Source organism: Schistocerca serialis, chromosome 5 (genome assembly GCF_023864345.2).
Source record: "Schistocerca serialis cubense isolate TAMUIC-IGC-003099 chromosome 5, iqSchSeri2.2, whole genome shotgun sequence".
In the NCBI taxonomy this organism is placed as follows: Eukaryota; Metazoa; Arthropoda; class Insecta; order Orthoptera; family Acrididae; genus Schistocerca; species Schistocerca serialis.
This window is the reverse complement of record NC_064642.1, coordinates 153,820,755-153,892,843: the sequence shown is the minus strand read 5'-3', so window position 1 is coordinate 153,892,843 and position 72,089 is coordinate 153,820,755.

The window sequence follows — 72,089 nt, the reverse complement described above, 5'->3', positions numbered from 1 at the left end:
TTTGGCATTAATGGGCTATGAGAATTGACGACCGACGCAAGGGCCTTGGCTAATAGCGCGACGTCGCCAGCAGCGCCCCTCCCGGGCTCGTGACCATATCGGTTGGACCCTAGACGACTGGAAAACCGTGGCCTGGTCAGAGAAGTCCCGATTTCAGATGGTAAGAGCTGACAGTAGAGTTCGAGTGTGGCGCAGACCCCACAAAGCAACTAGACCCAAGTTGTCAACAAGGTACTGTGCAAGCTGGTGGTGACTCTACAATGGGCTGTGTTTACGTGGAATGAACCGATCACTGACTGGAAATGGTTATGTTCGGCTACTTGGAGACTATTTGGAGCCATTCATGGACTTCATGTTCCCAAACAACGATGGAATTTTTATGGATGACAATTGCCATGTCACCTGGCTAGGATCGTTCGCGATTGGTTTGAACAATAATCTGGACAATTCCAGCGAATTGTTGAGTCTGTGCAACTTCGAGTTGCTGCGTTACGTCGGGCAAAAGGAGGTCCGGCACGATAGTAGGAGATATCCCACGACTTTTGTCAGCTCGGTGTATTAGGCAACAAGTCTTTAAATATGTAGTAAATGAAATGAACCCAAGTTGGTTTCTACATAGGAAATTTTCGATCTCCAAGAATGTCATATGTGACGATGGTGGTCAGGCTAAGGATTCCAGGTAGGGGCTGGAGTTTTCGTCGTTCCAGTCCCTCCAGGACAGCCCAGAGACAGCCCAGGTCCTCTCAGTCTACTAACCAGGGAATGAAAGTCTCCCGGAATGATGAGCCCGCCAACGTCTCCCTGCTAGTGCCGTGACGAAGAAACACTGTACTGTACCTACAATCAGTCTTCGCGCCACAGATTTTATCTTTAGAATTGTCGCATTGTGCGACTATAAAGCACGTTCCAATACTGCACAACTGGAGTCGCGCTCTACCAAAACTACGATTCGGTAGTTTTGGTACACTATATAAATGATGGCTCAAATGGCTCTGAGCACTATGGGACTCAACTGCTGAGGTCATTAGTCCCCTAGAACTTAGAACTAGTTAAACCTAATTAACCTAAGGACATCACAAACATCCATGCCCGAGGCAGGATTCGAACCTGCGACCGTAGCGGTCTTGCGGTTCCAGACTACAGCGCCTTTAACCGCACGGCCACTTCGGCCGGCTATAAATGATGTATTAAGTAGTAGGATACTGGTAGTATCGAAAGCATTGGTAGGGAAAGAACCACAAATGAATGTGTAAGAGAGAAACTGGGAGCCAACGACTTCTCTCTTCTTTTTTGTTTTGTTTGTTTGTTTAGTTGTACTGCACATCATCCATTGTGCATTTTACAAGTAATACAAATTAGTTGATAGAATCTTTTTGTCCAGGGAAATGCGTTTTCCAGCGCTATGTGATGAATCTACATTGTTTTCTTTATTTTTACTAAAACAAGCTAAAAATCAACCATTTTCGAGTAAAATCTGGATTAAACATTGACATGTTCACTTTTGCTGTAAGTAACATGCAGGGTGATTACTTGTCATCATCATGTTTATCTTGAAGTAACATAGAGGGTGGTTACTTATCATCATCATCATCATCGTCATCGTCGTCGTCGTCGTCGTTTTCCAACTCCAGTTTCCCGGATATGGTGTACAAGCGCCCGCCATCTTCTGGTGTCCTCGTACATCTACTGTTCCAAGACAACTTCCCATTTGTGTCCTTTCTCCTCCACATCTGATCTTGCAGTCTCTATCCAGCGTTTTCTTGATCTTCCCCGTGGTCTTCTTCCTACGATGTTCAGGATGAAATACTTTTTGGCAGATCTTTCGCTGTTCATTCTTATTATCTGCCCATACTACTGAAGCCTGCGTTCCTTTATGACACTGGTAACAGAAACTTCAATACTGACTAATTTTCTATTCACCTCATTCATGATTTTGTTCTTTCTAGTTGTTTGATTCACAGTTCTGATGAATCTAATTTCTGTTGCCTGAATTTTGCTGAGGTCTTTCTTTAGTAGGGTACATGTCTCTAACCCATATGCAAGGATTGGTACGAAATAGGTGTGGTACATGGTCGCTTGTACTTTTCGTGGCATTTTATCGTCCCAGAGAAGATTTCTGATTTGACTGTAAAAACTGGATGGTTTCTGTGTCCTGCTGAGTGCTTCCTGCTTAACAGTGCTGTCTTTCCAGACCATGCTTCCTAGGTACTTGCAATAGGAAACAGATTCTACTTGGACTCCTTTTGGAAATTTGTTCGAGGTTGTTTCTCGCCTGTAGACTGTCATTTCTACTGTCTTTGTTCCACTTACTTTAGGCCGAAATTTTTGAATGTGTTGTTCCAGTCATTAAGTCCTTTCTGTGCTTCAGCTTCTGCCTGTCTTCATAGTATCGAATCATTAGCAAATACCAGGGCATTTGGTTCGTTGTCCATCTTCTTGATAGATTTTCTGATCTTGTCCATTACCATTACAAACAGGGATTATGATAGACCACTTCTTTGTTGGACACCTCTCTTTGTTTTGAACCAATCTGGTCGCCCGTTGCATACTTGGACACAGCTCTGACACTTTTGGTATAGCATCTTGACTTTATCAATTAGGTACTTTGGCACCTTTAGGTCTTCCAAACATTCCTATATGCTACTTCGAGGAACACATCTTTTCAATGTCTACAAATAAAATCACAAGAGTTCTTCCATATTCCTAGAACTTTTATGTCAGCCCTCTTACTGCAAAACTAAGATCCATTGTACCTCGGTCTTTCCTCAACCAACTCCTCAAGCAAAAGTTCTATGATTTTTTTCTAAGGGCTTCAGGATGTGTGACACCACCGTGATGCCTTTGTAATTTCCACATTTTCGTCGACTGCCCTTTTTGAACAGAGAGATGTGTATGTTGTGATGTCATGTATGATGTTATGGGGTCATATACATCCATTAACCCGGTTCAAGGGAGATAGGGTCACCTTCCCTGTCATCCTTTTGAGTAATTCCTGCCAGGGGCAGCTACACTGGTGGGGGGGGGGGGGGGGGGGTGGGAGGGGGAGCAGGGGCATCCTCCACATTAGTAGGCCGGTGTGAAAGGATGGCTAAGTTCAGACAGGGACCCAGCACCATTGGATATAACGTGGAAGCCATGCCCAGAGTTACGGGCGAAGACCTTAACGGCATCTTCCAAGGGAAGGAGACCTTCGGAATGGTGGAGATGGCGGATGAGGCGACCCATTCACCTGGGGATAATTAGAAAAGGACACCACTGCCTTGTGGAGAAGAGGGAACTTCACTCAAACGTGGAAGCCATGCCCAGAGTTGCGGGCGAAGACCTTAACGGCATCTTCCAAGGGAAGGAGACCTTCGGAGTGGTGGAGATGGCGGACGAGGCGACCCATTCACCTGGGGATAATTAGAAAAGGACACCACTGACTTGTGGAGAAGAGGGAACTTCACTCAAAAGTAAACCAAGCCTAGGATGGGAGAATGAAAAGTGGATGATAAGTACGTGAAACAAATTTGTTCCGTAGTTTAAAAGGGCCTTTATGTATCTTCTCTCAGTTTCTACGGGGTTTACCGCTTCCGGGTTTTAAGGGAATCTTGTAGGACACTGATTGCATACATAAAGAAAGCGATCGTTATGACGTAATGCCCAACAGGTATACAACACACCTAACGTACAGGCAGGCCCGCACGCAGGATTGTTTTTGGAAGAGGGACGGGAGGGGGAGAAGAGGGAAATTGGAAAGCTAATTGTACATAGTGTGGCTTTTTGTATTGTAATATACACTCAGATTCGATTAAACCACTTAACAGATCAGACAAGAAGGCCAGTTTTCAATCACCTTAAATGATCCACAAACCTGCTAATAGCTGCCGGCCCCTGTGGCCGAGCGGTTCTAGGCGCTACAGTCTGGAACCGCGCGACCACCACGGTCGCAGGTTCGAATCCTGCCTCGGCCATGGATGTGTGTGATGTCCTTAGGTTAGTTAGGTTTAACTAGTTCTAAGTTGTAGGGGACTGACGACCTCAGATGTTGAGTCCCATAGTGCTCAGAGCCATTTGAACCATTTTTTTGCTAATAGCTCAAATTTCCGCAAAGCTGGAAAATAAATATTTATTTAATTTACATCAGTGTTACTGAAATATCAGTCTGACACAAGACACAGTAGAAAAGCAAATACCTCCAAAAAATCAAAGAAACTAGCAGAACGTTACAAAGTAAAGTCAAATCATTTGCTATTTCTTTTCCTACGTGAAAGGTATCTGTTTGCACGACACAAGTTTTCGAACAAATATACTAAGTTTGAGTGTATTCTGTTCTGTTCCGAAACAGCCAAGATGCAGCCGTACTGCATCTAAATTTTTCCTTGTATGGCTAAGTACGGCACTGAGACTGGAGACAAAGTAAGCTATTTTCAGCTACACGCAAATCTGTACGGAAAAGCAGACTTAATAATGCTGTGAAACTGTTCATCATCTTCTTTTATTTACGAGAGATGGAGCGTCGTACAATTTCGCGAACCTTCCTCTACTGTTTTTCATGAATATCTTTACACCTGAAACTCCTTTCACTTGACTTTCAGTCACAATCAAGAACGAATAATTTGAAGAATGCATAATATGAAGAATGCATATGAAGAACGCACGCCCTCTCTTCTCCCTTCCCCCTTACTCACCCCTCCCCTAGTCCGCTCCGGTAGCTGAGTGGTCAGCGTGACAGACTGTCAATCCTAAGGGCCCGGGTTCGATTCCCGGCTGGGTCGGAGATTTTCTCCGCTCAGGGACTGGGTGTTGTGTTGTCCTAATCATCATCATTTCATCCCCATCGACGCGCAGGTCGCCGAAGTGGCGTCAAATCGAAAGACCTGCACCAGGCGAACGGTCTACCCGACGGGAGGCCCTAGCCACACGACATTTCCATTTACCCCTCCCCTTCCGTGAGTGCGGGGCTACGTACAGGTTACGCGGATATGACCTTAATTGGCCAAAGCTACTAGGAGAATTACCGTAGCCTACGCCTATTTATTGTAGTCTACGGTAGCCTACGGTAGTTCTACAACTCTGTCCACAACAGATAGACGTCAGAGATGTAGGCGTAGCGACCGAACGTCACGGGGATGTCGAAGTTATTTTCCCTGTCGAGGTGATCCTCGAGGCACTGACGACAGCAGGCGAGGAGAGAGAGAGAGAGAGAGAGAGAGAGAGAGAGAGAGAGAGACAGGTGAGGAACGCATGTAGCCTGCAGCGCGGCTGCAGTAGCCTACGGTAGTTCTACAACTCTGTCTACAACAGATAGACGTCAGAGATGTAGGCGTAGCGACCGAACGTCACGGGGATGTCGAAGTTATTTTCCCTGTCGATGTGATCCTCGAGGCACTGACGACAGCAGGCGAGGAGAGAGAGAGAGAGAGAGACAGGTGAGGAACGCATGTAGCCTGCAGCGCGGCTGCAGTAAGGCGGTGGCGAGCGGCAGCTGCCGCGGCCCGTGGGCGTATAGGCGCTGACGCCATGCTGAAAGGCGGCTGCCAATGAGCGGCGCATGATTTAGCTGGGTGTGGTGGCAGCCCTGGGGCGCGCCAGGCACCGCTCGGCACGGCGCCGCACGCACGCCGCCGTGCCGTGACGGATGGCTGCATCCCGTGATCGGCGTCCAACACGCCCGCCACCACGCGAGCGGGGGCGTGCGGGGGCGGGGCGTGCCACGGGAGGCGGACGGGGCGGGCCGGGCCGGGGCGGGGCGGGAAAAAACGGAATCCGCCGCAATTACGGCGGCGGCGGAGGCGGCTGGCCAGGTGGCGGGCAGGCCGCCGTGACGGCGCGCGAGGAATGGAGGCCGCCGTCCGTGGGGCGGCTTTTTGCGGACGCCGTCATTAACACGTCGCTGTCCGCCTCTGTCCGCGCCGGCTCACACGTCGCCGTGGCGCACGCGAGTGTATCCACTCGGCGACGCAGCTCCCGACGGCGAGAGGCGAGACTGCGGAACGGAACTTGCCACAGGTGCTACCGTTTGCGAAATATGAAGCACCGTGATGGAAATGTGGTATGAAACGTGTGGGACACTCACAACAGAGCGCGGCTTGTACATGACTAATTACAAAGCGACAGCAGCAAATTTATTATTGTGGGGTATCCACAGTTGTAGAATTGTACCTTTATGATAAATCTTTATTTATGATCCAACTAGTTTCGCGGCATTAGAGCCACATCCTCAGGTATACATATTTATTTCATAATTTATTACAAAAGATAACCAATAGGTGACGCAACATTCCTTGTCCAATTGTAATAAGACTGAAGGACTGAACATGCAGACTAACAAGACAACTGCAAGTGTACTCTTGAGGATGAGCGGAGCCTTCAGCACCACATCACTAGAGGTTCTTTGCGTTGTCATGGGGCCTGCGCTAAAGACAAAGCAAAACATTATAGAGCTGCACTTTCCTGGCTTAAAAGGGACAGATTAGATTAGAACAGATTAGATTAGTACTTGTTCCATATATCATGAATACGACACTTCGTATTGATGTGGAACGTGTCAGGTTAATAAAAGGTGTCTACACAAGATATTTCATAACACAAAATATTACATGACAATATTTTCAATTTTTTTTTTTTTTGGGTGAGGAAATTACCCACTTACTATATCCAAAAATTAATCTAATAAGTAGAAGGAGTTGCCATTCAGAAATTCTTTTAATTTCCTTTTAAATGCTATATGGCTATATGTCACACACTCAATGCTATTAGGTAAGTGACCAAAGACTTTTGTGGCAGCATAATTTAACCCTTTCTGAGCCAAAGTTAGATTTAACCTTGAGTAGTGGAGATCATCCTTTCTCCTAGTGTTGTAGCCACTGCTATTACTTTTCAATTCGATCGGATTGTTAATAACAAATTTTATATGTATATTGTGAGGCTACAGTGAAGATCCCTAGCTCTTTAAATAAGTGTCTGCAGGATGATCTTTGATGAGCTCCAGCAATTATTCTGATTACACGCTTTTGTGCAATGAACACTCTTTTACTCAATGATGAGTTTCTCCAGAATATGATGCCATACGAAAGCAGAGAATGAAAATAGGCGGGGTAAGCTAATTTACTGAGATATATATCGCCAAAACTTGCAATGACCCTAATAGCATAAGTAGCTGAACTTAAACGTTTCAGCAGATCTTCAGTGTGTTTTTTCCAGTTCAACCCCTCATCAATGCATACACCTAGAAATTTTGAATATTCTACCTTAGCTACCGATATCTGATCGAAGTCTTTATTTATTAATGGTGTCATTCCATTTACTGTGTGGAAATGTATATACTGTGCTTTGTCAATGTTTAATGAGAGCCAATTTGCAGAGAACCACATAATGATTTTCTGAAAAACATCGTTTACAATTTTATCAGTTAATTCTTGTCTGTTGGGTGTGATAGCTATACTTGTATCATCGGTTAAAAGTACCAGCTTTGCATCTTCTCGGTAAAACCTAAATTACAGGAACCAATATTATAAACAAAGCACAAATGAAACAATGACGGATTTCAACGTGGCAGAGAGAGTGGGCCGCATCCGACAAGAGTCTCCGAGTACACTCTTTCTTTCCTGACGTAAGCGAAAGATTACAACTGAAACATATTGATCCAAGCCGGGGGATGGTCCATTTCCTGACTGGCCACGGGCCGTACCCGGTACAACACGCTAGCACAAGTGAAACCTATACAGAACGACAGTGACATCGCCAGAATACTGCGTAATCCCGATGAGTGGAACGCAGTAAATAGCGTAGCCGAAATTGTAGCCTCACAATATGGTCAACATGAAGCCACATCTACATATGAATGGGTAATGTGAAGGTAAAAAGATACATTACACATCATTATGATTGAACATACAAATGAATTTTATCAATATCAATATTCATTTATGTACCGTGTAAGCTGTAGAAAGTAAATCAGTTTCGTTAAAACATTGTCACTCTTTTTTCCTACATCAAGTTTATTCGTCACTCTGCAGTACTTTCCAAATGACTGTTTTTATATGCTTTAAATTCAGCTTGCGTTCTTTTAAACCATTAGAGCAATAATGAACTTTACACTGCCTTTAAAGTAGCCTTTTATGGAATTTTTATTTATTGGAGCTATATTAGCAGACTTAGGTATAACACATGCACATGCTCTTATACAACTGTACAACTCTTTTTCCTCCTCGTGAATTTAATGTTCCAGCACAACACCAAAGAGCACTTTAATATGTCCTGACTCCTTGCCATCGAATGAGTTTGTCCATGGCGATCTATATTGCAGTGTACATTTTACCCAAGTCCATGGCACTTGAAAGTTTTAAATGTATGGACTGTGCTGGTTGTTCAGATGTTAATTTCAATGTACTACCCGTATATATGTCGGTGATGGATGCACTGGTGCCGCCAAAAATGCTGATGTCTCAAGGGAGAGGGCTTTAGTCGGTTGTCATGCAATGCTAGATGTGTTTCAGCTTGCTGCGCAGTTGATCCCACTTCATGTTAGTGAACTGCCCTGTCGTAGCCTCCCAGACATTCACTCTTCTGCTATAACTTCAAAGACTATGTCTGGTGCTTAAGTGACATTAACACATTTCGATCCATTGGCAGTCAACTAATAAGTAGTGGTGAACAACGACTTAGTTGAGGTTCAACAGGTGATGCAGTCACTGGATATAGTGGAAACTTAAAGTCTGGTCATGTTGACTTGATTTCCTGTCCATGTCTGGTGCTGCAACAAGGATCACATCTGCATGTTGACTTGATTGCAAGTGCTGGTCAAATGTATCAGGGACTACATTATCTACATCAAGAAGCTGTTGTACTGGAGAAGAAATAAGTGAAAACTTTGAAAACACGTACATAGGATGAATAACAATAAACATAGAGGGAGAAAGGAGTTGTTAATACAGTCAGTGGTATGAGCCAGTTTTTTTCTGGCTGGAGGTAATAGATCTCAAATCACCTTTCACTATGGTGTACAGAGCATAAGTGCTGAGTCAAACTGATGGCTAGTAAGCTTGGACAATTTAGATGAGTGGTGAGGAGCGCAGTACTACGGAAATTGGAACAATTATTCAGGACAGGCAATGTTGCATGTCTGTCATCTTGGATTGTCATCTAGGATTCTGATATCACCATCACCTCCTGGATCGCCATATTGGGTTGTAACATCATAGGGCAATACTACGGTCCGTCATGTTGGACTCAAGTATTGAATTTTAAACTTAGTAGCCACCTTGAATTTTTACAAGTGTCCGTTTCAGATTATATACTTAACACAAGTTACCTACCTCCTCTGTAATGTCGTCTAAAACTCCAAAGGATTCGATAATGGGGAAGTTAAGAGATATTTGGTAACAGCACCGAACACTTGCATCTATTAACGGCCCCTCATCGTCACAATCGGTATAAGTGATACAGAAGCGGATTTCTAGTCTGCCGTACAGCTCTGGTACAACTCTGCAGCATTTATGCATTCAGCAGATTTTGCCCTAACATAGTGGTATCACGGGTAATTATTTACAATTTTTGCAGTAACCCGAACATTTTGTTACAATTTTTGCTGAAACATGTTGGCATATGCAGTAAAGTGTCACGTAGTCTCTATGTTGTGATAACGTAAGTTAACTTTATCACTTTACTACGTTAATTATTTCATCACACAATGTAAGTCACACACATTTTAAATGATTACTGATCAATGCATGAAATGTTCAGTTTACCATACTTTCACAAAATTCGAATATTTTTGAATTTAGGAATTTTCCATTGAAACCTTCATAAAACATAATCGCACGAACTTGAATAACAAAAGTTCAGTGATTGTCAGAAATATTTCATAGTCTAACTACAGTCGAAAATATTTCATTGTTCCACAACCTAGCATACTTGCAGAATTCCCCCTCCCCCTTGCCACCCCTGCAAGTCCCTATGTGTGGCCATTTCACTGCTCGTCTCTGTCACCTGCTATTGTGACCATTTACAGCCTTGGCTGGCAAAAGACTTACCACACTAGTGTCCTTATAATTGTCTGTGTTTTAAGGTTGAACTCACGCCAGAATGATGGGAGGTGGACTGGCGTTTACGTCTTATGAAATTTTTTTTGACATAATTACTTTATTATAATACAATCATAACCGGTTTCGGCCTACAATGGATATCTTCAGATGATGTGTTATACCAATGGGTGGCATCTGTTGAACATTTGTTCATGTGTTGTCCATGTTTGAACATTTTTTCACCAAATGTTGCCCGCAGGAATGATCCACATCATCCGAAGATGGTAATTTAGGCCAAAACGGGTTATGACTGTGTCATAAAGAAGGGACTGCGTCAAAAATAAGAGAATAAAAAAAACTTTATAACAAGTCAATCAGTATCTCAAACAGAATACGTTTTTTTCCAAAATTTATGTCATAGCCATCAAATTCATCCGATCTGGATCCATTTGGGATGCTACTGGACAACAGCTCTGCACTCATAATTTAGGGGAATTGCGTAAACATGTAATGCCAGGTATCTCTGGAGACCAGGAAGAATCTGCTGTAGCACTGCTTCACCTTCATGCTCGATCTGCCGAAAGCTCTAAGCAACCATGTGGAATGCACTGTGAGTGATAATAGCAGACTGTCCCGATCAGGACTATCCGGAACCCTAGCTACCAAGACACTTTATATACAAACACCCTAACTGAAGACACCCCACTTGCATTTGTCAGCAACGGCTTAGAAGTCCTGTGGGAAGATTCTGTGTCTGTGTCATGCTTGTATAGGTGCACCTATGTGGCCATTGCTACTGACACAGGTGTTCATGGGAAATGATTTAGAAACCTCTTGGAAACGTCTGATGTCTATGTCTGCCAATTAATGATTGTACCTCCTCTGCAACATTTCCAAATGCGTATCCTGTGCTGCAGTTTATTTAGTATATTTAGTATATAGCAAGACAAGACTTTCACCAATCAAAACTGGAAGTCTGCCACGTCTATAACTGTTTGCAGTAGTTGTGGATACAAGACTTCCACACTGTTCCTGACAAGCTGCATACTGTGATCTTAGAAATACGACAATGTGGAGCGATTTAACAATGTGGAGCGATTGTTCGCAGTCAAGTGACTGAAATCGCGAACAGCACATTTCCGTCTCAATGCTTCCACGTCCTAAGCAAGAGAGTCCCACCGATCTACTCTAGTGAGGTCTAACGAGTGTGGTGACACTGAACTTCATGGTACACAGATCCTCTTGACGTTCATCAGAAGACGCTACCATTCTCTAGACTTTCAACCAAGGAATTGATAACTGACTTCCCAAAATACAGCACTTATCCGAATATACTACACATTACAGGATGGACTCTACGTTTTGTGCCAAATTCGTGGCGTGGTAATCTCATCAGCCATGACATACTGCAACAACATTTCCGCATCGTCATGTCCGGGGAGAGAGATGCAATTTAGATATTTTGTGCTTGTCAAACTGTCCTGTAAGTTTCACATGTACGTCTTTCATGTAACCTCGTCAAAAACATACAGTGCTAGCAACTTGAAGTCCCACACGTCATCGATCAGTTATGACCACGAAAACGTTTTCCAGTTACCATCTGCTGAATTTAAAATTGAGTAAATAACTACTTTTGCTTCTTTGACTTACAAATTAACCGTAAGATGAACAGGTTTGGCACAAAATTCACTGATTTAGACATAAAATTTATTGATCTGGTTAGCTGTCAGTTGATTTAAGTACAAACTGACTGATTTCGATGCATAATTCAATCTTTTGCTGTATGTATGCACTATGCTGTGTATATTAAACATTGTTAGCGAATAGAAGTGTGACTCCCACCAATCGATTGCGGCCACGAAAACTTTTCTTAAATCAGTAGCACTGAACTTCTGCACGATGCCACATTGTGGGTTACTGAACGTTTTAAACTCTGGTTAATTTTTAATTTCCTGCTATTTTTGAATATTGGCTAAAGCATAAGTGAGCTTTCTCGCCATTTTAACGTAGGTCACACGGGCTGCGACTACAGCGCCATCACAAATAACATACTAATGCTCCAAAATGAAACTGAAAATCAGGCTATTGGAATTACACACTATTTTTAACTTAGAGCAGGTGTGGTCTGTGTTAGCGTGGGAGACTGGAGTCTGCACATCATTTCACAGTTGAGCAGTTGGAATTGTGGTCTCCTGCAAACGCATGACCTCCTGCCCACCTGGTGCACCAAACTGCAGCGCAAGCATGATGGAGGAGTTTGAATAAAGACAGAGCCTGCTGCAAATGTTTCAACATAAGAAGTAGATTTTCTTATTTTCCACCATTTTCCATTTAGGACAGGATTCTAAGTACAGAACAAGCAATTCAGATAACCATTCAGACTGTGCCTGGTGGTGGTGGTGGTTAGTGTTTAACGTCTCGTCGACAACGAGGTCATTAGAGACGGAGCGCAAGCTCGGGTTAGGGAAGGATTGGGAAGGAAATCGGCCGTGCCCTTTCAAAGGAACCATCCCGGCATTTGCCTGAAACGATTTAGGGAAATCACGGAAAACCTAAATCAGGATGGCCGGAGACGGGATTGAACCGTCGTCCTCCCGAATGCGAGTCCAGTGTGCTAACCACTGCGCCACCTCGCTCGGTTTCAGACTGTGCCAGCATCCACGAAGGCCATCCTGATTTAGGTTTTCCGTGATTTCCCTAAATTGCTCAAAGGCAATGCCTGGATGGTTCCTTTGAAAGGGCACGACCGACTTCCTTCTCCATCCATCCCTAATCCGATGAGACCGATGAGCTCGCTGTCTGGCCTCCTCCCCCAAACAAACGACCAATTTTGAGTAACATTTGTGCTCCGACATATCGTGTAGCAAAGCGCCTTGCTACTCTATTGATCCCTGTAGTAGGTTGGTGTGAGCACATAAAGAAATCGGCGAATTCCTTACGTCGATTAGAGAGAATATGTTTGAATGACTGATATTCTAGTAGGCTTTGATGTTGTCTCTGTCTTCACTCGTTTTCCTCTGTCTGATTCGTTACGATGTTTTGAGGTTAGGTTTGGTGCTGAATTAAAGAATCTATTCTGACCTGTGGTGTCTTCCACTTACTTTCTATTCAAATCCTGTTGACACATATTGTTACCAATTTGTTTATGGAATATTTCGAGGAACGTGCCTCGGAATGGCGGCTGTGAAATCTGCGTCTTTTTTCAGATATGTGGACGATATTTTTGCAGTTTGGCCTCATAGCAATGAGAATTTGAAGGACCTTTTAGAAACCGTGAATTCAATCCATCTCAATATTTGTCTCACGACGGAGGCAAAAACAGTTGAATATCTTCCCTTTCTTGCTGTGTTGGTCAGGAGGAAGGTGGATGGTACACTGGGACATGCCGATCACAGGAAACCTACTCACTCTGACTTGTATCTGCAGACTGACAGCTGTCACCGCCTGGCTCAACGTGAAGGGTACTTCGTACGTTGGTGCAGGGGGGTCAATATCATCAAGTACCCTGGGAGTTTGTCAGCTGAGTTAGCCTATCTCGAGATCACGGTTCGTCAAAATGGTTACAGTGAAAGACAAATCCGACGTGCGTTGCGCTGTCGACCAACTGAGCACCGGGTGATGACGCCGAGGTGGCACCAAAGTCGACGGATGTGAAGTGTGTTTTTCGACCACCATTTAAGATCAGGGCTCTTGCATGTTCCGTAAAGGATGATCTTGGTTTCCTTAAGCGGGTCTCTACCGTATTCCTTGCAGTTGTGGCGTGCCATATATTGGTAAGACTATCAGGACTGTGGAAGACCGGTATACTGAGCATAAGCGGCGCACACTCTTACAACAGCTGAGCGAATCAGCCATTGTAGAACATTGTCTTGACAACGGTCATCTTATGGAATATAACAACAAGGAGATTCTCGCATCACTTCCGGCTACTGTGGCAGTGTTGTTAATCAAGTTGTTGAAACTGAATTAACGATTAACCTTATAAATAGGGAGAGTGATTTTTGTTTAAATTCTGCATGGAATCCTGCTCTCTTCTTTGTCAAAAAACAGACGGACAAAGTTTATGATATTTCTCTCGTTGATTATTAATTTCACAGTCAACTTCTGACGCCGGTCATCTGTGGTTTATAATTGCACAAGTGTTTGCAGTATGTATGTGTTAACTTTTACGGAGTTTCTTGGGGAACAGAGATTTTAAATTCGCTTGCACAGCGCTTGCTTACTGCAGTTTTGACTAGATAATGGCAGGATGTGCTTCTCTCGAAATATCGGCGGTTGTCGACGGCATCACGCCTGTAACTTGTGTGAATATTGTGGACGGATGTAATCCCCGTCTACGACCTGTTACTAGGCTAAGTTTAGTCTGTTAACAGCTCCCGGGTTCCCGGGTTCGTTTCCCGGCGGGTCAGGGATTTTCTCTGCCTCGTGATGACTGGGTGTTGTGTGATGTCCTTAGGTTAGTTAGATTTAAGTAGTTCTAAGTTCTAGGCGACTGATGACCATAGCTGTTAAGTCCCATAGTGCTCAGAGCCATTTGAACCATTTTTTGTTAACAGCTATTTGTTGAATGATTAATAGATGTGATCTCAGCTGATGGTTGCTCATACTTTTTCGTTGATATCCGCTGGGGTGGAATTTATTCAAAACATTCTTTGTAAGTACAGCGATTGTTAGAAACCTTTCGGCACGTTATCATTGGCGTATCTGTAGAACAGGTGGGGCGACATTTAGCTGCAGCGTTAGGGGAGGAAGGCCGAGGTAGCATGACACAGCAAAACCTCGCGTGATCCGGCCGCTAGGGTTGTCCCGTTACGGAGCTAGAGAGCAGCGGTTAAAATAGCCACGCGATGCAGGACGCCGATCACGAGATGTTTAGCTGACTCATGTATATTAAAACAAAATTAATGGACACTACATCGTTGTTGTACATATTTAATTATTAATCGGTTTTCGATTTTAGGAATGAAATTGTCATTTTGAGCATCACTTTAGGATGCATCAGAGATAATTGCAGGACTTCTTCTTCTTTTTTTTTTAATGTTATGTGAGCGAAAACTTTTTTTAAAAATCTATTATGTTGCTCCTAGGTTGGTACTAGCCGCCTACGGTGACCACACATCCTCCCGACTGTATTTACGACATATCTGACTAGGAGTGGTTTATGTGGCTGAGCATTGGGATCGGAAAATGAAAACTTGCGCGGGGAGTGTGGCGGCCGCAGCGCTGGGAAGCGGAAGATGTTGCTGGCTGTCTGAATGTCGGCCGGCGCGGCGAACATTGGCAGTCTGTTTTCCTGTAGAGCCTGTGCAAAGAGCAGGTTAGCTCCGCACGCCTCATGGTGGTGGATATTTAGGACACGAGCACACTATGGATGAAAACGCACTGCACGTGAAATACACCGCCGCACAGGAAATCCGGCGCCGTTATTCCATCTGGATTGAGCAGTGTTATTCGGATACAGTGCACGGGTCTTCACGTCCCCACGATTTCTGTTCTTCGTTCACCTACAGTGCGGTGTTTTGTGCTATCATGTGACACAATTTCCGCGGATGCACACTGGTTCTATAGCCTCAGTCACGAGGTAGAATGTGCTTATTTGGGTTAATATGATTCTGGTTTGATACCGTCTCTGTAACAGCAATGTTGCATTTTGACATTGGTGTACGATGGATGTGCTGACTGATTTGGTTCTGAGACTCGTTATTTGTTCTTGGAAGTGTCTGTGCCAGTATATTGTGTGCTGTTTGTGTCTAACACTGGTCTGTTTCAGGTGCGCTCAGAGATGTTATATTCAGTATTTTGAACGGAGCGCTGAAGCTGATGCAAAGGACGGGATGCAGATGTGCGCAGCCAGGGATACAAAGCGACTGACAAATAAGGGAAGGAACCGTTTCTTATAGCCTACGATATTTGATAAGGTTAGGTTAGGTTGGTTAGGTTAGGAGGCATTGGTTGTAGCCTCCCTGGTACAAATTGCCTGTTTACCATTGTCTGAATACCTGTCAGCCTAAAATTGCAGGTCACAATTCATTTCTTTACACGTGGTCCTGCTTTGGTTAAAAGTAACAATTTCCACATTTGTTTTCAAGAAAAGGATGAAAGTTTTCTAGATATCAAGCATTGTCTGGTTTTTTTTTATTTATCTCTGTGATTGCGTAGAGAGAGAGAGAGAGAGAGAGAGAGAGAGATAATGCTTACAGTTAGGTTATTTATTTTTTAAATTTGGTGAAGCTGCTGACAGACCCATTGTTTAGACTTTGCACTGAAGCACATTTGAGGCTTATCAAGGTTAAATAACAAGGAGGTAAAACATTGGTGCGAAGTAGTTTGTCTTGGTTTTTGTGTAAGTGACTTCTCACCTTTTTTTTAAACTTAATCTCAGTAGCCAATCTTGTATTTATTGTTTAAGGTATTTTCAAGTTTGGTACATATCTCTTACCTCAGTCTAAAGCGTGAGATAAGGGTCGCACGTTATTCAAATTTAAATTATTTTTGCTATTTTGCTGACTTGTAATTATGGGTTATTGTTTTCCGTAAAATTATTGTTTTCTGCTTGTTTTTTGTCTGTGAGATACTGCTTCGAAACGTGTTGTTGCGTGAAATGATGTATAATACAAGTGAACTGTATAAATGTCACTGAACTCAATCGCTCCACCCTTTGTCGGACCTGTGGTTCCTGTACTACACTCCAACTTTCACATTAAAATTTGAATTATAAGATAAACACACTTTTGGACATTCAAGTTGCTACGCCAAGAAGTGTAACAGATAGCTAAATTTTACTTATTGCGAGCACACAGCAAAGTAGGAAGAATACAGCAGCAAATTCGTCGGTGCCACCTCTGGTAGCAACAACGGCTGTAAACAGGCTGAAGGAGAGGAGAGCTGAGCCTGAATGGTACATTTGACTACGTCATTTTATGCTGCTTCTACTTTGTGCCAAAGTTCATCAACAATATTATCTGGTGCGTGATGGAGTGCCGCTCTTTCCACAATCCATGCCCAGATGTTTTGATTGGATGAGAGATCTAGCGAACGTTCTGACCAAGGTAACAGTCAATTGTCCTCTGTTACGAGCTAGTCCAGGACAATGGGAGCAATATTCTGTTCACCAACTCTTTTGAAAGACAATGTCAAGGAGATACCTAAGGTTGAACACAGCCACTGAGCTGAAGACGCCATAAGCGTAATGCCTGCTATCCGAATTATCGGCTACACAGGCTAGGGGTCATCGTGTGGCGTATCCAAAGACGCCCCATATCAAGACGGCAGCTTCTGGGCCGACGTGTCACTGATGAATGTAATCTGACAATGTCCCTCCTGTTTGGAACTTACACACACGGATGCGCCATCATGATGCGTTCAGGAATCGCCTGGAAAGAGCACACGACTGCCAGTGTCGTTGTGCGCCTAACTGTCGGCGCACCTGTTTCTGCTGTCGCATCGAGATTGCACGCAAACCCATATCCTAACTGAAGGTGCGAGATGCGGCTGTACGACCCTCACTGCCGACAGAACTGTGAGCCTGCCCTCTCGTGTGGGGACGCTGATATCCTTCACGACACTGATTATGATTCTGCTGAACCAAAAAAATGGTTCAAATGGCTCTGAGCACTATGGGGCTTAACATCTGAGGTCATCAGTTCCCTAGACTTAGAACTAATTAAACCTAACTAACCTAAGGGCAGCACACACATCCATGCCCGAGGCAGGATTCGAACCTGAGACCGTAGCAGCAGCGCGGTTTCGGACTAGAACCGTTCGGCCACAGTGGCCGGCTCTCCTAATCCCGTCGATCGCATATTTTCATGGTTGGAATGGAGTGCCGACCCACGCGCAGAAGAGCTTCAGTATCTATTACGGATAAACAGGAGGGTCGATAGGCCGCGATAATACGCCGTCGATTTCCATTTATGATGGTAAACGTTTCTTGTTCTTACAGGAGAAATGGCGCCATCTTCTCATATACCGCTACGTATTCTTTCTTTATACAGGGCGAGGCAACTAAGAAAGGCCATCCCAGATATATCCAGAATGAATAAATATATCGAGATGCTGTTTTCACCAAGTTACAGCAGACAATTTGCCGAATTTCCTGACGTTTGCATGTAACTTTTATCCTTTGTAATCGTGAAATGACGACACCGACTTTGTTTTTTGTTTTTTTTTCTAATGGAACTATGTTTTTTTTTCTTCTGCGGCGTTTGAAAGAACAGTCTAAGAGAACTTAAGCAACGTAAATTGTATAGGACTTGTTCATATGATATCAGGATAACAGCGCCGCAAAGAACTGGCCGCCGTCAGAGAAGAGGTCAACAAGCGCCTGACTTATTATACCAAATGTAAACAAACACGTAACTCAGATATAGCCCTTGCGTTTACCTGCTCTTGAAGGTCACCGGTCGTGTTCTGCTGTTGTAGCAATCAAAAACTTGCTCGAAAAGCTAATGAGAAATTCACAACGTAAATGACAGTTGAAGACGTGAATATTGTTTATGTCGAATGTCGCCAAAATACACTCAGGCGACGGAAGTCATGCCATAGCGGCAAGAAAATACGTATACAGATGGCGGTAGATTCGAGTATACTGGGTATAAAAGAGCAACTAATTGCCAGAGCTGTCGTTTCTTCTCAAGTATTTCATGTGCAAATTTATCAGACGTGATTATGGCCGCACGAGTACAGACTGTGAACGCGGAATGGAGCTAGGCGCAAGGGATATTCCACTTCGTAAATAGTTAGGGAATTCATTATTCCGAGATCCACTGCATCAATAGTGTGCCGATTATACCGAATTTCAAGCATTACCTCTCACCGCAGTCAAAGCAGTGGCCGACGTCCTTCACTTAACAACCGAGACCAGCGGCGTCTGCATACAGTTGTCAATGCTAACGGACAAGCATCACTGCTCGAAATAACTGCAGAAATCAATGTGGGACGCACGACGAGTGCAGCAGACGACCGACGCGAGTGCCTTTGCTAACAGAACGATATCGACTGTAGCGCCTCTCTTGGGCTCGTGGCCATATCAGTTGGACCCTAGACGGCTGGAAAACCGTGATCTGATCAGATGAGTCCCAATTTCAGCTGACAAGAGCTGATGACAGGGTTCTAGTGTGGAACAAACCCCATGAAACTGTAGGCTCAGCTTGTCAACAACCCACTGTGCAAGCTGTTTCTGGTTTCATAATGGTGTGGGCTGTGTTTAAACGGAACGGACTGGGTCCTCTGGTCCAGTTCAACTGACCATTGACTGGAAATGGTATTGTTCGGCTACTTGGAGGCCATTTGCAGCCATTTATGGACGTCATGTTGCCAAACAACGATGGAATTTTTATGGAAGATAGTGGGCCATGTCACGAGGCCACAACTGTTCGCGATTGGTTAGAAGAACATTCTGGACAATTCGAGCTCCCGACACGAATGCCATCGGTCATTTATGGGACGCAATCGAGAGGTCAGTTTGTGCACAAAATTCTTCACCGGCAACAGTTTTGCAACTATGGATGCGTATAGAGGCAGCACGGCTCCATTTTGCTGTAAGGGTCTTCCAACGACTTGTTGAGTCCCGCCACGTCGAGTTGTGTAAGTAGTCTGTTTAGGTTTTTTATTGGTAACGCCACGTAGCGCTCTGTATGAAAATCACTGGCTGTGCTGTGTGCAGTCTGTGGCTGGTTAGCATTGTTGTAATATTCGCCATTGTAGTGTTGGGCAGTTGGATGTGAACAGCGCGTAGCGTTGCGCAGTTGGAGGTGAGCCGCCAGCAGTGGTGGATGTGGGGAGAGAGATGGCGGAGTTTTGAGAGCGGATGATCTGGACGTGTGTCCATCAGAGACAGTAAATTTGTAAGACTGGATGTCATGAACTGATATATATATATATCTCAGACGCATCATGGACGGATCATGATGGCGCATCCGTGTGTGTAAGTTCCAAACAGGAGGGACATTGTCAGATTACATTCATCAGTGACACGTCGGCCCAAAACCTGCCGGCTTGATATGGGGCGTCTTTGGATACACCACACGATGACCCCTAGCTTGTGTAGCCGATAATTCGGATAGCAGGCATTACACTTATGGCGTCTTCAGGTCAGTGGCTGTGTTCAACCTTAGGTATCTCCTTGACATTGTCTTTCAAAAGACTTGGTAAACAGAATATTGCTCCCATTGTCCTGGACTAGCTCGTAACAGAGGACATTTGACTGTTACCTTGGTCAGAACGTTCACTAGATCTCTCATCCAATCAAAATATCTGGGCATGGATTGTGGAAAGAGCGGCACTGCATCACGCACCAGATAATATTGTTGATGAACTCTGGCACAAAGTAGAAGCAGCATAAAATGACGTAGTCAAATGTACCATTAAGGCTCAGCTCTCCTCTCCTTCAGCCTGTTTACAGCCGTTGTTGCTACCAGAGGTGGCACCGACGAATTTGCTGCTGTATTCTTCCTACTTTGCTGTGTGCTCGCAATAAGTAAAATTTAGTTATTTGTTACACTTCTTGGCGTAGCAACTTGAATGTCCAAAAGTGTGTTTATCTTATAATACAAATTTTAATGTGAAAGTTGGAGTGTAGTACAGGACCCACAGGTCCGACAAAGGGTGGAGCGATTGAGTTCAGTGACATTTATACAGTTCACTTGTATTACACATCATTTCACGCAACAACACGTTTCGAAGCAGTATCACATAGACAAAAAACAAGCAGAAAACAATAATTTTACGGAAAACAATGACCCATAATTACAAGTCACCAAAATAGCAAAAATAATTTAAATTTGAATAACGTGCGACCCTTATCTCACGCTTTAGACTGAGGTAAGAGATATGTACCAATATATATATATATATATATATATATATATATATATATATATATATATATATAATGACTTTTGAACACTATTAAGGTAAATACATTGTTTGTTCTTTATCAAAATCTTTCATTTGCTAACTATGCCTATCAGTAGTTAGTGACTTCAGTAGTTAGAATCTTTTATTTCGCTGGCAGTAGTGGCGCTCGCTGTATTGCAGTAGTTCGAGTAACGATGATTTTTGTGAGGTAAGTGATTTGTGAAACGTATAGGTTAATGTTAGTCAGGGCCATTCTCTTGTAGGGATTATTGAAAGGCAGATTGATTGCGTTGCGCTAAAAATATTGGCTGTCAGTTTAGTGTTGATCAGAACAGGTAAAGAGCGAAATGTCTGAGTACGTTCAGTTCTGGTCAGCTGTTTGAAAATCAAATAATGTAAGAGGTTTATCAGCACAGTAATTCATTAATTTTTCTAACGGGACGTTTCAGTTGTTACACTGCGCAGGGCTTAAGTAGACCCGACGCGATATTAAGAGTTATCCCAAGAGCATTAGAAGTACGAGAGGAATTATCCAAACGATTTTTTTTACGAACATTACATTTCATCACATTTCATCCATTTCGCATTTGCTGGCCGGAGTGGCCGAGCGGTTCTAGGTGCTACAGTCTGGAACCGCGCGACCGCTACGGTCGCAGGTACGAATCCTGCCTCGGGCATGTATGTGTATGCTGTCCTTAGGATCGTTAGGTTTAAGTAGTTCTAAGTTCTAGGGGAATGATGACCTCAGAAGTTAAGTCACATATTGCTCAGAGCCATTTGAACCATTTTTGAACCATTTCGCATTTCTATAATTTTATCTGTGCTGAACAATAAAACAAGAGGTGTATTAGGGAATACAGACGACTCCAGAAGGCATGAAGTGCATTATAACACGGACCTGTGCTGCCGTTAACCAGACGACTTCAGAAGGCATGAAGTGCCTTGTAACACGGACCTGTGCTGCCGTTAACTGCAGGTGAAACTCAATGTGCAGTATCGTTTCCCAAAATCACTTAATAGCGTGCAGCAGTGCTCCAGTTTTTAGCAAATGGCGTGACACCTGTGATAATAAACACACGATCCGTTAAATATTTCCTTACATTTGGTATAATATGGTAGATGTTTGTGGAACCTCTTCTCCTGACTAGGGGATAATTTTAACAGCGCTGTTTTCCTGATACGATCTGAACAAGTTCCAAAATGTTATGTTTCTGAACTTCTCTCAGAAGCTTCTTTCAAATGCTGCAGAAAAGGAGTACGTATTTCCATTAGAAAAAGAGGTCGGTGTTGTAAATTTGCGGCTATAAACGATAAAAATTACTTGCGAGCGCCAGGAAGTTCGGCATACTGCCCGTCGTAACTTGGCGGAAACCGCAACTCGATGCATTTATTTATCCAGTAAGCATTTGGGTGGCTTGCTTTAGATACCTAGCCATGTTTTCAGAATGTGAATGGCTTTACTCTTACTTAATTTGTGCGGCTGCACTGAAACACTGATCAATGTATTATTTAATCTCGTAGTAGGTACACTTCGTGCCCATTTGACATTTGTTGCTTGCATTCATCAAGGCGTTGCAATTTTAATGGCCAACAGTGCAGATTCAGTTAGTTAAATGTTTCAAAATGTGTATAATTATCGGTTTTACTAATTTTAAAGCGAGAGATTAAGCGTCAGTTTGCGGAATTTCATCAACTTCCATAGCCGTTTACCGGGTCAAGTAATGGAAAGGAAATATGATTGAGGGTTAAAGGCCTGTCGACGGCTAGGGAACTGGAGCACAGAGAACAAGTATGTGGGACGGAAGTTGCCGTGGCCACTTCAACAGAGATGTTCCTGCCCTTAACCTTACTCGATTTAGTGACACTACGGAAAACCTGGATCCGGGATACGAGGGCTGCTCTTCATGGACGTAAATCTGCTGCTCTGGTAACGGACCACGTTAAGGTATTTGGTTGTGATTATGATTCCACTTCCTGATTAACCACATGTGTTAAGTTCTTGCAGATTAACGTAACTTTGCAGCAACTGACTTATTATACTGTTACAGAGTTCATTAACAAGTATAACTATAATTCAATAAAATGCCTTGATGCGGCAATCACTGTTTTCGGTATTTAACTTCTGTGGTTGGCACTACGCGATTCTAAAGCACGTTATTATCGGCAGGCGTCTTTACGCTAAGTTATACGGGGTGTATCATAATTAAACCTACATCTACACGATTACTCTGTAATTCACAATCAAGTGCTTGGCAGAGGGTTCCCCATCGAACCATCCTCAAGCTATTTCTCTACCGTTCCACTGTCGAACAGCGCGTGGGAGAAACGAACACTCAAATTTTTCTGTATGAGCTCTGATTTCCTTTATTTTATTGTAATCATAGTTTTTCCTTAAGCAGGTGGACGCCAACAAAATATTTTCGCATTCTGAGGGGAAAGTTGGTAACTGAAATTTGGTGAGGGAATCTTGCTGCAACGAAAAACGCATTTTCACAAGTCGTTTATCATATCTGTGGTACATACTCCCCTACTTCGAGATATTACAAAACGAGCTGCCATTCGTTGAACTTTTTCGATGTTTTCCGTCACTCGTGTCTGCTGCGGATCCCATACCGTGCAGCAGTAGGCCCCTACTTCAGAAGAGGATGGACAATCGCGGTTAATCAATGCCTTTAGTAGACCTGTGCATTTTCTAAGTGTTCTGCCAACAAATCGCAGTCTTTGGTTCCCTTTCCCCACAACATTATCTATGTGACCGTTCCGGTTTAGCCGGCCGATGTGGCCAACCGGTTCTAGGCGCTTCAGTCTGGAACCGCTCGACCGCTACGGTCGCAGGTTCGAATCCTGCCTAGGGCATGGATGTGTGTGATGTCCTTAGGTTAGTTAGGTTTAAGTAGTTCTAAGTTCTGGGGGACTGATGACTTCAGATGTTAAGTCCCATAGTGCTCAGAGCCATTTGAACCATTCCGGGTAAGTTATTAGTAATCGTAATCTCTGAGTATTTAGTTAGATTCACAGATTTTAGTTTTGTGCAATTTAATGAGTAACCGAAATTTAGCGGATTCCTTTTAGTACTCAAGTAGTATTCAGGGGCAACTGTCACTTTGCGCACCGTAATCTGTATCCTGTCTAACTCATTTTGCAATTGGTTTTGAACATCTGATGACTTTACTATACGGTAAATGACGGCATCGCCTGCAAACGATCTGAGAGGTCTACTCAGATTGCCTCCTAAATCAATTAACTAACAGCGACAACTGACACGGGAGAAGCGAAATCGTTCCTGCACAAAATGGTCCACTAACGCGTCAATTGCGAGATAATAGCGAATGTCTGGTCAATAGCCAGCACTGACTTCAGTATAAAATATTGTCCTGGTTATTGAAATGTATCTGAAATGAGAACTTTTCGATTAAAGTGCCACATAATTATGAACGAATTTCCTTAACGGGAAATACAGTACTACTGGATCACTACTGTCGAAGGAAGTGTTCTACGTTATGTCCTCGCATTTGGATGTAATTCTGCACTCGTCCACGCAATAACTTAGGAATCGTTTTAAACACCCAGCATCAGCTCGTAAATCTTGACGAGACTGTACAACTCGCTAGTCCAGTTCATCAACCTATATCAGCTGGAGTGATGTACGTTTCACATTTTAGATGACCCCAAAGAGAAAAATCCAGTGGATTGTGATCGGGCCCTGTTTGACCTACCGTACTGAGCTTTTGGTACGTTAGATGTCGGCTTACATTTGCCTCACGATATGCCGTTGCTCCGTCATTGCATAGCACGTTCTCTAGTCACGGGCCGCGGTTGGATTCCGAGCCCGTTTAGATACGGTTGAATTGAAAATTTTAAATGTCAATTTTCTACCAACTCGGATAATATTTCATATTGGAATCAGTGACTGCTTGTAAGCAGCCTTTCACATTTATCTCACAAATTGTACTTTTGTTAAAAAAAATGGTTCAAATGGCTCTGAGCACTATGGGACTTAACATCTATGGTCATCAGTCCCCTAGAACTTAGAACTACTTAAACCTAACTAACCTAAGGACATCACACAACACCCAGCCATCACGAGGCAGAGAAAATCCCTGACCCCGCCGGGAATCTAACCCGGGAACCCGGGCGTGGGAAGCGAGAACGCTACCGCACGACCACGAGATCGGGCTGTACTTTTGTAGTTCGACGTTAACTGCAAAGGATTTGTTTCTGTTATAGTACACGTTAGTGGTCATTGTTAACTACTATACACACCGTACTCACGTGAACGCTGTTTCTTTACTAAGAACAACAGTTGGCGAGCAGAACAGAAAGCGAAAATGTTCGGTGATAGAAACTAGAAGTTGATTATTGCTCTCAAAACTGTTAACTGGTGAAAAGAAAAAAAAATAACCGGATGTAGAGTCCGTAGTTACGATACAGTCACAAAAGATTTACTACATACTATATGCTTTCGGACACAAAGAGCAGCGCGTTTATTAATATGTACTGGTGCGAAGACAGAAAGAATCAAAGATCTACATCTACATCTACGTACATACTCCCAAGTTACCGTGCAGTGGGTGGCGGGGGGGTACCTCGTACCACTAGTAATCGTTTCTTTTCCTGTTACACTAGCAAATAGAGCGAGGGAAAAACGATTATCTACATGCTTCCGCATGAGATCTAATTTCTCGAATCTTGTCTTCGTGGACCTTACGCGCAATGTATGTAGGCCGGTTCTCTAAATTTCCTCAATAGTTCCAGAAAAAAGCGTCGCCTTCCCTCTAGGGATTCTCATTTGAGTTCCCGAAGAATCTGTGTAACACTTACATGTCATTCGAACCTACCGGTAACAAACCTAGCAACTCGCCTCTGAATTGCTTCGATGTCTTCCTATAATTGGACCGGGTGCGGATCCCAAACACTCGAGCAGAATTCAGGAATAGGTCTTACCAGCGACCTAAAAGCTGCCTCCTTTACAGATGAACCACACTTTCCTAAAATTCTCCCAATAAACCGAAGTCGACCATTAGCCTTCCCTACCACAGTCCTCACACGAGGATTGCTTTGCAACGTTGCGCCTGGATATTTTAACGAGGTGATTGTGACAAGCAGGACACTACTAGTACTGTACCCGAACATTGCGGATTTGTTTTCCTGATCATCTAGATTAAATTACATTTTTTCCAAATTTAGAGTTAGCTCTTTAGGAAATTTATTATATTCGAACATAGTATTATGTTCTATAATACCGCAGCAATCCGATGTTAAGGACACTGAACAGTAATTTTCCGGCTCTATTCTTTTACCCTTCTTATTATATAGTAGATTTTTTTTGCTGTGGTTTGAGACTTTGCACTGGACGAGAAATTCGTAATGTATACTGTAAGTAGACTGTTTATGTGTTTGTATATTGGTAGCGCTATGTAGCGCTCTGTATTAAATCTCTGACTGCGGTGTGCCCACTCTGTAAGAGTCTCTCTGTGGATGGTCAGAGTTGATGTTGGAGGTGAATAGCCAGCAGTGATGGAGGTTGGAAGTGAGTAGTTAGCATTGATGGAGGTTAGAGGTTTGAAGTGTTAGCGAAAGCGGACGATCTGGACCTGTCCGACTTGGAGATTCAATATTATTGATGATTATATAATTTTTGGAACTGGATGTCACGGTCGATTATTTAATTTTTGGATTGGTTGTCCCATTATTAGGGTAAATACATTCTTTTCTCTGTAAAAAAATCTTTCCTTTGCTAACCACATGCGTATCAGTAGTTACAGTCTTCAATAGTTAGAATCTTTAATTTAGCTGGCAGTATTGGTGCTTGCGGCATTGCTGTAGTTCGGGTAATGAAGATTTTTGTGAGGTAAGTGACTTATGAAATGTATAGGTTATTGTCAGGATTTCTAGTAATTCAGGGCCATTCTTTTGAGTTAATTTTAAAGCAGTCAGATCGCGTTATCCATGAAAATTGTGAATAATTAGTGAATAGGAAAAGTTTGAGTTCTGTTTGTCAGGGCAAATTCTGTAGGTCAGTGTTGAAATGATAAAGAATAGCAAAGAGACAGTACGGCAGTTACAGTCATCAATTTAAGTAAAAAAATGATTGAATTAAGAAGTTTCACCTTCTCAGCTATTTCAGTTTAAGTAAGTAAAAACTTTTATTGAGGACTTTCGATACAAGCAAAGTAAGGGGCCAGTGCCGTAGAGTACTCTGCGTAAAGCCGAAATGAGATTCCATCCATATGTGGCTCCTTATTTGTTTTCAACTCTTTCAGTTTCTATAAGCTAGGGACGCTTGTTACTATGTCATCCATACGGGACTGTGTACAGTTGTCAAACGACGGTATGTCTGTGCGATTCTCTAGCTCGAACAATTTCTTAAACGCATAATTTAAAACTTCGGCTTTCATTTCGTGATCTGCAACTGCCACACCAGACTGGTCAATGAGTGACTGGATGGAAGTCTTAGACGCGCTTAACGATTTTACATATGACTAAAATTTTCTCTAGATCTCCGCCAGATCTTTTGGTAAGGTACTACGGTGGTAGTTATTGTATACTTCGCGAATAGACCCATATGAACGAAAGCATTTGAGATGACCTCACCCAATACATCAATACGTAGTTTCTATTACCTTTGGTACTTCGCTTATAAATGTTCGAAATGTCGTGCATATGCATGTTAATTTCTATATTTTCGCTCCATTGTGATTGTTTTTGGTGGATGTTTTGGGTAACTCTGTACCAAAAAGAGTTATTTCTACTTGAAGAAAGTAAGAAAAACGTGTCAGTGTTCGTTGCTCGTATATTTTCACTATTAAACAACTGCCGTAGTACTTACTTACTTTCTGTTTCTGAACGGTTTCCTTTCCACTGCGATCATGAACGACCAGAAGTAGCACATAACTTTAGAAACAGCTTTGTAACAGCGGCTTAATCTAGAGATACATGGCAGTGTGGGGTTGCCCTCCGTTGACGCTCTGACAATGAACGAGCAGTGGTTGCCACTGATACGGGAAGAATATCTTCATTAATACGAACTTATCGTCTTGACCTCACTGTTTTCGGACATCTCAAGATCCGATTTTATGTGGCGTCTAGCAAAAGGCCTATAGAAAGCGTGGTATTTTTAAAAATACACAGAGAGGTACACAGTGAGAGTTTACCGTTTCTTTACGTAACTCTTATATAATTTTTAATCTTAGGATAAGTTTATACAAGCCACAGATGAAAAATGAATGTCGTGACAAGCCATCACTTGCAACAGCAAGATATACTTATGCTAATCTCATAAAAATTTATTACTGACCATACAAATTATACTTTACAAGTAATTCATTGTGGGCTTATCGTCCGGTTTTTTATTTTCCAGAAGTAGTACTAGCAGGACAGATTACTGCCAATAATTTTAGTTTCATTGCTACTCATAACAGCATACTACAACTAGATATCTTGTGTATTTTTATGGCACATATGTTTTTGTGTCGCCAGCCGACTTTTGGAAGAACAGGCTCTAAGTTGCTAGTAACATCACTTAGCAGCCCATTACATAAATCAGGATTAAACTACGAGCTGTCTTAACGATCTGTTTTAACGACACTGGAATTTGAGAAACTATTTGGTGTAAAATATATGTGGGGTGTAGTGAGGTAACAGTGTCATAAAGAACTGTTTACTTAACTCATCTCCTGTATACTTATCTCTCTCTCTCTCTCTGTCCTTTTATTTTTGTTTATTTGTGAGATACAGTCTACGCCTGTAAAGCCAAATTTACCTGTTACCAAACAGAATTACGAAAACATGCCCAATGATCTGCTGTAAAAGGAAAACTCTGTAATTTCCGGTGAACAAACTTCAGAATAATTGAAGGCCATAGTGGCTAAAGAGCAGAATTGCTTTCTATCAGTTGTTCTCAGAACCTTCCACCAACCTTTGTTTTGGGGTGTGGTGGAGATATTTATCCAGAGAGACTCTGCAACGACTGTGGGTGTGGATTTCTTGACCTCTGCTACTGTTTGGGGGTTTAGGGCTCCCCTTAGCCTTTCAGCTAGAAAGTGGTTGATTGGGTAGTAGAATATGTGTAGCCTACATATTTCGCTGTTTTAGATTACAGATACCCACCCATAATCCCTATAATCAACTGTACTTCGTATTCGACGAAACGAGAAGATTAACTATATTAACTGGGTAAGGGAAACTCGTTCTTCCAGGCTAGAAAGAGGAAATGTTGTCGTAATATGAGGTATCTGCATATTTGCCCACGGCAACGGTTCAGAATTAGTTCATTAACGGGAGTAATACCTTGAAATATGTAATCAGTATGCCACTTCTGTCGCAAGTCTAGTGTCAAATTTAAAGCAACTGGTTCCAGAAAGTTCTCATTCCATATTGACGCAGATATATGCAATTGTGTTATAATTTTGCTCCATCGTGAAGCAGTTGAGAGGTGGCTCGCCACTTACTCACTTTAACAACATTGTCAGTCAGATTTACGCTCACATTTTAGGTCATGATCTCGGTGTTCTCCAGCATTACATTTGGTATGTGTGGCTTATGGGTTTTTGACGTGGGGAAGTTATGGGCAGGTTGTTCTTATAACTGCATTTGTAATCTGTAGTGAACTTGTATCTGAGGGGCTGTAATGGAGGCGACAGAGAACACGGAGAGAAGTGGATTGCGGGCCATGTGCTGAGTCCAGCGGCAAGACTATGTGAGTGATTCTGGAAGCAGCGTTCGGTGGATCGTACCTGTAGAGGGACTTCTGGCTGATGCCCTTTCGTCCTTCCACTTAGGGTTACAGAGAAGGGCGCTGGTTCACATAACATTTTACCTGGGCCAGGCGGTAGTCCATTGCAATTGTGGCCAGTTGGCGGAATGTGGGTGGAGGAAGCCACTTAAGAGAGACTGCTGTAAACTGATCTTTTGTCCAAATAGTGGGAAGGTCATAAAACTCCAGATTATCATGTTAGAAACTGGGAGATACGGACAGAACAACTGGTGCATGTGTTTAGTGGAGGCAAGACTGTAACCTCACTGATGCCAGGAAATTTCCAGGGTCCTTTATCGAGCAGCAAAAGCGTATATTTCACAGGCACTACTGTCTGGGAAGCTTAATAGACTTTTTCAGAAATTTCTCTACCTGTGTAGATTAAGTCTCTTCGTAAATGAGCGACTGTGGCCCCCATGTAGGTAGATGTTTTTTGCCAAAATATGGCCATGCTTATAGTGAGAACGACGCCTTCCTCGTCAAAAATTTCCTTTTTTGGACAAGAGAGATTTGGAGTCAGGGATTGCCTCCTCTCAGGATATGAAAAGTAGAGGTTCGCTCCTGTGCTGTGTCTAGGTGAGCTACCAGGCCAACAGAACAGTCGAGAGGGGAGATTCAATGAGAAGAGAATAGTTTGATTGGCTTGTGCAATGTGGAGGCAATTTCGGTTTTCCTAATTCGGCTACCTTACTGAGGCTTGGTGGAAAGTGATTGTGATTCTTTGCTGTCTTCGTCTTTGGTCCTCGCTTATTGAAGAACTTCAAGTCATTCCCTTGTTGAGTGAGGATTGTGGACTAAGAGCCACTGGCAGTGAATCGCTAAATTTTGATATCACGACAAATCACACACATTTAAAAGCTGCCTATCCAACTAAATACACAGAGAATGCAATTACAAAAAGCTTAAAAATGATTCAAATGGCTCTGGGCACTATGGGGCTTAACTGCTGTGGTCATCAGTCCCCTAGAACTGAGAACTACTTAAACATAACTAACCTAAGGACATCACACACATCCATGCCCGAGGCAGGATTCGAACCTGCGGCCGTAGCAGCACGCGGCTCCAGACTGTAGTGCCTAGAACCGCACGGCCACTCCGGCCGGCACAAAAAGCTTAAAATGGATTCATCACTCAGAAAATGTTGTGGAGTAAACAAACCAAAGACTGAGTTTAATCGGCAGGCCACGTAGAAAATTCAACAAATCCACAACAGATCCACTAAAGAGATTGCCTAAATTTCGCTTGTCTGTCCTCTTCTGGAGTACTGCTGCTTTGTATGTGATCCTTAGCAGACACGACTGACGGAGGACATCGAAAACGTTGAGAGAAGGATAGATCGTTTTGTATTATTGCGAAAAGAGGAAGAGAGTGTTACGAATACAATGCGGTGTTCGGGTGGTTATCATTAAAACAAAGTCGTTTCTCGTTGTAAGGCGAAATTTTCACGCAATTTCGATCAACAACTTTCTCCAGTGAATGCAAAAGTATTTTGTTGAATCCCACCTACACAGGAAGAAATGACCACCGCAATAAAATAAGAGAAATCAGAGTTCGTGAGGAAAGACTTAAATGTTTGATTTTCGCACGTGCTTTTAGAGAATGGAACTGTTGAGATATAGTCTGAAGATGGTGGAGTTCGTGAGGGAAGACTTAAATGTTTGAATTTCCCACGTGCTTTTAGAGAATGGAACTGTTGAGATATAGTCTGAAGATGATTCTATGAACCCTCCGCCATGCACTTAAGTGTGAATTACAGAGTAGTCTAGTAGATGTGAAACACTATGTCTCCAAAGTTAAAAAAAGGTTAAGAAAGACAAAAAAAATCCGTGCATAGTACAAAAGACAACAGACAACCAGCGGACTACCAGAGGAGCCAGTATCAAACATTTCTCCCTGGAGCCGAAAATATAAACGGATGAAATACAAGAATACTGTAAAACATACTTTAGAGCTTTAGTGCAGTATGTGTTAAATAACATTATGAGTGATGGGAAGACCCGCAATGGTTCAGTAGCAATGTTAGTGTTTACCAAAGCAAAGAAAACTTTTATTATCCAAACGAGTCTAAAACCTCATCGACAACTGTAAGCTGAAAGCAGCCTGAATAGCACCAAGAGAGCTGATTGAGAAGCGTTCATGAATTCCAGAGCAAAAATCCATCTGCCAATGTGACGGGACCTGACACTAGTGGAGCAACAAGGACGTCACCCCACTCTACAATGTTGCCAGATTTATTCAAGATGGTGGATCCAAGATGACAATGTCACAATGACGTCATGTCGGGGAGCTCTAATTTTGGCGGGGAAATGGATCACTTGGGCTACCTCCACTAACCTAAGTCATCTGACTGCCACCCCTTCCTAGGAACTGGTGGGAAAAGGACACAGCCTGTGCTGGGCTGCTGGATAGGATGGATGGAAGTCTTTATTTTGCAGGCAGTCTTTATTTAAACAATTTGAGGTAGTAGCTCCATCCAGTGTGTCCACCATGAGGTCAGGAGTCCAACTGACCTAGTACACAATACTGCCACCAGAGGGCGCTGTCGCCCCACAGTGGTCTGGGGAGGGGGGAAATGGTGGGAAAAGGACTCAGCCTGTTCTGGGATGCTGGATAGGAAGGACAGTGCTTTATTTATTTTGGAACAATTTAATTAGGGATGGATTTGACATAGTATAGTTATTACACTGATATAAAACAATTGCTCTGATGTACTTAGGGTCACAATACACAGCCTACAGACCTGCAAACTACTCTTAAATTATCTAAATAATGCAGTACACTGATGTACAGACACACAAACAACTCATCAGCCCACACCCTGCACCACAGACTAACATATTGTCCATACATACATAGCTCATACATCTAAGTAGGCAACTGATTCGTCATCCATCTTGTTGGTTAGGTTGTAATATGCATTGCCCACCATACAGACCTGCAAACTACTCGTTGATCATCGAAATATTGCTTGCAAAACGCTCTACAGACACGCCCACTAATTGTAAACTATCCAAATAATACATTGCACAGCCCACAGACCTGCAAACTACTCGTAAATCTTCGAAATAATGCAGTACACTGATCTGCAGACATGGAAACAAATCGTAAATTGTCAAAATAATGCATGTAAAACGCTCTGCAGACACGCTCACCAATTGTAAACTGTCGAAATAATGCAGTACATAGCCTATTTGTAAATCACCGAAATAATGCAGGAAACTGATGTACAGTCACGCAAACAACTTGTAAATTGTCAAAAAATAATGCTTGTAAGAGGCTCTGCAAACGCACTCACAACGCTTTAACAGCAGTAAATAATGCAGTGCACAAACACTCATTGCACATAAAGAATGCTTTTGAACTATGGTCAACTGCAACATATCAGAGGCTCCAACGCACGCGTGCGCCGACGCCACCACGAGCCACCGCCAGATGATGAACACAGGGGCGTGAGCCATTGCTCTGAGGCTGCTGTCGCCTACAGCCAACAGGTGAAAGTTGCATCTACTTTTGGGTATACAGTTAGATTTCTTCGAATGTTATACTGACATCACATGTCTATGTAAATAAGAGCCAAGTCCCCCTCTGGACGAGCACATGTTTACCGTTGCTGGCATGATGCCTCTCTACCTACGGTCCAGCGAAGACCTAATTGCCGAGCGACTCACCCTTGCAGACCCAGCTAATAGGTTCTCAATTGACATCATAGGTCTACGTAAATAAGAGCCAAGACTTTTCCCTCTGAACGTGCTATAGAAATCGGTTGCAGTACTTTCCAGAATAGCACAGGGAGCATTCTGCCTAGCGATCCTAATGGGACATGTGAGACACCTCCAGCCACACATGTGTTTACTGTGGCTGACAAATAGGTGCGAAATGTTTGCGTAGCAACTCACCATCGCAGTTGCAGCTAAAAGGTACCCAATGTTGTACTGATGTCTCACATCTATGTAAGTAACAGCTAAGTCTACTTTTCTGAAATCGTAAAGTGCCGTATAAATAGTCGCTTTTGTAGGAGCTTTCGTGATGTTTCAGCCTGTCTGCATGGAAATTCTTGTCCTAACAGAACTTGTTTACGAAAATAGGCCAGAATAAAGCCAAAAGCGTTCCTCCTGATTGTCCTAACGTGGTACCCCTTCCATCACGTTTTACCTTCCCTGGAAATCATAAAGTCCTGCTTTCAACAAACATCGCTGATACGAAACCTTCTCACTGCTGTGTAGAGGCCCCTATGTCCCAGCACAAAGGGTGTGTTGCGAATGAATGGAGCATTCCGATCAGCTTTTACTGAACTTACCTGCCTAATTACTGATGTTGCTGATGTGGAAGCACTGTCTGCCTTCTTCTTTCTGCTGACAAGACTTTCATCAGCAAAACTATTTATTGACCTGACAGTTAAACCCTGAAAAAGTGGCCTACAGATTCTGAAATACGGAATGACACTTGATCAATTACACTGCTCTGCCACTGAAGACGGAAGCTTGGATATTTCAACATGAAACCAATCACTGCATGCCGTGTCGATGTAGTAAACACACAGTTCGTATCCTGCGCCATGCAAAATCGCTCCCTTTTGCATCATGCATACAGCTATCGACCGCCAGACAGTCACACATATACCATGAAGACACACAGCATAAGCACATGTACAGTAGGTATACTCCCCGGTGCACTAGATATTTCCTACAAGGTTGAGCGTTCATCCACCACAGCCGACGGTCACAAGTCATCTGCGTGAGCAGAGAGCCCTCAGTGGACCAACGTCAGTCTCTGAACTTTTGTACAAAGTTGGGCTCATTTTGCCCCTCGGCACAAAGGCGTTACCCCTTTCTGGCGCCGGCCGAATTGGCCGAGCGGTTATCGGCGCTACAGTCTGGATCCGCAAGACCGCTACGGTCGCAGGTTCGAATTCTGCCTCGGGCATGGATGTGTGTGATGTCCTTAGGTTAGTTAGGTTTAAGTAGTTATAAGTTCTAGGGGACTGGTGACCTCAGAAGTTAAGTCCCATAGTGCTCAGAGCCATTTGAATTAAGCCCTTTCTGGCCCTGACCTGTTTGCTTGCTTGCTTGCTTTCTACACCCATCTCCAGACTCTGAGATTACAAGAACACATGTATTTTCACATGGTTTGCCAGAATATTATACCATTCATGCGATACTTTTCGACATCAAGCCCACAGCAATATCGCTTGCATAGAAGTATTTCTCACGCAAATAATTCCGAAGAAATAGATTCGACTTTATTTCTCTAGAACTCGAAACTTTATCGAGATGGAGCGAACTGTAAACCACTGAGTAACTAGAAACTTATCCCATCTGCGAAGACCTTTACGAGAAACCTCGAAAAAATAGAGGAAACTGATATTTCCACTCACGAATACCGATGTCGGTGATGTAATAGATTCCAAATCATCATTATAATTTACAAAGTTAACTAAGGTGTTTCTCATGTCTAGAGAACCACCAAACGTGCCTTTCACCTGTCTTTCAACTGCTAGATGCGCACACCAGAAGCGATGTTCTCTCAACCAAATAAAGGTGGGAAACGTGCAGAAGCAGTCAGTCGCACAATTTACATGGGAGGTAATAATGGTCTAGTGCAAGCACACGTCCATATTGAATCTTCTCAAATTTCCACGCGATCACGTATGCTATCCAACACTACTAAGTATTAGTCTGCTAATTGGCCCTCTAGAGGACGGCACGGTTAAGTCAGCTCTATTTCTGCATCCCAAAAGGCCTCTTCATTCGGATGGCTCCTGCAGTTAGCCGGAAATGTGAATCATTTTCGCCATAAACCACCGGCCCGGACAGCCTAAGAAACTGGCTACATGTATATTTTATCACTGTACTTACAATTAAATATTACGATCGCGGTCTCAATTGGACGACATTCGACAATGAGTAAAGTATCGGAAATACACTGTACTGTCGGCTGTGGCCCTGGAAATAGAAATATTTAACCATTCTTATGACTTGACACACTCCTTCCTTTGCTATCACAGTATTCTACATCAAATCCATACCTTCCTTACAGCTAAACATAGTCATTTCCTTTGCACATATCAGAACACACATACAGATACTTTATGAGCCTGATGCTCAAGGCGAAACTGTCATGCATCCCCTACTAGTAAGAATAATACTCTGGTAATAACTGATTCCTGGCGATACGAAACAATACTGAGAGAAAATCAGCGGTGGGTGGACGGGTCTCTTAAGTTTTTCTTGCAAGTGGTACCACTGTGTCTCAGAAAGAGAGACGTACTCATCTTGCAAACCGCCAGATGTTAAAAAATACGATCGCAACAACTACTATATGTTACTGTCAAAAGCGGTCTTGTTTCTACAGGTGCTCACAAGTATCCATGTTAAAAGCTATACTGGCTTTATAAATCGAGGTATGGGATTACCTCTGAATGAAGTGGTTACTCCAGATAAATACTGTGGCACTGAATACAGGTGATGATCGCCAGGCTGTACGTTATCATACCAACAGTGCGGTTACACGTCGCCGACAGTGCAACGTTGTAATAAAATTACCTAGTTTAGAAAGTGATTCGGCTAAGTAACGTGGTATGAAACCACTATCTGCAACTCCCTCACACCGCTAGATATTTCTATAATATTTGTAACGTATTCTGTCACGATACCATGTCAGAGGCTCTGCGATATATCCACTGAGCTATAGGCGATGGTTGATTGAGAAGGATCACAAACAGTAGATGGTGTGCTGATTGAGGTTGTAAGAAATGTACACTAGCGTTTCAGATCTCTTGTGCCACGGTTTCCAGTAGAAATGATGTCTATGATTTGGAATAAAGTCTTTCCATTCAACCATATACCTGCATTGTATCCGATGGAGAAGTCCTTTAATGATTACAGCGACTATTTAATCATATTTCTGGCACTCTCATATCTGGAAACAAGTCACTTTGGAACCTATCTCCTATATTAAAATTTTAAATAGTCCCTATGCCTCTTGCAACTGCTGCCATTTCTGCAGCTTTATGCATATGATCGTTCTAATTTAAGTCTGAACTGAACAGAAGTCAGAGAGAGCTGTATCTATCACTGTCTGCAACCAGTGTAGAAACAGAGTGACCTGAGTTAGTGCGACAGGACTGTGTTTTGACCATTCGGTGGAAATGGGAACAAGTTGTCGCAGCTCTGCCAATAGTGTACTATGTGTAAGGTCAGCGCCAAACGAAGCCTCCTCCTGCAACCCGAGATAGTAGAAAAGATAGTATGGGAACTGAGAGAAGGACGAGAATTTTGCTACTGAGTTGTGGTGCTTCTCCGAACAACACACTGGTACTGCACATTCGTGTCCCACAGGGTCCATTCACGTCCATCACCCCAACATTCTATCGTCGTTATTCTGTACCATCCAACAGAGAAATTTACGAACTGTGAAAGCTCCACTAACTTCATCTGACAGAGAACTCGATAAGTTTTGTACCTAGTCTCTCTCCTCCCATATACTGAAAACAAGTACTGTATGCATGCCGGCACCGAGCACATGTGATGGTCCTATTAAATATATAGGTATTGATCCACTGCATAGGCCAGTTTAAAGTTTCATCACCTGTACTGTAGGAGGATGACCGCATGCCACAGACTATATGGTAAGTCGCAAGAGAGTCTCCCTGTGACCCTAAGTCATAGTTTGAAACATTGCTTTTTTTTCTACTGTAACATGCTTCGTACACCACCATACATTTTGTTTCTTCCACCAAGACTTCGAGGTCTGTGTCAGGTTCTGAACTGACGTTAACATGTTCTGGTCCATTGCCTCTCACACAAAACTAGATGTCACATGGTGCAAATCATGTTGTTACTGCTGCTACCATAAGACACCACACACACAGAAGATGATTTTAAATAAAAGACAATTACAAGATAAGGAAACTGGAAGAGCTTTGCGGCATTGTGGATTGTTTCCAAACTGCAGTCTGAAAGTGACTGACGACCTCTACATTTAAAGTCATCTGACTCAGTGATGGAATAGCTGATGGCTCTGCGTTCCATTTCGAATGATTCCTCATACTGCAGTCATGTACACGATCGCTGTTTCAGTGCTAGCCGTCCCCAGAAGGTGTTGCCCCTCCGCCAAAACTCTTCCTCCATCTCAAACAAACGATGTCAGTCAATCATTATATGGTAACCAACAGCATACCAGTGGACGGATGGAATGGAAAAGACACCATCAAAGTACTGTAATAATAAGCATCACAGTTGATAGTGCGAGCAATTTTAGCAATTTTACAGTAATTTCAATTCCGACCAATGATGCAACAGCATGTTTCCCAATTTCAGTATCATCGCTAAACCACCCATTCTCGACTTTGCGAGTATCATTGCAAATGTAGATAGATGACTGTGCAGTATGTCCCTTCATTATTAATTCTCGAATACATACATCATCAAAGTATACCAGACAGTGCTCAACATATTTCTAGCACATCGATTATAGTGCATTATTTACGATCTATCTCTATGCAGATGGGAGTCACAGAGCATTCACGCAGTCTTAGGATAAAATTAGAGATTGAAAGCCCCCCTTGCGCTGTCTTTGACCAACCCACCCTGCAGCACCGTTACCGATTTAATCTGCAGCTGACCAGAAGTAGACTGCTACATTCTGCATCTCGTGAATTAGCACTCATTATCAGTGTATAGCCCCCCCATGAACCATGGACCTTGCCGTTGGTGGGGAGGCTTGCGTGCCTCAGCGATACAGATAGCCGTACCGTAGGTGCAACCACAACGGAGGGGTATCTGTTGAGAGGCCAGACAAACGTGTGGTTCCTGAAGAGGGGCAGCAGCCTTTTCAGTAGTTGCAAGGGCAACAGTCTGGATGATTGACTGATCTGGCCTTGTAACAATAACCAAAACGGCCTTGCTGTGCTGGTACTGCGAACGGCTGAAAGCAAGGGGAAACTACAGCCGTAATTTTTCCCGAGGTCATGCAGCTTTACTGTATGATTACATGATGATGGCGTCCTCTTGGGTAAAATATTCCGGAGGTAAAATAGTCCCCCATTCGGATCTCCGGGCGGGGACTACTCAAGAGGATGTCGTTATCAGGAGAAAGAAAACTGGCGTTCTACGGATCGGAGCGTGGAATGTCAGATCCCTTAATCGGGCAGGTAGGTTAGAAAATTTAAAAAGGGAAATGGATAGGTTGAAGTTAGATATAGTGGGAATTAGTGAAGTTCGGTGGCAGGAGGAACAAGACTTCTGGTCAGGTGACTACAGGGTTATAAACACAAAATCAAATAGGGGTAATGCAGGAGTAGGTTTAATAATGAATAGGAAAATAGGAATGCGGGTAAGCTACTACAAACAGCATAGTGAACGCATTATTGTGGCCAAGATAGATACGAAGCCCACACCTACTACAGTAGTACAAGTTTATATGCCAACTAGCTCTGCAGATGACGAAGAAATTGAAGAAATGTGTGATGAAATAAAAGAAATTATTCAGATTGTGAAGGGAGACGAAAATTTAATAGTCATGTGTGACTGGAATTCGAGTTTAGGAAAAGGGAGAGAAGGAAACATAGTTGGTGAATATGGATTGGGGGACAGAAATGAAAGAGGAAGCCGCCTGGTAGAATTTTGCACAGAGCACAACATAATCATAACTAACACTTGGTTTAAGAATCATGAAAGAAGGTTGTATACATGGAAGAACCCTGGAGATACTAAAAGGTATCAGATAGATTATATAATGATAAGACAGAGATTTAGGAACCAGGTTTTAAATTGTAAGACATTTCCAGGGGCAGATGTGGACTCTGACCACAATCTATTGGTTATGACCTGTAGATTAAAACTGAAGAAACTGCAAAAAGGTGGGAATTTAAGGAGATGGGACCTGGATAAACTAAAAGAACCAGAGGTTGTACAGAGATTCAGGGAGAGCATAAGGGAGCAATTGACAGGAATGGGGGAAATAAATACAGTAGAAGAAGAATGGGTAGCTTTGAGGGATGAAGTAGTGAAGGCAGCAGAGGATCAAGTAGGTAAAAAGACGAGGGCTAGTAGAAATCCTTGGGTAATAGGAGAAATATTGAATTTAATTGATGAAAGGAGAAAATATAAAAATGCAGTAAGTGGGAAACAGGCAAAAACGAATACAAACGTCTCAAAAATGAGATCGACAGGAAGTGCAAAATGGCTAAGCAGGGATGGCTAGAGGACAAATGTAAGGATGTAGAGGCCTATCTCACTAGGGGTAAGATAGATACCGCCTACAGGAAAATTAAAGAGACCTTTGGAGATAAGAGAACGACTTGTATGAATAGCAAGAGCTCAGATGGAAACCCAGTTCTAAGCAAAGAAGGGAAAGCAGAAAGGTGGAAGGAGTATATAGAGGGTCTATACAAGGGCGATGTACTTGAGGACAATATTATGGAAATGGAAGAGGATGTAGATGAAGATGAAATGAGAGATATGATACTGCGTGAAGAGTTTGACAGAGCACTGAAAGACCTGAGTCGAAACAAGGCCCCCGGAGTAGGCAATATTCCATTGGAACTACTGACGGCCGTCGGAGAGCCAGTCCTGACAAAACTCTACCATCTGGTGAGCAAGATGTATGAAACAGGCGAAATACCCTCAGACTTCAAGAAGAGTATAATAATTCCAATCCCAAAGAAAGCAGGTGTTGGCAGATGTGAAAATTACCGAACTATCAGCTTAATAAGTCACAGCTGCAAAATACTAACACGAATTCTTTACAGACGAATGGAAAAACTAGTAGAAGCCAACCTCGGGGAAGATCAGTTTGGATTCCGTAGAAACACTGGAACACGTGAGGCAATACTGACCTTACGACTTATCTTAGAAGAAAGATTAAGGAAAGGCAAACCTACGTTTCTAGCATTTGTAGACTTAGAGTGAGCTTTTGACAATGTTGACTGGAATACTCTCTTTCAAATTCTAAAGGTGGCAGGGGTAAAATACAGGGAGCGAAAGGCTATTTACAATTTGTACAGAAACCAGATGGCAGTTATAAGAGTCGAGGGAAGCAGTGGTTGGGAAGGGAGTAAGACAGGGTTGTAGCCTCTCCCCGATGTTGTTCAATCTGTATATTGAGCAAGCAGTAAAGGAAACAAAAGAAAAGTTCGGAGTAGGTATTAAAATCCATGGAGAAGAAATAAAAACTCTGAGGTTCGCCGATGACATTGTAATTCTGTCAGAGACAGCAAAGGACTTGGAAGAGCAGTTGAATGGAATGGACAGTGTCTCGAAAGTAGGATATAAGATGAACATCAACAAAAGCAAAACAAGGATAATGGAATGTAGTCTAATTAAGTCGGGTGATGCTGAGGGAATTAGATTAGGAAATGAGGCACTTAAAGTAGTAAAGGAGTTTTGCTATTTGGGGAGCCAAATAACTGATGATGGTCGAAGTAGAGAGGATATAAAATGTAGGCTGGCAATGGCAAGGAAAGCGTTTCTGAAGAAGAGAAATTTGTTAACATCCAGTATTGATTTAAGTGTCAGGAAGTCATTTCTGAAAGTATTCGTATGGAGTGTAGCCATGTATGGAAGTGAAACATGGACGATAAATAGTTTGGACAAGAAGAGAATAGAAGCTTTCGAAATGTGGTACTACAGAAAAATGCTGAAGATTAGATGGGTAGATCACATAACTAATGAGGAAGTATTGAATAGGATTGGGGAGAAGAGAAGTTTGTGGCACAACTTGACCAGAAGAAGGGATCGGTTGGTAGGACATGTTCTGAGGCATCAAGGGATCACCAATTTAGTATTGGAGGGCAGCGTGGAGGGTAAAAATCGTAGAGGGAGACCAAGAGATGAATACACTAAGCAGATTCAGAAGGATGTAGGTTGCAGTAGGTACTGGGAGATGAAAAAGCTTGCTCAGGATAGAGTAGCATGGAGAGCGGCATCAAACCAATCTGAGGACTGAAGACCACAACAACAACATCAGTGTATAGTAACAGATTTGAAAGTGTTGTAATAGCAGACGATTAAGAAGAACAAGAAATGGGTGGTTTTTATGCATGATGAAGCTCCAGACAGATGGAGTTCGAAGCATTTTGCGTAAATCAACAATGATATCAATTTTAAAGTATTGTTCTAGCACAAGAAGGGTATTGGTAAGAGAGAACATAAACACACGCACTCCAAAGACTGCACGGTTCAGCACTTAAAACAGGCTATAGTGTTAGATCGCTTCAGTTTCCTACCTGTCAGTGATGTGGCATCCACGATAGTTCGAAAGTGTGTAATAAGTGTTCGTGCCCTGCATTATTTTCTGCTGTCAAAACATTGTGAGTGTGTTTGCAGAGCCTTTTACATCCATTATTTTTTGACAATTTTCGAGTTGTTTGCGTGACTGTACATCAGTGTCCTGTGTGATTTTAGTAGTTTGCAGGTCTGTAGGCTATGTACTGCACTATTTCGACAGTTTGCAATTAGTGAGTGCGTCTTCAGAGCGTTTTACATGCATTATTTTGACAATTTACGATTTGTTTTCATGTCTGCAGATCAGTATACTGCATTATTTCGGTGATATACGAGCAGTTTGCAGGTCTGTGGGCTGTGCAATACATTATTTCAACAGTTTGCAGTTAGTGAGCATGTCTGCAGAGCGTTTTACGTGCATTATTTCGTTGACCTACGAGTAATTTGCAGGTCTGCACGATGTGCAATGCATTATTTCCGTAATTTACGATTTGTTTGCATGTCTGTACATAAGTGTACAGCAATATTTAGTTAATTTACGAGTGGATTGTAGGTCAGTAGGCTGTGCATTGTGACCACAAGTATGTCAGAGAAAGTATTTTGTATTGGTGTAATAAATATACTATGTCAAATCCATCCCTAAATAAACTGTTCCAAAATAAATAAAGTACAGTCCTTCCTATCCAGCAGCCCAGCACAGGCTGAGTCCTTTTCTCGCGAATTCCTAGGAAGAGGGCCGGTCAGATGACTTAGGTTATTGGAGGTAGCTCAAGTGACCTTTTTTCTACAAAAATTTGAACTTCCCGCCATTTTCTTGGGGAGAGGAGGTGGAAGGGGAGGAGAGGGAGTTTGGAGGTAGCCCAATTGACCTATTTTCCAGCCAAAATTTGAACCTCCCCCATAATGTCATTGCGATGTTGCCACATCTATCGCCGCCATCTTGAATCCGCCATCTGGAATAAATTTGGCAACAATGCAGAGTGGGGTGACATACTTGTTGTTCCACTACTCCTGACGACCTGTCCTCCTCGATTTCCTTGACAAGGGATTACAATGTCTAAACACAATTTTCCTAAAGCAGTACGACCCAGCACTCAAAAAATTCCAAAATACTGTTATTGAGGTTAGTATAATTTGGAGTGCTGTTGAACATAAAACATTTGTTGTTTTTTGACAAAGTTGCCAACAGCTGAGTGTGTAGCCAAAGATCTTGCTCATTCGAAACTCGGTAATAACAACTCCTTTTAATTACTTTTATTTCTATTCTATATTTATTATCAAATGAAAATGTTTGTTAACAAACACTGAATCACGATTATTAATAAAAGTAATATCTTTTTATGTCTAATTACTGGCCATATGGAGATAGATTAAAGTTTTATACAGACACATAAAAGCCTTGTTGTTAAATAAAAAGAAACACACACACACACACACACACACACACACACAAACACCAATAAAATTTATACGTCAACAAAATAAGAGTATTTTGTTTTCTACTTTGTGTTTCGCATTTCTGTAGCAAATTTTAATTCGTTATGTATACTCGGAATTTTCATGCAATTATTAAGTAAAAATAACAGTGATGTTACTTGTATTAAAAAAAAAAGATTCAACATTTGACAATATATCCAATTGTTAGTAAAAAGGAAATTAGAGATGAAAAAGCATAAAAGAAGATGGATGATTGGGTTTAACGACCTGTCAACATTAAGGCGATTAGAGATGGAGGACAAGCCCAGATCATATGAAAGATGGGGAAGGAAATCGGCTGTGCACTTTCAAGGGAACCATCCCAGCATTTGCCTGGAACGATATAGGGAAATCACAGAAACCCTAAATCTTGAAAGTTGATACATATTTAAACTATCGAACTACCAAACGCTACACGAAGTACTAGTCCATACTGGTAACATAAACAATGTAACGTAGATAACAGTAAACACGATAGGAAAGTAACACTTCAGATAATCGTAAATGAAAAGTTACTATAACAATAACAAATACAAATTGATATACAATGTGTAACAGGAAGAGTCTATTGTACATTCTATTAAATCCTCGGTTATATAACATACCTTTTTTTTAGCAATTGTTGGAAATTTTAACAGGACGGTGTGTGTCTTTAACATAGTGCATTGAAAGTTTAATTCCTAGGTATGTGTAAGTAATTTGACTTTTACTAAATCAGAAAGTGGTCTGACCAGTCATTTGACTGTGACGTGTATTATGTTGATGAGCTAGCTGTCTTAATTTGTAGTTCTGTTGATATTTTTTTGTATGCAGTAAGTGACTGCGTTCAGACAATGAAATAACTGTAGTAATAAGTTATTTTGAAAAGTGTCCTGCAGGAGACATTGTCTTTTAAGACATGTGCAATCAACTTACTGCCTTCTTCTGCCACATGAAAACATTTTTACCTGACAAGAGCTGGCCTATAGCTACAAGTTTGTGCAGCTATGGTTGTCGATGGATATGTCACCGAATATTTGCAATGATAATTATTTTGTGGTACTAAGTTATAATGTCAGTTTAAAGATTTTCGTCAATTTGTCTCATATGTGGTGGGTAATAAATCATTTTTATTTTGAGTCATTATTCCTCCCCATTTAGAATGTAGTAGCACAATATTGGCTTCAACACGATGTCCTGGAAAGGATAAATGCGTTGTTAACAGCTTTTGGGTTTTACATGTGCATACTTTTCCTGTTTTACCAACAGCTTTGTCTCTCCTGTATCGTTTGGATCACCAGAACTCACTTATGCTGTTGCCGAAAGCTGTCTCAAAGCTACCTGAATGTAGATACTTTTAGGATATTTCATTTATTGGAATCTTCGCCTCATGGTCTGATTCCTGTTTGTGTAATCAAATGTGGCATAAATAATTTTTGGTATAAATCTGCAGAGTGTAATGGGTATATGAGCAGATATTTCTGTTGGTGACTGAAGACAGTGTACTGAAAAAGATTACATTAGTATTTGCATGCAATTGCAGACTAATTATTTTAGTTATTACTAGTCATATATTTTTAGGCTGGCTAGTACTTGCAAGTATGTGTGGAAAGAGAAAGCGATTAATTTTATTTTCCCCTAGGCAATAGGTCAGGTGTTAAAGTATGGACACGCAGACGCAAGCTGCCTATATTGACAGGTCTGGTACACTTAATGGTGCAGTTCCGACCACACAGTAAAAAATCAGGCCATAAAGTCAGTGACATGTTTGTTGGAAGACTGTTCGATTAAGAGAAAACAATCAACACACTAATATGTGCACATATTAAGGTACCACGTATAATAATATCTGCACATATACCCCTTACAGCCGGTATCGTTCCTTTCAAATATATTTGTCTGTTGTGATGGAACTGTTCTGATGGTACCTGCATGGGATCTGAATTATCTGGCGGCAATGAAGAGGGTAACTACTGGGTCACGTATAGGGCATGGCCACGGTTATCCTGCATAACCCGAAGCAGAAGGAACCACGCCACAGCAGTGGAATCTGAGGTGAACAGAATAGCATTCACAAGGCTGTCGTGCCCAGGGTTGCATCTGAGCGGTGGGCACCGACTTCGCCTGGTGGTCGGCTGTCAGTGCTTGGTGAATGTGGTGGGACTCCATCAGGACAGTTATGTACACCACGCGTGACCTCTTACCACAGTTATGGTGCAGCTACTGGCTGACCTCGTGCCGATGAACTTTCGCGGCATGTCTGTTACGATGCATTCACATACACTCCTGGAAATGGAAAAAAGAACACATTGACACCGGTGTGTCAGACCCATCATACTTGCTCCGGACACTGCGAGAGGGCTGTACAAGCAATGATCACACGCACGGCACAGCGGACACACCAGGAACCGCGGTGTTGGCCGTCGAATGGCGCTAGCTGCGCAGCATTTGTGCACCACCGCCGTCAGTGTCAGCCAGTTTGCCGTGGCATACGGAGCTCCATCGCAGTATTTAACACTGGTAGCATGCCGCGACAGCGTGGACGTGAACCGTATGTGCAGCTGACGGACTTTGAGCGAGGGCGTATAGTGGGCATGCGGGAGGCCGGGTGGACGTACCGCCGAATTGCTCAACACGTGGGGCGTGAGGTCTCCACAGTACATCGATGTTGTCGCCGGTGGTCGGCAGAAGGTGCACGTGCCCGTCGACCTGGGACCGGACCGCAGCGACGCACGGATGCACGCCAAGACCGTAGGATCCTACGCAGTGCCGTAGGGGACCGCACCGCCACTTCCCAGCAAATTAGGGACACTGTTGCTCCTGGGGTATCGGCGAGGACCATTCGCAACTGTCTCCATGAAGCTGGGCTACGGTCCCGCACACCGTTAGGCCGTCTTCCGCTCACGCACCAACATCGTGCAGCCCGCCTCCAGTGGTGTCGCGACAGGCGTGAATGGAGGGACGAATGGAGACGTGTCGTCTTCAGCGATGAGAGTCGCTTCTGTCTTGGTGCCAATGATGGTCGTATGCGTGTTTGGCGCCGTGCAGGTGAGCGCCACAATCAGGACTGCATACGACCGAGGCACACAGGGCCAACACCCGGCATCATGGTGCGGGAAGCGATCTCCTACACTGGCCGTACACCACTGGTGATCGTCGAGGGGACATTGAATAGTGCACGGTACATCCAAACCGTCATCGAACCCATCGTTCTACCATTCCTAGACCGGCAAGGGAACTTGCTGTTCCAACAGGACAATGCACGTCCGCATGTATCCCGTGCCACCCAACGTGCTCTAGAAGGTGTAAGTCAACTACCCTGGCCAGCAAGATCTCCGGATCTGTCCCCCATTGAGCATGTTTGGGACTGGATGAAGCGTCGTCTCACGCGGTCTGCACGTCCAGCACGAACGCTGGTCCAACTGAGGCGCCAGGTGCAAATGGCATGGCAAGCCGTTCCACAGGACTACATCCAGCATCTCTACGATCGTCTCCATGGGAGAATAGCAGCCTGCATTGCTGCGAAAGGTGGATATACACTGTACTAGTGCCGACATTGTGCATGCTCTGTTGCCTGTGTCTATGTGCCTGTGGTTCTGTCAGTGTGATCATGTGATGTATCTGACCCCAGGAATGTGTCAATAAAGTTTCCCCTCCCTGGGACAATGAATTCACGGTGTTCTTATTTCAATTTCCAGGAGTGTATGTTTCGTAGATGAACTACACTGAAGTACCAAAGAAACTCGTATAGGCATGCGTATTCAAATACAGAGAGATGTAAACAGCCAGAATATGGCGCAGTTGTTAGATAGTTTACTGCTGCTACTGTTGCAGGTTATCAAGAAGCCAGTGAGTTTGAATGTGGTGTCATAGTCGGCGCACGAGCGATGGGACAAAGCATCTCCGTCGTAGGAGTGAAGTGGGGATTTTCCCGTACGACCATTTGACGGATGTACCGTGAATATCGCGAATCCGGTAGAACATCAAATCTCCGACATCACTGCGGCGTGAAAAAGATCCTGCAAGAACAGGACCAACAATGACGGAAGAGAACCGTTCCTCATGACAGAAGTGCAACCATTCCGGAAATTGCTGCAGATTTCAATGCTGGGCCATCAACAGGTGTCACCATGCGAACCACTCAACGAAACATCATCGATACGGGCTTCCGGAGCCGAAGGTCCATCCATGTACCCTTGTGGCTGCACGACACGGATTTACGCCTCGCCTGGGCCCGTGAACACTGACATTGGACTGTTGATGACTGGAAACATGTTGCCTTGTCGGACGAGTCTCGTTTCAAATTGTATCGAGCAGATGGACGTGTATGGGTATGGAGACAACCTCATGAATCCGTGGGCCCTGCATGTGAGCAGGGGACAGTTCAAGCTGGTGGGGGCTTTGTAATGTTGCATGACGTGTGAAGTTGGAGTGATTATGGGACACCTGAAACGTTTAGGTACGACTCTCAGAGGTGACACATACATAAGCATTCTGTCTGATCATCTGCACCCATTCATGTCCACTGTGCATTCCGTCGGACTTGGGCAATTCTAGCAGGACACTGCTACACCCCACAGGTCCAGACTTGCTGCAGAGTGGTTCCAGGAACACTCTTCGGAGTTTAAAAACTTCCGCTGGCCACCAGATTTCCCATACATGAACTTTATTGAGCACACATGGGATGACTTGCAACGTGCTCTTCAGAAGAGATCTCCACCTCCTCGTACTCTTACGGATTTATGAACAGCCCTGCAGGATTCATGGTGTCAGTTCCCTCCAGCATTACTTCAGACATTATTCGAGTCCATGCCACGTCGTGTTACGGCACTTGTGCCTGCTTGCGGGGGCTCTACACCAGATTAGGCAGATGAACCAGTTTCTTTGGCTCTTCAGTGTATATTACCAACAGTACGCATCAACGAATTTTCACTGTGCAGTGGAGTGTGGGTTGATTTGAAACTTTCTGGTAGATTAAACCTGCTTGTAGGACGACAAGCTGGGATGGTAAGAGAGAGAGGCACAGACGGAAATGAAGTTGTGAACGCAAGTTTTGATTCGTGCCTGGGTATCTCAGAGGGCAGAGCAGCTGTCCTGTGAAAAGCAAAGGTTCCTGATTCGTATCCTCGTCCAGAACACAGTTTTACACTACCAGCAAGTTTCAATTCAGCGTATACTTTGCAGCACATCATTATGGAAACGATCGCCTTGATCGTGGCTAAAGCACTCCGCCGCGGTATCCCTTCTTCGAAGAGCTAATCCCGCAAGATTTGCAGGAGAACGTTTGTGTAGTTTGGAAGGAAGGAGCTGAGGCACTGGCGGCAATGAAGCTGTAAGAGTGGGTCGTGAGTCGTGGCTGGATAGTGCAGCGTGTAAGAGTATTGCCTGCGAAAGACAAAGGCCCATTGTTCGTGTCCTGGTCCAACATAACGTTTTAGTCTACCAGAGAGTTCTTACACACAATACGTGAGGCGAACTTATAATATGGTTTTATTTGACTTCCCAGTGTTGCGGATATTTTTCGCAGAAATTTTCGCAAAATCCCTTTCATTAATTACGGCTGAGAGTTTTACCTTGCGGATCGTATCAAGATATGACAGGCAAAGTTGAATCAAATCGTATTTTTGATCGTCCTGTGCATTCTAAGTCAACGGATTGTACTTTTCGATTACACTCTTGGTGACAAATAGTAATTCCTTCGAACAGGCCCCGGAACTCCCAACGGAGCCGACCGACTGCCGTGTCATGTGCAGCCTTCAAGCGTCATCCTAGCGGATACGGATACGGACGGACGGGGGGGGGGGGGGGGGGGGGTTCAGCATACCGGTCTCCCGGCAGTTGACACTTTTCGTGATCTGGAACCGCTACCAGTCTGTCAAGTAGCTCCTCAATTGGCATCACGAGGCTGAGAGCGGCGGTAGGTCACTTGACGGCCCGGATGGACAACCACGCAAGTGCCGACGACACTCGACGGGAACCCGGGTACCCATCTTGACACGCCACAATGGTAACAATAACTACCGTAAAGCACCTAGGAGTAACCAGCCGTAGTGACCTAAACTGTAGCGAACACGTCATACAAATTGTAGGAAAAGCAGATACCAGACTAAAAGCTTCATCAACATCTACATCTACGTGGACACTCTGAAATCACACTTAGGTGCCCGGCAGAGGCTTCATCGGACCACTTTCACAATAACTCTCTATTATTCCAATCTCGAACAGGGCGCGTTAGAGCTCTGATTTCCCGTATTTTATTACGATGATTGTTTCTCCCTCTTAGGTCGGTGTCAACGAAATATTTTCGCATTCGGAGGAGAAAGCTGGTGACCGAAATTTCGTTAGAACATTCCGGCGCAACGAAAAGCGCTTTTATTTTAATGAAGTCCGCCCCAAATTCTGTATCATGTGCGTGACATTCTCTTGCCTATTTATCGATAATACAAAACTTACTGCTCTTATTTGAATTTTCTCGATGTACTCCGTGAATCCTATCTGGTAAGGATCCCACACCGCGCAGCAGCGCTCCAAAACAGGACGGACTAGAGTAGTGCAGGGAGTCTCTTTAGTAGATCTGGTGCATACCTAAGTGTCCTGCCAATAAAAACAGTCTTTGGTTCTCCTGTCCCACAACATTTTCTATGTGTTCTTCCCAATTTAAATTATTCGTAACTGTAATTCCTATGTATTTAGTTTAATTTACGTTTAACCGAAGTTTAACGGATTCCTCGCACTTTTCATTATTCTCTCTGTGAGAGAACCTTGGGAAAATGTAATTTATACACGAAATAAGTGGCTTACAACACACTCATTCGACCGATTCTTTAGCATTTTACACCAGTCTGGGAACGTTACCAAGTAGGATCAATATGAAGCAAGATCCAAAGAAGAGCGGCGCATTTCGTCACGCGATCGTTCACTCGGCGCGAGAGTGTTGCGGAGATTGTCAACAAACTCAACGGCACACGCTACGAGGAGCGCTCTGTGTTTCACGGAGAGCTATACTGGTGAAATTTCGGGAGCTTGTGTTCCAAGATATGTCGGGCAACATATTACTTCCTCCCAAATACGTCTCGCAACACTGATGTCGACGAGTAAATTAGAGAAATTCGAAGTCATGTGGAGTTCTACCGGCAGTCATTCTTCCCATGTGTCATTCCCGAATAGAAAAGGAAATGGGGGAAAGATAGAGGCACAAGAGGTATCCTCCACCAGACACCGTAGGATGCCCTGCTGAGTATGTGTGTAGATGCAGGGGTCTCACTGCAGCAGACACAACGTAGGCAAGAGGCAATCCTGCCGCCGGAGCCCTGGCCTACCGAAAGTTAAAGTGGTTTACAAAATTTTAATAGTCCCTTATTCGGATAAAAGATCTGTGGATATGAGTAAGGTACTTCAGGGACCGGTGTGGATCGGATTTCAATTCTTTCAACGAGCAATATCTTTTCATTCACACGTTCTCGAAACGAGTAAGGATAGAAACATAAGAAGTGGCATGATAGCAGCGTGTTAACGTGGAGGCTATACCGCATTGACAGGCCCACCCATACTTAGGACGAAATCAGCCGCATACAAAGTGGCCGGCGAAGGTGACAGCCAGATTAACGGCTCAAACAATGGGCGCCGTTCCTACACGTATGCAGCAGCTCCTGAGTGTCACCGCCTCCCACTCTCTCCACGCGAGTGTCGGCCTCGTACCTGTAACACACTGCTTCCCCGTCACTTTCCATTTCTCTTTCCGTATGCGCATTCCCAGTCGACACTTTGGCGGGAGGAAGGAGCGGAACAATGGATTTCTGTGTCACGATCGTTGTACTTTATGATTCGTACCACTACTGCATGAATTTGACTGTTTGATAGGACATGCAAGATGCAGTGGATAGTGACCGGGGATCAATCGGCTTTATTGTAACAATTTAAAGATTGCGTCGTGTCTGAAGACATTCCTGCAACTTTTGTAATGCAAACCGAGCGAGGCAACGCAATGGATAATTCACTTTATTCAAATATGGTAGCAACGGAGCCTGATGGATGTTTCTATACCCTCACTGAGGTTTTAGTTGGATACGTTATGTTACTTCTGGTTGTTCGTGGCTTATTTCTTTGTCTAAATGATTCCATATCCCGTTTCTAATTAGCTCTACGTGTACGGAGTGCTAAACTATGACCGTCCTTCATACTGTGGGCTAAAAAACTCTGATACTCTTTTAGAAATAACGAAATTCTCGCATGGTGAATGGTAATTCGCAGTAATTAGATAATGTCTGAAGATGGTCGAAAGGTCGAAACCGGTAATCAGAATGAACATAAAAAGTGAGTCACACGGAGTCTTTCTTTCTTCGTCCTATAAATATTCAGTGTCCAGCTTTTTTGCTGCTGATCATTAAACTTTGCCGAATCGCCGCGCGGGATTAGCCGAGTGGTCTAGGGCACTGCAGTCATGGACTGTGCGGCTGATCCCGGCGGAGGTTCGAGTCCTCCCTCCGGCATGGGTGTGCATTTTTGTCCTTAGGATAATTTAGGTTAAGTAGTGTGTAAGCTTAGGCACTGATGACCTTAGCAGTTAAGTCCCATTTTATTTCACACACATTTGAACTTTTTTTTGCCGAATCAGTACCTATTCTGTGTTGGCTGTGTCTAAATCCAATTGTAATAGTATCTTACGACTGTTACATTATGTTAAAATTTTATTTTAGATTAATATTCGTCCCCTGCACACATAAAATGAAATACCTTACATGTTTGGTTGAAGTCCACAAACGGACAATGTGTTTCAGTTAACAAACTTTATCACAAATTGACTCCCCAGGGAGATCGTAAGATGGGATGTGCTTTCGAACCCGTGCTGTTTGTAGGGAAGCAGCCTACTCACACCTTATAAAATTCACACCAGTCTTTCCATTGGGTCCAGCCAGTCCGCTGTAACTAGCTCTGACGTCATAAATGTTGTACAATACTTTAAAAATCAAGTAAATAACCTGAAACGTTTCTAGCATGTCAGGAGTAATACTAAATCGATATGTGTTGGGTATCAGTTCAATAACTTTAACCATTTTCGAAATTTGGATGTTTTTCTGTAAAAATCATTGGCGCAACAGAAAAGAGCTAGAAACTTAAAAACTTATATTTAGATTCCTTTTACATAATAATTTAGTAGAAATAGTATTCTCGATCTCACAAATTAAAATTTTAGTTGAAATTCATGATTCTATGGTTTTTGTCTTACAAATTAAGAAAGCAACATAGATTAAGTAGGCGAATAAATAAAGCTAGGATGTTTAAATTTAAGTAGAAGGGAGATCCGCTATAATCATAAAAATGTGAGAAGTTTCAACAGAATAACTATAAAACTATAGCTATAGCGTATCTCCAAAGAGCAAGTTCAGAGGTCGTCTACTGCGTGTAGTGTAATTAAATTAATTCTCTCGCCCAAAATATTTGACTTAGCCACGTCAGATTTTTATTATGATTACTTACTTGTGTGCTGATTGCACAGTTAAATTGAAAGCTTCATCGGCCATCAGCAGAGGAAGCAATGATTTATTCGATAACTTAAAGTGGTGCATTACTAGCCCAGTGGCTAGTCGGGAGAGCAGATTTGATCAGGCGTTCCCTTAGCTGTCCGCACCGCGGCTTTATATGTAAGAACGCTGCGCGAGAGAAGGAAGGCCCCAGTTATCTCCAGATGCTGATTAGTGCACCACCTGTGCCGGGAGTCGCGTCGCGTCGGTATAGTTGATATAAACAGACTCGGATGCAGTAATAAGTTACTCGGGATACGCGTAACCATGAAATCGTTTTCGAGTGAAGTGATGATTTTGGGAATGACATTAATGATCTATCTTCAGTTTGCGTATGTCGTATTTTCACGTGCCGCCACAGGACAGACATTCTACCATTATTAGTGTGGTGTTTGATGAATATTATCATCAAATTATGGCGAGCATTCGCTTAAACATTTAATTTGAACAGTTATAGTTGCATCAGCGCATTAGACTCTGAACTGCTCTGGTAGTTGGATTGTGTGGATTCTTTTTGGTCTGTGACTTTCAGAATATAATGAAAATTTTAGAGAGAATGGTTTTTGATTATGAATCCCAGACAATCTCCTAATTCCTCAGAGCTATAAGCTGTAGCTATAAATGTATTTCTCAGATGAAGTGGGCACTAGGAATTCTAATTACAGGCTTCACATTTTGCTAATCACGTTCTGGTTGCCAATATTGTAGTTATAGAGCCAGTGTTGAGAATGGCAAACAACAGCATTAAATAAATAATAGGAATGTTAACAATTATTCCACTCTCCACCCCACGTATGGTGCATCGGCCGGGAAAGAAACTGAATAAAAGTGAAAGTGATTTTTAAATATTCGGATTCGGGAGTGAAATTCGACACGCAACTGAGTAATAGAACAGTGATAATGTTACGTGTGCATGTGGACGACGCAATTGGATTGACAACGCATCTGTATTGACGGAGATGGCACTGAGTCTAGCTGCGCTGCCAGCATCGCGAGAAGCCAGTTTCGCCTCACCGAAGTCGTCTGCCGGAGCAACCGGAGCCGCGCCTGCAGTTGCAGGCCACGCAAACACTCAGCAGCTGTCGACGTGCCGTCTGCAGTTCAACGCGCCGCCTCGCTGCAGTAATCCTGGTACGCTGCGCCAGCAACGCCATACGTCGTGCAGAAGGAACTAAGTTAAGTGAAAAGCTGTTAAAATTTTTACTAACCTGCACTAAAAGACTGTCGGCGATGGAACTGTCAGAAGAAACTGAGGTTAAACTTAAATCAGATCCTATGTCTGTTGAGGGAACTGTAAATCCAGACAACGGTTCAAGTGTAAATATGCATGAAAATAGTAACGTTAAAGTGAAATATGAAGTATTGTCTCCTGACAGTAGTGTGAAAAGGGGCAATGATTCAATAATAGAGACCCCTGTAGTAAAGCAGGAATCAGAAATTGTTAATTTATTGGATGATAGTTTATCTGATGAGTTAAAAACGAAACAGTCATCAGAGGTGGTAGAGTTTAAAAAGGATAAGTTAGATATGACTGATCAATCAAATGTTTCATTTCATTTTGATGATTCTGGTATTGGAGCTAGTTTTTCGTCTCCTGAGAGTGATAAAAACCCAGCTAGTGAGCAACCTAAAGATACTGCGGCTATTGATTTAAATGTTATATTACAAGCAATAGCTATGAATAATGCTAAAATGACAGCTGAATTAAAGTCTGAAATAACTGAGGTCAAAAGCAGTAATGCTGAATTAAAGTATGAGATTGTGGCCAGCCAAACTAATTTTAATAAACGATTGGAGGTAATGGACAATACCTTCAAGGCTGGTTGCAATAAGTTGAAAGAGGATCTGGACAGTTTGAATTATAAAATTGATTACAATAATGAGGATATTAAGAAAAAGGTTGCTCAACAATTTTCTGAAATGTATAAAACAGTAAAATCCGAAGTCGCTAAGGTTCGCAAAGACTTCCAAATGGAAGATGTGAAGCTGGAGCACAGGTTAACAGAAAAGATCGAGGCGGAATCTGAACTGTGCTCAGATAGGTTTAAAGATGTTAATATAAAAGTAAACATATGTCAAGCAGAAGTAGATGCAATCAAAACTGATACTGCACATATTGTGCAAAGAGCAGATAATGTTGAAATGAGAGTAGAAAATATTAGTACTAACATTGCTAGCATTGAGAGTAAAGTAGCTTGAGTAACTTCTGGTAATGGTAGTATACAACAAGTTGCAGCTGCAAACGCCGCATTTATCGGATGTCGGCAGTTCTTGCGGTTCGATCCAGATAAAAATATCCACCCTCTAGATTTCTGGAACGATTTTGAAGATGTGATTCCACCAACTTGGTCTGAACGAGAGAAAATCTCATTTATTAGAAGCCATTTAGCAGGTGACGCCATGCGTTGGTCAGCTGATGTTATGTTGAAGTGTAAAACATTAGCGGAATTTAAAACAGCTTTCATTAATGAGTATTGGTCTAGCAATAAGCAAAATGAAGTGTTGAGAGAATTTTGGAGTGGAAAACGATTCAATGCAGGCAAGGAAACTATTAAAGAGTTTTCTAGGTCATGGATTTCACGTTTGTCACATTTGGCGGAAAAGCTGAAACCTGAAATGATAATACTAGGTCTTGAAGCCAAACTGCCATGGTATTGGCAAACTAGAATTATATCTGCCCTTAGAGACAATCTTGATCGTTTCATTGAGTATTTAGAACGTGTAGAGCGTGTTGCTGCCAATGAGAAGCAAGCAAGTAATAACAGAAATGGTAATAACACTAGTAGTAATGTTAAGAACGAGCAGAATGGCAATCTAAACATCAGAACAGTATGTGTTCGCCATCCTAAGAGAGGTAGGAATTGGAGAAATAATTATCAGAACCAACAATGGCATCCAAATGATAGTAATTTTGTTCCGAACAAAATTATGCAGGTAAACAACACTGCGGAAAGCAATGCTGTGCCACTTAACTAGAATGGAAATAAAGGAAACAATAGTAGGCCGAGACAGGAAAACTAGTTCCCGTCTATGAGGACACTGGCGCTCACCAGGCGGTTACTTTTCCTAAGCCAGTAATTACAGTAATTGGTAAGACAGATCAGAATACTCAGACTGTACATGTGGATGAGGGGTCGGTAGCATCTAAGGGTACAGCAGAAATATTAGATCACTCACAGTATTTAGTAGATATTATGTTAGAGACGCTTTCTAAGTGGGAAGAGAAAGAGAAGGCGCAGCAGTGTAACGGTAGGGAAGAGCTACAAAATACTGAATTGTCAGGTGAATAAGCACAAGAAATTCATGCTTATATTTACAATAAGGACGATGTGCTCTTATCTAAAGTGCTTGTGCGGGTTGTTGATACTGTACTAATAGATTTAGGACGGGAAGTAAGTGAGAATGTAGAGGATAGCCTGTTGTGAGTCGATGAACCCAGTAGCTGTGACCAGTTGTCACTTGAGAAGGAACCCGACGATAATAGTGAAAGTGGTTTAGCTGTAACTAGTGTTATGCCCGGTCTGGAGGCGCAGAATCGCTCAAACTACAGTAATTTGGGTCATGTTCAGCAAACTAAATGTAATGAAGTCGTGCGGTGTTTCGATTTAAAATTAATAGACCGACTGGAAAAGGCAGCTGAAATTGAAATTCAGGAAACCCCTACACACTTTGACCTAAATGTAATGAAGACAGATGTCGATCACTTTAGTTGGAGACAAATCCAAAAGGAACTATTGGATGAGTTTGAGGAACCACCTGTACAACCTAGAATAAGCCATCCTATAATAATAGTGAATATGTTGGGTATCAAAGTACGTTGTCTCTTAGACAGTGGAAGTGAGGTGAGTGCGATATCTCAGTCCTTCTTTGATGCATTACCTAGTAAAGACAAGTTTACCGTAATGAGGGTATCAGGACTAAGAATAATTGGTGCTACTGGCAAGGTGGCAAAAACGGTAAAACAAGAAGTTTTGCTGCCCTTTAACATTAATGGTAATTTAATTTAATTGATCATCCATGCTTAATTGTAAATAATCTCAATATTGAGGTTTTAATTGGCATAGATTTCTTGTCAAAATATCAGTGTTGTTGACTTTCAAAGAAGCCAGTTAAAAATGGTCTTGGCGATAACCGGAGTAATTACGGTACCTTTTATTGATAAACATGTAGTAACTAATGATGAAACTTGGGAGCTGCCTATACGAGTTCTGAAAAATATGAGATATTGGGACGAAGGTGTTAATCTTAGTAAAAGTAAGCTAAACACAGAAGAAGAAGAAGAAGAAGAAGAAGAAGAAGAAGCAATTATTTTCGACAAGATAGAAGCTAAATTGCAGGAAATCGATAAAATTTTAGCTAATCAGAAGGAAGAACTGAGACAGGTTTTAAAAAGGCATCATAAGGTATTTTCAAATCGACCTGGCGTGGTCAAAGGTTATGAATGTCAATTAAAGGTGAAACCTGGCCAAATGTTTTCCAGGAAGCCATACCAAATACATGTAGCTAGGAAGGAGGCGGTTCGAAAGGAGATACAGAGAATGCTAGAGTGGGGTGTGATTGAAAAAGCGGTCAGTGAGTACAATAATCCTCTTGTTGTTGTACCAAAAAGAGACGGGAGTGTCAGATTGGTCTTGGACGCTCGTTGGTTGAATGAAATAGTGGTTAGGGAAAGTGACAGACCGCAGAACATGGACGAGTTATTGCAAAAGTTCCGGGGAGTAAAATTCTTAACTTCTATGGACATCACGTGTGGATATTGGAATTTGCCACTGGCGGAAAGTTCAAGGAAGTACACAGCTTTCTTGTACGAAGGAGTTTGTTACCAATACCGTGTGGTACCTTTCGGACTTAATATCTCTGTTTGTGCCTTAGTACGTGTGATGTGCCATGTTTTAGGACCAGCCTTAATTAATAAAATCACAGTCTACGTAGATGATCTGTTAATAGCAACTCCTACCTGGGAAGAACACATAGTTTTATTAGAGGAAGTGTTAGAGGCTATTGAGAGAGGTGGCATGAAACTAAAGATCGAAAAGACAGAGTGCGTTAAAGAGGAAATAGGTTTCTTGGGATATATGATAAGTGGAAAAGGGATTCTGCCTGACCCAGGCAAGCTAGCAGTCACTGAAAAATTTGAGGCTCCCAGAAATAAGAAGCAGTTGAGATCGATGTTCGGTCTTTTCGGCTTCTATAGGCGTTTTGTTAGTGATCAGGCTTTTAATGTGCCCTGTCTTCACCTCCTGCTGAAAAAGAATACCCCTTGGGTTTGGACAGCAGAATACCAACAAGCGTTCGAGTTGCTTAAACAATCTTTAATTAATAGTCCTATTTAACATCATCCTGATTTTGAAAAACCATTCTGTATATCTGTTGATGCTAGTGGCTATGGTATAGCTGTGGAGATATTCCAAGTAGAAATGGAGAACGAACAAGAAGTGCACAAGACTATAGCTTTCGCAAGTCGATCTTTACAGGCAGCAGAGAGAAATTATGGCATCTCAGAAATGGAAGCATTGGCAATTGTATTTGAGGTACAGAAATTTGAGCAGTATCTATTAGGTCACAAGATAATTGTTTACAGTGACCATAAGGCGATGACCTTTTTAAAGACCTGTAAGTTGAGGAATGCTCGTTTGGTAAGATGGTCATTGTACCTCCAGCAGTTTGACCTTGAGGTTAGATATATTCAAGGGAAAGATAATTTGGTAGCTGATGGGTTATCTAGAAGTGCGAAGCTCTGTGATGACGCGGGAATTACAGCAACAGACCTAAGTGAAGTACGAATGTTTGCGTTGCACGAAGTAAAGGAAGAAAGTGCATTAAAGAGGGTGATTAAGAACTTGAGACGTGAGCAGAATGCAGATGACCAGCTGAAATTAGTACAGAGCTATTTGGGAGATGCAAACTATCATAAGGTTTCGCTATACTACTGTATGTTTTTGTTGTTGTGGATGCATTTAGTAAATATGTTAAGCTATACCCAATTAAAAGAGCAAATGCAAAAACGTTGGTAGAAAAGTTGGAAAAAGATTTCCTCATGAACGTTGCCGTTCCGAAGAGTTTGCTGTCAGACCATGACCCTCAATTTACTTCTGATAGATTTAAAGAATGTCTGGATAAGGCCGGAGTGAAACATCTGAAAATATCTGCGTATTTCCCGCAAGGAAATATGAGTGAACGTATTATGAGAGAATTGAATAGGCTTTGCAGGACTTATTGTGCTCGGAAACACTCAAGTTGGGCAGAGCATATGAAGTATTTTGAGAATGCACTTAAGGCATGATGCAACTGGTTTTGCGCCTTGCGAATTGATGTTTGGCCAAGAACCGCACAATGTGATTGCAGATGTGGTAGAATTCCCTATTCTAACGCAAATATCCGCAGACGAGAAGAAGTTAAAGGCTAGGGCAAATATAAGGAAAAGGGCATTGGAGAGGAAGAAGCGTCATGACGCTGAAACAGGTCAGTTAGTCCTTGTCAAAACCAAGGAAATATCAAAGGAAATAAATGCAGAAACAAAGAAATTCATGTTCGTATACCAAGGACCTTTCAGGATCATAGGAAAACCACATGCCAATGCGTATAGGCTAGAGTAGCCTAAGAGTAAAAAGCTGTTAGGTCTCAGGAACGTGATCGACCTAAAGAAGTTCATAGATAGTGAATGATTTCTGTAGGGAGGAGGTTGTTCTGTAACCTCTACACAGTGTGGCAGCTGTGCAGTCCCAGCTGTGTGAGATCTTCTTTCCCATTTCAGATTTCACTCTCTCTTCATCTTTTCTATCCACCTGAAATTTCTACCTCTTCTTTCCAACGCATTAAATTTTCCGTTATGGTTATCAAGCTAATAATAAACTAATGAATTCTGTAGGGAGGAGATTGTTCTGTAACCTCTACACAACGTGGCAGCTGTGCAGTCCCAGGTGTGTCAGATGTTCTTTGCATTTCAGGTCTCACTCATTCTTCATCTTTCCTATCTACAAAAATTTCGACCCCTTCTTTCCAATACGAAAATTTTCTGAAACCAATGAATTCTCTAGGGAGGAGGTTGTTCTGTAACCTCTACACAGTGTGGCAGCTGTGCAGTCCCAGCTGTGTGAGATCTTCTTTCCTTTTCAGGTCTCACTCATTCTTCATCTTTCCTATCTACCAAAGTTTCGACTCCTTCTATGCAATACTAAAATTTTCTGTCATGGCTATCAAGCCATGAGTTCTGTAACCATTCTATCCACCGAATAGTGAAGAAAATACCTAATGTGACAAACCTAACAGTGACATAAACAATAGAGAAGTATGACGTAATTAAGATACAAATGTATTTGAGTAACAAGTATGTATAGAACCCTGGTAATATTGTAAGTACAAAGTGTTGTTTTATTGGAAATGGTCCCACAATGATATTTAAAAAAGATATACAAGTTCGTTTATAAGCAGGATCTGAAGTGGCAATGAGACCTAGTGTATGCATTAGAGCTAACTAATAAATAGTAAGAGAGAGTGCTTAGTGTTATGAAAAATAGACAGATAAGTTGTAAAAATGAACTCACCTTGTCTAGAAAGGAATGGCAGTGTAATAGAATTGAGTAGTGTTTGTGGTTGAGACGTGAAGGACACGTCCCTGAAGTATTTGTAAGGTTGGAGCTGGCCATTATTTTGGTGTTGGGTGTGCGGTGACACACCTACATGTATTGAGGTTATGAGTTGGAGGCGTGAATGCGACCATAGGTACCTTTATGTTAGATGAGACAGAGAAGCTCGTTGTGTCCTATAGGTTTAAGGAATTTAGCATTACGCTCGTCCATAATTACTTAATGCACTTTAGTGGTAGGTCGAGAGAGACTACCTGTGGTTTCAGCGTCCGATCGAGTGGAAATGGATTGCCACGTGAGCAAACAGATCAGCTGCAATACACTATAGATATGAAATAAATATGCTATCCTATGCTTTAAATTTTAATGGAGTGAGTATTACTTGAGTTCATACACTAGCAAAGTAAGTAAGTACATAATTGCAGTTGTGGAACTGACACAGCAGCAGAAGACCAATAAGTGGATTTAGTAGTCAACTAAACGTAGTGTGTTTTGAACACTCAGATCTGTACTATTACCACAAGTTACTCACATGTACAAAGAAGCTGAGAAGACAACTACTAATCAAATATACTCATACTATCTCTAAGAATAAGGTAATCGAAGATGAGTCAGCTAAGTAAATAAAATACAAATGTATCAAGAATGTACCGAGCATTGGTTCAGTGTTCTGGCCCAGAAATAATAAATTGAGGTTAAATAGGATTTATAATTGCATGCCTTGAGCATAAATTTTCTCTAGTACGTGACTAACGGGGTTTTGAGCCATTTGTTTACCGATTCTATGACAGTTAAGTAACTACGAGAGTAAAATTGAAAAAGTTCTGTTAACTTTGTTCCAGCAACATATTGAAAGATAAAATGTATATATATCCCCATTTCATTGTGACCCACCCCTAGATTTTAAATGAACAGAGTCTGAGGCACTCTTTTTGTTTGTTCTACAGGACAAACCAGATAATGGCAGCCTGGTAGTTGCGTGAAAGAGAAGGAAGGCCTCAGGACAGACATTCTACCATTATTAGCGTGGCGTTTGATGAACATTATAATCAAATTATGGCGAGCATTCACTTAAACATTTAATTTGAACAGTTATAGTTGCATCAGCGCATTAGACTCTGAACTGCTCTGGTAGTTGGATTGTGTGGATTCTGTTTGGTCTGTGACTTTCAGAATATAGTGAACATTTTAGAGAGAATGGTTTTTGATTACGAATCCCAGACAATCTCCTAATTCCTCAGAGCTATAAGCTGTAGCTATAAATGTATTTCTCAGATGAAGTGGGCACTAAGAATTCTAATTACAGGCTTCACGTTTTGCTAATCACTTTCTGGTTGCCAATATTGTAGTTAGAGAGCCAGTGTTGAGAACGGCAAACAACAGCATTAAATAAATAATAGGAACATTAACAATTATTCCACCCACCGCCCCACACGTTCTCTGATTAAAAGCTCGCCAAAATATAACAATTATTTGGACCAATATACTAATTACTGGATTTCATGCTCTAACATGTAGTATTATCCCATTTATTAGCACAACATGTAACTGAACAAAACTTAATAGCACAACGGATAACACAAGTGGATGCGAGCTACCAGGGAAGGATGTTTCATAAACAACTCTAGGTTTTCCTATTACATCATTCCTATTTACAGTCAACATTTTGCAAATCGTCAGTCTGCACATTATAAGCGTTGTGATCACTCGGGTGGAAAATGATTTTGCCGGGACTAGAAATGACTTAGCAGATGAGAAATAATTTGCATGATCAACAGGCTTTCTATATCATTTGTAAACGACATATAATCTCTTAAGACCAAGGATATGGGGTGGGGGCGGGGGGCAATTTGGTGCATACTTAACATGTCCATACACAACCAGATGTATCAATAAACGTTATTAGTTTACCAAGGTAAACAGGATAGGATCGGAAATGGACAACAAGGCTGAGCAGTGAATGATTCGAATGTTTGAATCACACTAATACTCACGCTCTTAATAACACAGAGGGCAACCACATGGACTGCTAGTTATGGTAGACGAGCTGTGCAAAGGGTGGACACACTGGTTGTGAGTGACACATATATCAAAAATACATTTACATCGACAGGAGCTGAAAACTTTCGGAAAGTGGTCACAAAAATATAGTGCAGATAGCTTTTAGTTAATTGCTGTACGCAGGCTTCAGTGTGCTACACAATGCAAGGAAATATTGCTTGCTAGCTGTGAATCCATGAACACATGGGGAGGCGGTGGACAGACTCGTTAATCACAAAGGAACGTCACTAAAATAAGCTCAAATCCTGCCAGAACTCCTCCCTTGCCCTTACATATGGATTAGTTCAACAAACAGGCGGTGTGGATGTGGAAGAATCCCATAGTAAGTGGGCACAAGCAAGAACGAGAACGTAAAATAATTCAGAGAAAATAAACAATGGTCAGTGTTTCTCTTGGGATTTAGGTACTTGTTGCAGGTGGAATTTAATACACGACGCAATGGAAGATACTATAGCTTTCTGTAAATATATGAAGCCGTGGAGTGGGGATGGACAAAGGTGGACACAGTAATCACGAACCTACTATCACTAAAATAAGCTCAATTAAATTTAATATGTTACGCCACAGAACGTATCACAGTTCATCAGTTGTGGACCCATTAAACATTTGAGATGATGTTGAACAAATGTGAGAATGATTATCAGAAATAAAATCTCTAAAACTGAATAAAATTCAGTCTGAATACTACCCTGGAGCAATCTATGACCAAATATTAACAAGGTATTAACCCAAACTGCTTAAGGGGTGTGATACTTAGGCACACTGGTAGCTCAAACTTGTAGAATGGGATCATTACTAGATAACACTCCACCCACAGAATTTACAAAAATAATCAAAATCGTGATAATTTGCCTCAGTTCCCTAACATGAAGAACTCTAAAAGAAAAGGAATAAAATGATATTGTAACTAAATAACACATTCTGATATCTGAATCCACAAACAAAGCAAGACCTAACTGAGAGTTTGCTCACTCGTCACACTGGAAGCTGAACGCCTGTCCTAACGTATGCTGAGAAACAGGTCTGTGTTCAAACAAGTGGTGAGGGGGGGGGGGGGGGAGGGGAAGGACTTGGTACCTCTGGCTAACCACAGCATGAAAAAATTCGACCCCTTCAAATATCTTTGACTCATCCTCTAGTCTCCATTGGTAAACTTGCCCATGATATTAGGTTGCCAATGGTTCTATACTACTCAGGCATCTGTGAATGCCATGCATAACCATTCAAACTTCCAATACACTCATTTTTATGCATTGAAGGACTCAGAGAAGACATCCAAAGTCAGAAAGGATGTGTACCAATGAGAAAATGAACATGTCAGTCCATTCCTCCTTCAGCAGCCATTGGTCTGCTAAACAATGAAACACACAATAGGAAAGTGAGCATTGTATGCTATGCAACCGGCATCAAAATGATAATAATAACACATTACGTATGGGGCCCTTTCATTAACCATTGCCTGAGGACAAGGACGGCTACCCAGAAATGAAATAAACCGCGTAATTGCATCGAACAGTACCGTCACTGAGGACTGATTTGAAAAACACATATATTCAATCAAATCTGGTGAACATCCATCTTCCACATTTGTACGTATTCCATGAAATGACAGAATCAAATATCAATTTACCTGTATATTTCTTCTTTGCTCCTACTGTACAATTATTACGAGAATTACGTAAAGAAAAATAAGTTGCCCACCAGCAGACTTCGTTGCATATAAATCGAAGACACTCTAATTTTATTGATCAGGAAAGCATACATAGTAAGAACTGAACAGCTTAGTGGGGAAGTTAATTCCGTGTGAGATAAAGGCACTCAGACATTGTACATCAGAGAACTACATCTAGTGGATAGCTGAACTGCACAGTGGCAATGTTCACTCAGTGGCCACTAACAACTTTCATCAATTACAAATCAAGAAAATGTACATTAAAAAAACTTGAGTGCCCAGTGGCACAGTTCATTGGATGCGAGTTTAAAAATACCCAAACGTTGTATATCATAGGTTACAACAGTCAAAGAAAATCTGAATTGCCCTTTGGCTAGAGACGTGGCAATCAAATCAAGGATATACTCAAAAAAATTAATTTTATTTGCTAGGTGTGTGATAACTAAATCAAGGCAACGCAGAGAAACTTGACTTGCATGATAGTAAAGTACATGGTACCTAAATAAGAAAAAGAAAACAGAAATTAATATAGCATTGCCCATTGGAAAACTACTTGATACACGAATTCATTAAAAACCAGAAAGTATTACATTTAAATAAGAGGAAACAGTATTGCTCTCCCAAGAGCAAATCAGATCTTGTAACAAGTGTAACACATTAATATCGCTTGCTACAAAGCTCTGCACATCAATATATGAAGGGCTTCTTTCAATATTGGTACAAGTCCATTTTTGTTCATTCTGAGATACAGAGTCCTAAAGTTAAATGAGCGCTGAAAAACCTGCAGTTGAGATACCAGAAATATTCAAGTATTTGTACTTGAGATACTACAGATTTGCAAATACTTGAGATACTGCAGATTTTTCAGCGCTCATTTAACTTTAGGACTCTGTATCTCAGAATGAACAAAACTGGACTTGTACCACTATTAAAACAAGCCCAGATTTTTCAGCGCTCATTTAACTTTAGGACTCTGTATCTCGGAATGAACAAAACTGGACTTGTACCACTATTAAAACAAGCCCTTCATAAACTCTTCGACTTGTTTTTCGTCGCACTCTTGACACACATACTACAATACCACAGTGTTGTTCTAGAGTTCTCGTTAAGGTCATTCTACCATAGATATTTGGAGGAATGACTAAAGTGAACACATCACCGGGGTTTCTCTCATTTGATGTGGTGTTCTTGTTGCGTAGTCCCATGTGGCTGAGGCTCTCTAGCCTCTCGTTTTCTATTACATCTTTAGCTCAAGGTCTCGTCCTGCGGCTTCCATATCAGATATCGTCCCATATCTGTTAGAATCGTCCTCCTGGATTGCGGATTCAGGAAAAGCCCTTTCTTGTGACCGATATTTTGTAGCAAGCTGGACACGCATTTGGTGATAATGTTCTAACTCAAAGTAGTTCATAGCATTCTTCAAGTCGTAACAGTCCCCATTACTTACGAAGGCTACTCGCTTCAGCTGTTGCTCTTCAACTGCTTAAAGCAGTACCGTCTCCTTCAGATCTGGTTCTGATCTCGCCCACGAGTTGGGTAGATATGCATGGCGTTGTCCCAGCACAGTGCCAGTTAGTACCAGAAAACACCCCCTTCACTCTCCTCCCATTGCTTGAGGGTCGGGTCAGACTGGAAGACTCCGTGTCCATTATGTGGAATGGCGTGCGCATATACGCGAGTGTAGCAATAAGACGACAGCATCACGCTCCAGCTGGTGCGTGCCGTAATTCGTTCCCTTCCCTTGCTCAAAGGGTGAGATGACATTCTTAAAATAACAGCAAGGTCTTTGTGCGTATTATGCATAACTGTGCTAAATCGCCTGTTGAGGATATAAAGTAAATTTGTAAATAGCCATCTCACTTGATGTTTTGTTCAAAATTTTCGAATGTGTGTGAAATCTTATGGGAATTAACTGCTAAGGTCATCAGTCCCTAAGCTTACACATTACTTAACCTAATTATCCTAAGGCCAAACACACACACCCATGCCCGAGGGAGGGCTCGAACTTCCGCCGGGACCAGCCGCACAGTCCATGATGTTTTGTAATGGAATTTATTACCACCACCAAATTATGTCCTTATAATATCATCAGGTGATTTATGTCCATCGTGTCGATATAGGATGTTCTGATAAATATTTTTAAAACATATTACGCGTGGAACTATCTAAGATAACGCTGGTATAATTCTTCATAAAAAGTGTACCTTGTTCTTGCACGAAATGGAACTCAGAACCATAAACATAAGTCCAGATAGAAATACTTGCTGATATATGGTCCATTTAGCCCTGTGATAGATATCTGTCTATTGACACAACCGAATGTGCACAATATGGTTACCATTCATTCTTACACGTGCTTCAGCCCTTGTTGACAATGAATCATGAACTCGTGGGAACACTTTTAACTACCCCCGTATTTTTTCGCTTGCATGGGAAAGACACTCGTGTAACATGTGCAGGTTGTCGATGAGTATGGAATCCACCAGTGCTTTTAAATGACTCCAATGTTTAGAATCTGATGATGTTGTTGTTGAGGTCTTCAGTCCAGAGACTGGTTTGATGCAGCTCTCAATTCTACTCTATCCCGTGCAAGCTTCTTCATCTCCAAGTAACTACTGCACCCTACATCCTTCTGAATCTACTTAGCGTATTCACCTCTTGGTCTCCCTCTACGATTTTCACCCTCCGCGCTGCCCTCCAATACTAAATTAGTGGAACATGTCCTAGAAACCGATCCCTTCTACTAGTAGTCACGTTGTGCCACAAATTCCTCTTCCCCCCAATTCTATTCAGTACCTCCTCATTAGTTACGTGATCTACCCACATAATCGTCAGCATTCTTCTGTAGCACCACATTTCCAAAGCTTCTATTCTCTTTATGTCTAAACTATTTATCGTCTATGGTAGGAGACGATGACTGTGTTAGTCAGCGTGACATCGCACCATGTCACAAAGCAGCATCTGTGAGGTTATGGTTTGTGGACAATAACTTTCCTGAAATGGTCTGGCCTACCCAGAGTCCCTACCTGCATCCAATGGAGTACCTCTGGGAGGGTTAGGACGTCTAATACGCTCCTGGCCCCAGCGTCCAACGTCACTACCTTCTCCGGTTTCGACTCTTGAGGAATGAAGGGCTATCATGCCTAAACAAACACTTAGAAACCTCACTGAAAGTGTCTACAGCAAAGTTCAAGTAGTCATAAATGTTAAGGGTGGACAAAACCCAATATTAGTACCTACTAATAGATGTCTGGAGGCTTTTGATTAGCGTGTATAGTTGGAAGAAAAGTCAGAGAGACGTTATCATTGTGTTTATTAGTTATTCCTTTCCTGTGAATCTCACACACACGATAAAGAAACAATATTCCTTCATTCCCTTTGTGCCGCTCATTGTACTAAGTCAGTTTGTGGTTAACAAGGATTGTATAAGCTGTCCATTATTAAAGTTCCAGTTTCGAAACGCTATAGAAAGAGACCCACTGATCAGAATCAAGCCCAGTTTGAATAGCAAATAATTAACGCAGAGGGAAGCGTAGTGGAAAAAAAGAATTGCCAGTAGAGCGTCAGAATGTGCACACCAACATGAGAGCGGTACACTGCGTTTCCTGAGTTTCCGTCCGAGACGCCTAATATGAGTGTCTCCATGAAGGATCGCGCGCTGCTGGTAAAGCTCTTTTACAAGAACGATGACTGTGCCCCAGTAGCCGTGCAGAGATTCCGGATACTCAAGGGTACGAAAAAACGCCTTAGTCCAATAACTGCAAAGGGTCTGGAGAAAATGATTAGAAGATTCCAAAAGAAAGATTCTTTTTAAGAGCAATGTAGCAGAGGGATGAAAGCAGTTGACCCAGTATCTGTAGAAGATGTGATCACAGCATTGCAGGAAGTGTCGACCGGTGCTGTGCACGGGGAACTGTCCGAACGTTGGACATGCCTGCGGCCACGGCACATAAAATCCCACGAATCATCCTGCACTGCTATCCATAGAAAATCGCCCATGTTCAGGAGTTGCTCCTTGCTGACCCGCCAGCAAGACAAATTTTCGCTTTGGAATTTCTTGCTCGCATAAAAGTGAACAATGAATGGTCATAGAAAATTCTTAGTCCATTTCCATCTCCAAGTACATGCCAATACGCAGAATTTCAGAATATGGGTACTGAAAAATCCGCTCGCACATCAACTGGTACCGCTGCATTCCGAAAAAGTGGCTGTGTGGTGCGGGTTGACGGCAACGTTTGCCTTAGGGCCGTAGTTTTTCGAGGAGATGAGTCCTGCGGGTCATGTTAACTGTATCGTCAGTGGTATACGCTTTTGAGCTTTAAGGTCACTCCATCCCTTCAATACCGTGAATGTGTGGGTAGCATCATTTTCATGCAAGATGGCGCTCCTTCGCACGTTAAACAACTATTGAAGCAGCTGCTGCGGAGGCATTTCGCATATTCTGGAATTATCAGCCGTCATTTCCCTATAGCCCGGCCGCCCAGAGCACCTGATCATAATCCGTGTGACTTCTGACTGTGGTATTATCTGAAAGTTGTTGTGTTCAGTGGTCCAATTGCGAACGTAGCTGAATTGTAGGTACGCACTGCGCAACGCATTCTGAACGTGACTCCCGAGACACTGCGATCTGTTGAGAAACAGTTGCCCGGTTTCAGTTTGTGGCAGAAAGCGGTGTACAGAATATTGAACATGTCTTGTGCCAGTCTCACGACAATTACAAACCCTTGTCAGTTTGCTTTTTGTGCAGTTTTTGGCCATAGGAAAATTAAAACCCGATTTTTCGCTTCCAGTGTGGCACGATCTTGCCTTGCCGAACTAACAGCGCCACAGCTGTTGAGTGCTGAGCTTGTACAGTCAAGCGCATTGAACAGTACCGATGGTGTAATGCGCACCTCAAACCATAGCCGCCATATTGAGATTCATCTGTCATTAGTACCAGACCCCACTTACGTTAAGACCTTAACAGCGCCATCTATTGCTAACTTTACGTCAAACTTGGTTTATTCCATGACGTTATCCCCTGCGCCAATAATATGCTGCTCAAATTTGACGTCCTTCTCTTTTTACAGCGTTTTGAAGTAGGGACTGATTATGGAGACCCTGTACGTAGAACATAGCCTTACACTCACATTAATCTTTAACCAATTAACCGCGAGTTGTTGCTTGGCCTACATAGTTCGGTGCGCCTATACGCTTGTTAAATCACTACACTATGTAACCATTGTTTTCGTTGGACGAGGAGCCCTGTCAACAATTCCGCTAATGTAGTTAAATAATTTATTGTATAATACCTACTCTTTCTGTATTCTTTTCATTTTAAACCTTAGTTAAATCGCTTTTATTTTACTTTATGCCACGCGTACCAAGCTCTGATTCTAAAACGAGATCACGTAAATTACGTTTACTGTAACCCAAGGTGTTGCGTTTAATGGGTTTATATTCTGTAAGTTCTCTTTTTATTCTGTCGACTAAAATAATGGTTGTTTTATCTTTTGTATTTCAGCAACGTTATATCTGGTATGTACTGCGGGCACATGAAAATGGCCACACAGTCGAAACTGTACAGTAATGAGCGATACAAATTAACAGGATGGTTTAATCGTAGTAATAACAGCCAGTGCGGCAAATATATACCATCCATAAACTAAAGTCATGTTCAGCTTCTACTAGAAATGTACTTAGAAAATCGGTTAGGTAAAATTTTTACAACTGTTTATGAACCTATTAATTTATATCAAAAATGTTACAACTAGTTAACGCCGAAAAAACAGTTTTTGTTTATTTTTCGTATAATATTCAGTGGTAGAAATGTGTATTTATAACGACTCTCGGTGTTCTTTGTTGCAATACCTCCGAAAAGAAGATTAGGACAGGCAAATACATACCTTCAGAGAATAGGAAGTGCTTATGAGAGGCATGGGTACCCCTGAAGATGAGGGTAAGCCCTCAGAAACCCGACGCCGAAGAAAATAAAAGTAACTGACCCAAATGATTGTTTGAATAAGTATCATAAACAGCCGTGCCAACAGCCTTACCGCAGTGGTAACACCGGTTCCCGTCAGATGAGCGAAGTAAAGTGCTGTTGGACTTTGCTAGCACTGGGATGGGTGACCGTGTGGGAGCGCCAAGCGCTTCGCAAGCGGGGTGCACTCAGCCCTTCTAAGACCAATTGAGAAGCTACTTAACTGAGAAGTGGAGGCTCCCGTCACCAACACTGACAACGGCTTGGAGAGCGGTGTGCTGGCCACATGCTCCTCTATATCCGCATCCAGTGACGCCGATCGGCTGAGGATGACACGGCAGTTAGTTGGTAACGTTGGGCCTTACAAAACCTCTTCGGATGGAGTTAAGTTTCAAACAGTCGTAGTTTCTAATTCACAGTCCAACGTGAACGACAGAAGTTCATGGGGTAATGGTAGAAGTAGAAGGTACAGCTGCCCATGCAGCATCAACTCGATACCACAGTTCATCAAGAGTAGTGACTGGCATAATGTGACCGAGCCAGTTGCTCGGCCACCATTGACCAGAAGTTTTCAATTGGTGAGAGATCTGGAGAATGTGCTGGCCAGGGCAGCAGTCGAACATTTTTTGTATCCAGAAAGGCCCGTACAGAACCTGAAACATACGGTCGTGGATTATCCTGCTGAAATGTTGGGCTAGGCAGGGATCGAATGACGGGTAGAGCCACGGGTCGCAACACATCTGAAATGTAACGTCCACTGTTCAAAGTACCGTCAACGCGAACAAGAGGTGACGGAGACGTGTAACCAATGGGACCCTATACCATCACGCCGGGTGATACACCAGTATGGCGATGACGAATACACGCTTGCAATATGGGTTCATCGCGATGTTGCCAAACACGGATGCGACAATCATGATGCTGTTAACAGAACCTGGATTCATCCGAAAAAATGATATTTTGCCATTCGTGCACCCAGGTTCGTCGTTGAGTGCACCATCACAGATGCTCCTGTCTGTGATGCAGCGTCAGGGGTAACCGCAGCCATGGTCTCCGAGCTGATAGTCCATGCTGCTGCAAACGTCGTCGAACTATTCGTGCAGATGGTTGTTGTCTTGCAAACGTCCACATCTGTTGACTCAGGGATCGAGACGTGGCTGCACGATCCGTTACAGCCATGCGGATAAGATGCCTTTCGTCTCGGCTGCTAGTGATACGAGGCCGTTGGGATCCAGCACAGCGTTCCGTATTACCCTCCTGAACCCACCGATTCCATATTCTGCTAACAGTCATTGGATCTCGACCAACGCGAGCAGCAATGTCGCGATACGATAAACCGCAATCGCGATAGGCTATAATCCGACGTGATGGTCGGAAACGTGATAGTACGCGTTTCTCCTCCTTACACGAAGCATCACAATAACGTTTCACCAGGCAACGCCGGTCAACTGCTGTTTGTGTATGAGAAATCGGTTGGAAACTTTCCTCATGTCAGCACGTTGTAGGTGTCGCCACCGGTGCCAACCTTGTGTGAATGCTCTGAAAACCTAATCATTCGCATATCACAGCATCTTCTTCCTGCCGGTTAAATTTCGCGTCAGTAGCACGTCATCTTCGTGGTGTAGCAATTTTAATGGCCAATAGTATACATCAGAGTGGCTCTCTTAAATACAGTTACTATTCTGCTTAATTTACCCGCTTGTGTTGGCTCTTTCTGCGCGACTGCGGAGTATCTAGCTGAATAAGGGATGACAGATGAGGTTCTTCTCGAATCCTGGCAGATGGATTGTACGCCGGTCAGTTAAGATAACAGACAGCCATCTCGTCTTCTTGCGTGTGCAATAATTACCGCAAGCGGAGGCTCGGGACCGACGGATTGCGACAAATTCTTTTTTGGCAGCGGGCCCCGTAAATCAGCTTCTTTGGGCCGCTCCGCGCCGCCGCACACGCCCCATGTTTTGCGCCTCTGCGCCGCCGATACCAGACACA